Source organism: Nelumbo nucifera, chromosome 8 (assembly GCF_055504915.1).
Source record: "Nelumbo nucifera cultivar China Antique chromosome 8, China Antique-T2T, whole genome shotgun sequence".
Lineage (NCBI taxonomy): Eukaryota > Viridiplantae > Streptophyta > Magnoliopsida > Proteales > Nelumbonaceae > Nelumbo > Nelumbo nucifera.
Genome location: NC_142656.1, coordinates 40,920,385 through 40,992,473, shown reverse-complemented (window position 1 = coordinate 40,992,473; position 72,089 = coordinate 40,920,385). Strand labels below are relative to the sequence as shown.

The following is a 72,089-nucleotide window of genomic DNA, read 5'->3' as shown; positions in this document are numbered from 1 at the left end:
TATTGCCCTGGACCTTGGAGATAGATGGGCAAAACTGGAAAGTTACACCTGACCCCTAGACTCGATTATGACACTTCACTAGGTGTCAGATCGGGCTGTCTTTGATATGCCAATCAGTGAGATCCTTAGATGGGGATCAAAACCTGGGTATGTTGGGACAGTCTAAGAATTCATCTGAGTGGGTTATCATAGTGACAGGATCAGCCCCTTTGTCGGACAAAGGGTAATGATCGGGAATGCACTCTCTCTGATGGAAACCAAATAGTTGGTAGTTGATTTCAATCGTTGGAATTTTGTTTTCCAAAATTAATATATATATATATGTACGGTTTCGAAATATTTGCAAATGGTTTTAATTCCCGAGATTCATGTGAGTAGAGAGTGCGGCACTGTTCCTTGCAGTCGAGGGAGAGGTCCTCTCTTTTCGGGCAGTGCTTGATCATTAAGGGCTGAGAGGTTAAGTGTAAGACCATTTAGGATAATACCTGATGGGCTAATCTTGCACCTGCCCACAGTCCCTGGCTTTTTATAAGATGGCTTGGCCCAGGGACCACTTAGTGTAAGTGTTGGGCCCATAGGGTCTATGTGATGGGCTCAGGGGTTCACTGAGTTTTTTAGTGAATTCGGTTGGGCCTTGTATTAATGGCTGGGCCGAACCCATGTGGCTGGTGTGTAGATCAATGCTTGGGTCCCATGCCATACAAAGAAGCCCAACTGGGCAGCAGATTGGAAACTAGATAAACACTGAACACTTAATGGGCCAAAAGCCCATTTCGACCTAGGCTGATATGATCACCCATCTATGGAGTGAATCTGAGATTAATGTTAGTAAAAGGATTGGGCCTTTAACCTTATCCATTCCAGGAGACCAAATTCAAATTAAATTTGAATCTGGTAACCACCTGATAAGATCAAGAGTAAGCTAACTTAATCTGTAGATAGTATTAAGATAATCCCCTATCCATATACAGATTTGGATTGGGATAACTCCTAATTAGGAGGTTTCTTAATCAAGAAGAAAGGAGGAGAAACCCAAGAGAAAAATATCAGATTTCGAACCAAGGGTTTTTTGAAAAGAAAACTCCCTGCGAATTGAGATTAGATCTCATACAAACTCCAAAAAGAAGAGAAGCAGTTCAGCCATCTTCGTCCCAGGAGTTCTCCTCCGGTCGCCGCCATTCCCTCTTGCAAGATTTGGTCTTTGCAACAATAGGGAATCAAGAAATCTGTTCTTGACATCAGTCTTGCAAAAAAGATTGAAAAATATTCGGTGTTCAGAGTTTCCAAAGGGTTCTTGCGAAGGATCCAGTGTAGGACGCAACCTGCTGGTTCCGTTCCATCCACAGTTGTGTCATCTTCAGTAGGATCGGTTCTTGGTGTCTTCTTTCGGTGTGAACACCAACTTTGGGAGATACTGTTTCTCCGGATCAGGTATATTCCTCCCTTTTTTCTTTTGGTTCAGATCTGGTTCGATTATGGTTCAAGTAGAATCCTTGAATATTGTATTCTAAATTTAGGGAATGCGATTCCCAGTTGGGAGAAGGTAGGAAAATTTTTGAAATTTTCTAAATTTTTGAAATTCGCCCACCCATTCCGCAACCTTTTGGCGTCCATTAGATGGATCCTACCATTCTTTCAGTGGTATCAGAGCCACAGGTTTGAATCTTGAACCAAAAGAAAATCAGATCTGAACCTGCGCAGATGAATAGAAAATGTTCTGCCAAGATTTGCGTAGATTGTTTTCTTTATTTCAAGAAACTGTTTTTTGTTATGGGCGATTGATCTGAAATTAATTTTTGTTAAATCCAAAATTTATTTAGAACTGTTCTTTATTTATTTTGATTTAATGGACTGTTCGAACCTGTAGATCACAGTGCAGATTGGGCGCAGATGGTCTGCGCACCCTTTTTTCCTTTTATTCATTTATTTATTCAATTCGGTCTGTAAATATTTTTTTTCATTTTTCTAGACTAAATGTATAGGATTTGATCAAGAATGTAATAAATTAATAGAAATAGGATTTCTGTTTTTTTATTTTCTTGATTAAAGAAGAAGGAAGAAGATGGCAGCGCTGGAGATTTGCAGATGGAGAAATCACTTTCTGCGATTTGCAGTTTGTGAAACTGCAACCCTAATGATTAACCTCTGTTTTGCAGGTGGTGCGAACAATCCATAGTTGATTTGTGATTGTTTAAAATCAAGATTATTAATTTCAGATCTTTCATGAATTAATTCTTGAATTGAAAATCAGTTTTGGACCATTTCGGACTAGATTGGACCAAAACTGTTTGGACCGAATCTAGGGTTCGAAGGGGACTGTTTTTCAGTCCATCTTTCTCACAGTTGCTGTTCCAAATCTGATGTTCAATTACAGGGATTAATTCGGCCCATACACCTAGTCGACATTAGTTGTTATTGTTAGGTTTTTAAATGGGCTATTAAAATGGGCTTTACAATAGTTGATTGATTGGATCAATTCCTCCTTTACATGTGATGATTAGATGTTTGATGTGCTGTGACCATGGGCCATAAGCACTTGGCCCAAGAAGACTCATTAGTGGCTCTTGCGCACACCATGGCTGAATGCACATCATTGCCATGGTGTCCCTTAAGGTCATTGGATGACCCCACCTTGCTTGGTGGGCCCCACAACCCTGAAAAGGGATGCGTACGGAACCCCTAGCCGATTAAGGCCCACCAGAAATCTGACTTTATGAAAGTCAGTGGGAGCCACTTTGGGTTGACCTAAAATTAGAACTAGGGCGTAATTTAGTTCCCTCCAGCAAATATGAATGCATGTGATAGGGAGATCCATATGATGGACTCTCTAAAGGCCTTATATCGTTAGCACAATGATGGGTCCTTCAGTAATGAGGAAACGCACCACAAAATTGGGCTATCCATTTGCTGTTGGATCTGTTAGAGTGTTTCATAGGATGATAGGGGCGTCATAGACCGATGTGGGAGGGGCTTCACCAGAAAATGGGAACTCTCTCACGGTACCTTGGCGTAACCTGAATATGATGGGTGAGCACTCACTGGACAGAAAGGTTTACCTGAAAACGGCTCTAAACCTTGTTTGACAGAGGCCAAAGGGAAACTCACTCGATGAGTGGATATGATCTGTCACAGAAAGGTGGTAGGGTTATGCAGCTGAAACAGTTGACTTCACGCACCCCATGCGATTTCCCACATTTCCAGAGACATTTAGTCATCTCCATCACTGAGAAAGGAGGATAATCTCAGAGATGAACAAATGGGAATGGAACATAGATTAAAAACCATATCTATGTAGGTAACATGAATCAAACTAAGGTTGTGGACTAACGATTTTGCGGTTTTTTTAGAAAATGGCAAACGGTCAATTCACAATGCTTCTAGACGATAACAAGCTTAAGGACCCAAACTATGCCGACTAGTACATAAATCTTATGCTAGTCCTAACTTCTGAAAAGTTAGATAAGGTAGTGAAAAATCTTGCCTCGGAGCGTCCGGGTGATAGGGCTTCTGAGGCCCGTAGGAGGGATTACCAAGATTGGGAGGACAAGAACTCCCTAGCCCGCTGCGTTGTCATTGCCTCATTGGACAACTCAATACAGAGGCAGTTTGATCAGATCAAACTCCGGGGTTTCAACTCATGCGTGTAACTCACTACAGGGGTTCAAAGTTAGCAGAAGATTGAGTGAAGGCAAAGTGACACTATTTTTGGGAACGACTGCAAGTGTTGCAGCTGCGGCAATAGGAACCGTAGAATTAGTATTTAGAGAAGGAGTGCTTGTACTTAAAGATTGTCTTTATGTACAGAACTTGAGAAGAAATTTAATTTATGTTTCTAAGCTGTGTGTTGATGGATATACTGTTTATTTTAGTAATATGATTACTGTTAAACGGAATAACAAATTCATCGCATACGGGGAACTGGAGAACGGTCTCTATGTTCTACATCCTTCTCTGGAAACTAACTTAACCGAAACTATGTCGGTCAAAAATCCCAAGAAAAGGAATCGTGATACAGTAAATCCCACGTGCCTCTGGCATTACCGACTTGGCCATATCGGTGTTGACCGAATCACAGGGCTGGTAAAGGATGGTCCTTTGGATTTTCTAACCGTAGAAAATCTTCCCACTTGTGAACCTTGCCTACAAGGTAAGATGACTAAGCGGCCATTTGACGGGATGGTCCTTTGAAAAGTCCAAAGAGTTCAGACAGGAAGTCGAGAAACAGTTAGGGAGAGAAATTAAGGCCCTTCGATCATATCGAGGTGGCGAGTATCTCTCTGACAAATTCAGGGACTACTTAAAGGTCAACGGGATAGTGTCACAATTAGCTCCTCCTACCACACCTCAACTCAATGGTGTTTCAGAGAGGAGGAATAGGACCTTGTTGGACATGGTTCGGTCACTTCTCGTACACTCAGAATTACCCACATCCTTTTGGGGATATGCATTAGAGACTGCTATCTACGTACTGAATCGGGTTCCAACCAAATCAGTTCCAAAAACTCCATATGAACTATGGACCGGAAGGAAGCCAAGTGTGAGACACTAGAAGATTTGGGGTTGTCCTGCACACGTTAAAAGAACAAGTGTGGACAAGTTGGAATCCAAAACCAGTCGTTGCCTATTTATAGGCTACCCAAAAGATTCAGTGGGTTATCTATTCTATGACCCAAGTGAGCAGAAAGTGTTATGGGGATATGCATTAGAGACTGCTATCTACGTGCTAAATCGAGTTCCAACCAAATCAGTTCCAAAACCTCCATATGAACTATGGACCGGAAGGAAGCCAAGTGTGAGACACTTGAAGATTTGGGGTTGTCCTGCACACGTTAAAAGAACAAGTGTGGACAAGTTGGAATCCAAAACCAGTCGTTGCCTATTTATAGGCTACCCAAAAGATTCGGTGGGTTATCTATTCTATGACCCAAGTGAGCAGAAAGTGTTCTGGGGATATGCATTAGAGACTGCTATCTACGTGCTAAATCGAGTTCCAACCAAATTAGTTCCAAAACCTCCATATGAACTATGGACCGGAAGGAAGCCAAGTGTGAGACACTTGAAGATTTGGGGTTGTCCTGCACACGTTAAAAGAACAAGTGTGGACAAGTTGGAATCTAAAACCAGTCGTTGCCTATTTATAGGCTACCCAAAAGATTCGGTGGGTTATCTATTCTATGACCCAAGCGAGAAGAAAGTGTTCTGCAGTCGAAACACCCAATTCTTAGAAACCGAATACATCCTGGACACCCATCGTCAGGAAATAGTTCTTGATGAGGAGAGCTCAGGAGCAGTGGGAGATATCCCACAAGTTCCAGGTAGTGACAAACCTAGAAGGTCCACCCGGGTATCCAGACCACCAGTCCGATATGGTTATGACCAGGATAGTTACCTGGTGTAAGCCTTGACAAGTGAGGAAGATCCCGTAACTTATGCGGAAGCTATGTTAGACATAGATTCCCAGAAGTGGGTGGAGGCCATGAGAGCTGAGATGGACTCGATGGAGACCAATGGAGTCTGGACTCTAGTATATCTGGCCTCTAGGGTAAAAGCAATTGGTTGCAAATGGATCTACAAGAGGAAGAAGGGCCCCGATGGCAAGATTGAGACCTACAAAGCTCTTTTGGTAGCGAAAGGGTATACTCAGAAAGAAGGTATCGATTATGAGGAAACCTTTTCGCCCGTGGCCATGCTTAAATCCATTTGGATCCTGCTAGCTGTAGCAGCGTACCAGGACTACGAGATTTGGCAGATGGATGTCAAAACTGCGTTCCTGAATGGAGATCTTAGTAAAGATATCTACATGCAACAGCTGCAAGGCTTCATTGCTACTGGTCAGGAACACATGGTATGTAAACTCAATAGATCCATATATGGACTTAAGCAGGCTTCTAGGAGTTAGAACATCCGTTTTGATTCTACCATCAAAACTGTTAGACTGTTTTGTATGCCCTTAGCTTCAATCAGAATGATGTACTTTATGAGTTTATTGTAAATGAATAAAGATACATATTTGATTCATGTTCCCTTGGTATGTTTCTGTGTAATACCCTTAAACTGGACACTTAATGAGACTCGTGTTAGTTTAGAATGTTCACAGCCAGTGGGTCGGTCTGGGGAGACCTATCCTGACAAGGCTGACACTGTAGTGCCACCAAGTCGGTTGGGGTGGCTTGTCTCAGCTGCCAGGGTGAGACCCAAGGCACATATAGTGTAGGATTAATTGAATCTTTGAACTGGACCAGATTTCCAGTATTGCCCTGGACCTTGGAGATTGATGGGCAAAACTGGAAAGTTACACCCGACCCCTAGACTCGATTATGATACTGCACTAGGTGTCGGATTGGGCTATCTTTGATGTACCAATCAGTGAGATCCTTAGCGGGGGTCAAAACCCGGGTATGTTGGGACAGTCCGAGAATTCATCTGAGTGGGTGATCATAGTGACAAGATCAGCCCCTTTGTTGGACAAAGGTAATGATCGGGGATGCACTCTCTCTGATGGAAACCAAGACTGCCGGTAGCCGATTTCAACCGTTGAGATTTGCTTTGCAAAATATATTTTATATAAGATATAAAAGTATATATATATGGTTTCTAAATTGTTTGCAAGAAGGTTTTAATTCCCGGGATCCATGTGAGTGGAGAGTGCAACACTGTTCCTTGCAGCCGAGGGAGAGGTCCTCTCTTGTCGGGCAGTGTATGATCATTATGGGTTGAGAGGTTAAGTGTAAGACCATTGAGGTTAATACCTGATGGGCTAATCTTGCATCTGCCCACAGTCCCTGGGTGTTACAAGGTGGCTTGGCCCAGGGACCTCTTAGGGTAACTGTTGGGCCTGTAGAGCCCATTTGATGGGTTTCAGGGGGTGCACTGTCTTTAACAGTGTATTCGGCCAGGCCTTGTAACAAAGGCTGGGCCGAACCCTTGTGGCGGATGTGTAGATCAATGCTTGGGTCCCACGCCATACAAGGAAGCCCAACTGGGCAGCAGTTAAGTGGGTTAAGTGAGCACATAAGCTTAATGGGCCTAAAGCCCATTTCGAACTGGGCTGTTTATTTAGTTAATAAAGGGGCGAAATCTGAAGTGGATCAGCTGATAGGATTGGGCTTAGACCCTATCCACTTAGAGTCCAAGATCTAAATAAGATTTAGATCTGGAAACCTCCTAATCAGATTAGGAGATGGCTGATCTGATCTCCAGATAAGATAAGGATTATCCCTTATCACTTAAAGGGACTTCTAACCCAAATATGATTTGGATTAGCAACTCCTAATCTGATTAGGAGCTGATCCCTTTAAGATTATAAAAGAAGAAGGGAGCGGCAGCCGAAAAACACACAGATCATCAGGTTTTCTTTAGTGCTGAAATCAAGAAGAGAGAATTCTGCTCCCTGCAAATACTCTCTTGCCGCCTCCCTGTTCTTGCCGCCCTGTTTGCCAGTTCGATCTCCACTTGTGGGAGAAGTCAAGATTAGATCTTGACATCAGTCCTTTGAGAAAGGATTGAAAGGAAGTTGTGCTCATGTACCATCTTGCTGATTCTTGCGAAGGACAGAGTTTTTGGAGAAGAACACTACTGATTCTGCTCCACCTGCACTGCGCCATCTTCAGTGGGAGCAGTCTTTGGATCCTTCCTTGGGCGTGAACACCTTCGTTGGGAGATATTACTTCTCCGTATCAGGTATAATCCTTCCCACTCCTTTTTGGTTCAGATCTGGTTCAGTTTATGGTTCAAGATTGATCTTTGAAAAATATGATTTTCTAAATAGGGAATACGATTCCCAGTTGAAGGGAGAGAAAAATTATTGAAATTCGCCCCTTATTCCGCAATCTTCGGGCGTCCGTAGGATGGATCTCTCATCCCTTCAGTGGTAACAGAGCCAGGTTCAAATCTTGAACCAGTTTGTTTCAGATCTGAACCTAAGCAATTGGGCAGAAGGTAGTCTACCCAATTTGCACAGATATGGGTTTTGGGAAATTTGTTCCCAAAATTAATGGGTGAATAATCTGAAATTAATTTTATATAAATCTGATTATTATTTAGAATTGTTCTTTATGATTTTCTTGATTTATGGGCTGTTCGTACAAGAGGAGATCGAAATCTTGGTTTGCGCAGGGAACCTACAAGACTTGCAGTTTCTTGATTTATTTATTACATTTGGTCTGTAAATAATATTTTTTTTTATTTTCTAGACTCAATGTATAGGTATTCGATTTGATGTAATTATTAATAGAAAGAGGATTTCTATTTATTTTAATTATGGATCGAAGATGGCGGCACAGAAAGGGAGATTTCGCAGAGAAGAAGATTTCGCAGATGGGAGAATCGCCATCTGCGATTTGCAGTTTGAGAAATTGCATTCTATGATCTAACCTCTGTTTTGCAGGATGGATTGTGCGAACAGCCCTGATTTACTGTTTGTTGTTTTTCTTTTATCAGTAATTAATTTCAGATTATTTTATTGAATTAAAGATTTAATTAAAAGATCAAACCCTAGACCCATTCGAACCAAGATTGGTTCAAACTATTTGGACCGAATCTAGGGTTTAAACGAGGCTGAAAGTCAGCCCTAATTTCCCACTAATGGGCCTAAGGATTGATATTTAATTAAATGGTTAATTCGGCCCAACCTGTAAAGGCCCAGTTTTAAACAGTTAAAACTGCAAAAAGCCCACCTAACCCTTAAAAGCTATATGGGTTGAACCATTCGGCCCATATACCTAGATAATATTAATGGTTAATATTATGGATTTAAAATGGGCTTCAAATGGGCTTTACAGATAATTAATTGATTGGATCAATTTATCCCTGCATGTGATGTATGGATGTGTGATGTGCTACGTACATGGGCCATAAGTACTTGGCCCATGCTCAATCGACAGTGGCTCTTTCGCACACCATGGCTGAATGCACATCATTGCCATGGTGTCCCTTTTGGTCATTGGATGACCTCCCTCAGTGGTGGGCCCCACACCTCATCATGAGGTCTCGTGCGGAACCCTAGCCGATTTAGGCCCACCAAAATCTGGCTTTATGAAAGTCAGTGGGAGCCACTTTGGTTTGACCTAAAGTTAGAACTAGGGCGTAATTATCTGTTCCCTCCAGACAATATGAGTGCATGTGATAGGGAGATTCATATGATGAACTCTCTAAAGGCCTTCCATCATTAGCACAAGGATGGGTCCTTCAGTAAAGAGGAAACGCACCAGAAAATGGGCTATCCATTTGCTGTTGGGCTCGTCTAAGTGTTTCATAAGATGATAGGGGCGTCATAGACCGATGTGGGAGGGGCTTCACCAGAAAATGGGAACTCTCTCATGGTACCTTGGCGTTCTCGAATATGATGGGTAAGCACTCACTGGACAGAAAGGTTTACTTGAAAACGGCTCTGAACCTTGTCTGACAGAGGCCAAAGGGAAAACTCATATGATGAGTGGATATGATCCTTCACAGAAAGGTGGTGGGGTTATGCAGCTGAAACAGTTGGCTTCATGCACCCTATGTGATTTCCCACATTTCCAGAGACAACCCGTAGTCTCCGTCACAGAGAAAGGAGGGAAATCTCAGAGACGAATAAATGGAAATGGATCGTAGATTAAAATCCACATCTATGAAATGAACATGAATCAAATTAGGTCGTGGACTGATGTTTGCTCTTTTATCAGAAAATGGCAAACGGATCCTTTGCAAAGCTACTTGATGACAACAAGTTGAAGGGCCCAAACTATGCTGACTGGTATAGGAACCTTATGCTGGTCCTTGCTTCTGAAAAACTTGACAAAGTGGAAAAGAATCCTGCCCCGGAGCGTCCGGGAGATAGGGCTTCTGAGGCCCGAAGGAGAGACTATCAAGAATGGGAGGAGAAAAACTCCCTTGCCCGGTGTTACATCATTGCCTCATTGGACAATCCGATACAGAGGCAGTTCGATCAGATCGAACTTGCCAAAGACATATTGGACAGTCTCAGGACAATGTATGAAGAGCAGAATCGTTTTACTCGACAAAAGGTCTTGAAACAGTTCATGACCACACAAATGTCCAAGGGTCAACAAGTTCACGACCATTGTCTTCGGATGATGGGATACATCAACGAACTGGAGGCTCTTGGATCTGGGCTGGACCTTGCAACCCATATAGATGCTATCCTTAACTCTTTGCCTCCTTCCTTTAATCCATTCATCATGAACTATAACATGAACAAGCTGAATGTCAGCTTACAAGAGCTCAGCAATATGTTGCAAAGAGCTGAAAAACTGATTAAAAAGGATGAGCCTGTAGCCATGCTTGTTGAAACTGGCAAGACAGGCAAGAGAAAGAGGAAGGCAAAGAAGCCTCAGAAGAAAGCCACTAAAAGCAAGAAGCAGAAGAAAGACAAAGCATCGGATGCCTGTCACTTCTGCAAGAAGACCGGCCACTGGAAAAGGAATTGTCCTGCCTACCTGGAATCCAAGAAAGGTAACTTCGAAACTTGTGTTATAGAAACCAATTTATTGGTAGCTTCTGCGTCCTGGTGTATTGACTCCGGGGCTTCAACTCATTTGTGTAACTCACTGCAAGGGTTCAAGGTAAGCAGAAGGCAGAGTGAAGGAGAAGTCACACTCTACTTGGGGACTACTGCAACTGTTGCAGCCGCGGCCATAGGAACCGTGGAATTATATTTTGGAAGGAATAATTGTACTGAAAGATTGTCTTTATGTACAAAATTTAAGAAGATATATGATTTCTGTCTCAAAACTGTGTGCAGATGGTTATTCTGTCTTCTTTAGTAATACGATTACTATTAAAAAAATAACAGATTCATCGCATATGGGGAACTGGAGAACGGTCTCTATGTTCTACTTCCTTCTCTAGAAACTAACATAACCGAAACTACGTTGGTTGAAAACCCCAAGAAGAGAGCCCGTGATACAGTTAATCCCACGTGTCTGTGGCATTACCGACTTGGCCACATCGGTGTTGACCGAATCACAAGGTTGGTAAAGGATGGTCCTTTGGATTTTCTAGCTGTAGAAGATCTTCCCACCTGTGAGCCTTGCCTACAAGGCAAGATGACGAAACGGCCATTTAGTGGTAAGCCTGAAAGATGTACAGGCACACTTGACTTAATACATACTGATGTATGTGGTCCCCTGAGTGTTAGGACACGAAATCAACACGTGTATTTCATCACCTTCACAGATGATTTTTCACGATATGGTTACGTGTACCTAATGAGACACAAGTCTGAATCCTTTGAAAAGTTCAAAGAGTTTAGACAAGAGGTCGAGAAACAGTTAAGGAGAGAAATTAAAGCCCTTCGATCAGATCGAAGTGGCGAATATCTCTCTGACGAATTCAGGGACTACTTAAAGGACAATGGGATAGTATCACAATTAGCTCCTCCTGCTACACCACAACTTAACGGTGTTTCAGAGAGGAGGAATAGGACCTTATTAGATATGGTCCGGTTGCTTCTCATACACTCAGAGTTACCCACATCCTTTTGGGGTTACGCATTAGAGACTGCGATTTACGTGCTGAATCGGGTCCCAACCAAATCGGTTCCGAATACTCCATATGAACTTTGGACCGGAAAGAAACCAAGTGTCAGACACTTGAAGATTTGGGGTTGTCAAGCACATGTTAAAAGAACGAGTGCAAACAAGTTGGAATCTAAGAACAGCCGTTGCCTATTTGTAGGCTACCCAAAAGGCTCTGTAGGTTACCTTTTCTATGACCCAAGTGAGTAGAAAGTGTTCTGCAGTCGAAATGCACAATTCTTCGAAACCGACTATATCCTGGACACCCATCGTAAGGAAGTTGTTCTTGATGAGGAGAGCTCAAGAGCAGTGGGAGATGTCCCACAAGTTCCAGGTAGTGACCAACTTAGAAGATCCACTCGGGCATCCAGGCCACCAGTCCGTTATGGTTGTGACCAGGATAGTTACCTGGTGGAAACCTTGACTAGTGAGGAGGATCCCGTGACTTACGTGGAAGCTATGTTGGACATAGATTCCCAGAAGTGGGTAGAGGCCATGAGAGCAGAGATGGACTCAATGGAGGCCAATGGAGTCTGGACTCTAGTAGATCCACCCTCCGGGGTAAAAGCAATCGGTTGCAAATGGATTTACAAGAGGAAGAAGGGCCCCGATGGTAGGATTGAGACCTTCAAGGCTCGTCTAGTGGCGAAAGGGTACACTCAGAAAGAAGGCATCGATTATGAGGAAACCTTTTCGCCTGTGGGCATGCTTAAATCCATTAGGATCCTGCTAGCTGTAGCTGCATACCATGATTATGAGATTTGGCAGATGGATGTCAAAACTGCATTCCTGAATGGAGATCTTACTGAAGATATCTATATGCAGCAGCCGCAAGGCTTCATTGCTGCAGGTCAGGAAAACATGGTATGTAAACTTAATAGATCCATTTATGGACTTAAGCAAGATTCTAGAAGTTGGAACATCCGTTTTGACTCTGCTGTCAAATCGTTTGACTTCGAGCAGAATCCGGATGAACCCTGTGTCTACAGGAAGTTCAGTGGAGATAAGGTTACCTTGTTGGTTCTATATGTAGATGACATTCTACTCATTGGGAATGATGTAGGAATGTTAACTGCAGTGAAAGTATGGGTTCCGCAGCAATTCTCCATGAAAGATCTTGGAGAAGCCTCCTATATTCTGGGTCTTCGACTCTATAGAGATAGATCAAAGTGGATAATTGGATTATCCCAATCTGCTTATATTGACAAAATAGTCAAAAGATACAGCATGGAAAACTCGAAGAAAGGAAATGTTCCTTTCAGGCACGGAGTCACTCTCTCCAAGAAGATGTCTCCCAAGACTTTTGAGGAGATTGATGGCATGAAAGACGTTCCCTATGCCTCTGCCGTAGGGAGCATCATGTATGCCATGCTAAGCACTCGTCCTGACATTGCTCAGGCAGTGAGTGTAGTAAGCAGATTTCAGGCCAACCCAGGGCAGGAGCATTGGACTGCTGTGAAAAACATACTTAAGTACCTTCGAAGGACAAAAGAGTTTTGTCTAGTGTTCGATAGTAGCTCACTACAGATCCAGGGGTTTACAGATGCCGATTTCCAGTCAGACCCAGATGATAGAAAGTCTACATCTGGATATGTTTTCACGATAGGATCGTGTGCTGTTTGCTGGAACCCATCCCATTGTTGTGTGACAACAATGGAGCCATTGCTCAGGCTAAGGAGCCACGAGCCCACTCGAAGTCGAAGCACATCGAGAGGAAGTACCACGTACTGCGGGAGATTGTTGGTAGAGGGGACGTCCTGATTCAGAAGGTAGCGTCAGCGGAAAATGTAGCAGACCCATTGACAAAGCCACTATCACAGAAAGTGTTTGAGAAACACGTGGAAAGCATGGGACTACGGCTAGTACCTGATTGGTCCTAAGTGCTAGTGGGAGCTGTTAGACAGTTTTGTATGCTCTTAGCTTCAATCAGAATGATGTACTTTATGAGTTTATTGTAAATGAATAAAGATACATATTTGATTCATGCTCCCTTGGTATGTTTCTGTGTAATACCCTTAAACTGGACACTTAATGAGACTCGTGTTAGTTTAGAATGTTTACAGCCAGTGGGTCGGTCTGGGGAGACCTATCCTGACAAGGCTGACACTGTAGTGCCACCAAGTCGGTTGGGGTGGCTTGTCTCAGCTGCCAGGGTGAGACCCTAGGCACATACAGTGTAGGATTAATTGAATTTTTGAACTGGACCAGATTTCCAGTATTGCCCTAGACCTTGGAGATTGATGGGCAAAATTGGAAACTTACACCCGACCCCTAGACTCGATTATGATACTGCACTAGGTATCGGATTGGGTGATCATAGTGATCATAGTGACAGTCCGAGAATTCACCTGAGTGGGTGATCATAGTGACAGGATCAGCCCCTTTGTCGGGCAAAAGTAATGATCAGGGGTGCACTCTCACTGATGGAAACCAAGACTGCCGGCAGCCGATTTCAACCGTTGAGATTTGTTTTGCAAAATATATTTTATATAAGATATAAAAGTATATATATATGGTTTCTAAATTGTTTGCAAGAAGGTTTTAATTCCCGGGATCCATGTGAGTGGAGAGTGCAACACTGCTCCTTGCAGCCGAGGGAAAGGTCCTCTCTTGTCGGGCAGTGTATGACCATTATGGACTGAGAGGTTAAGTGTAAGACCATTGAGGTTAATACCTGATGGGCTAATCTTGCATCTGCCCACAGTCCCTGGGTGTTACAAGGTGGCTTGGCCCAGGGACCTCTTAGGGTAAGTGTTGGGCCCGTTGAGCCCATTTGATGGGTTTCAGGGGGTGCACTGTCTTTAACAGTGTATTCGGCCAGGCCTTGTAACAAAGGCTGGGCCGAACCCATGTGGCTGATGTATTGATCAATGCTTGGGTCCCATGCCATACAAGGAAGCCCAACTGGGCAGCAGTTAAGAGGGTTAAGTGAGCACATAAGCTTAATGGGCCTAAAGCCCATTTCGAACTGGGTTGTTTATTTAGTTAATAAAGGGGCGAAATCTGAAGTGGATCAGCTAATAGGATTGGGCTTAGACCCTATCCACTTAGAGAGTCCAAGATCTAAATAAGATTTAGATCTGGAAACCTCCTAATCAGATTAGGAGATGGCTGATCTGATCTCCAGATAAGATAAGGATTATCCCTTATCACTTAAAGGGACTTCTAACCCAAATATGATTTGGATTAGCAACTCCTAATCTGATTAGGAGCTGATCCCTTTAAGATTATAAAGGAAGAAGGGGGCGGCAGCCTAAAAACACACAGATCATCAGGTTTTCTTTAGTGCTGAAATCAAGAAGAGAGAATTCTGCTCCCTGCAAATACTCTCTTGCCGCCTCCCTGTTCTTGCCGCCCTGTTTGCCAGTTCGATCTCCACTTGTGGGAGAAGTCAAGATTGGATCTTGACATCAGTCCTTTGAGAAAGGATTGAAAGGAAGCTGTGCTCACGTACCATCTTGCTGATTCTTCCAAAGGACAGAGTTCTTGGAGAAGAACACTGCTGATTCTACTCCACCTGCACTGCGCCATCTTCAATGGGAGCAGTCTATGGATCATTCCTTGGGCGTGAACACCTTCGTTGGGAGATATTACTTCTCCATATCAGGTATAATCCTTCCCACTCCTTTTTGGTTCAGATCTGGTTCAGTTTATGGTTCAAGATTGATCCTTGAAAAATATGATTTTCTAAATAGGGAATACGATTCCCAGTTGAAGGGAGAGAAAAATTTTTGAAATTCGCCCCTTATTCCGCAATCTTTGGGTGTCCATAGGATGGATCTCTCATCCCTTCAAAAACAATTGACTTTGAGCGGAATCCGGATGAGCCCTGTGTTTATAGGAAGTCGAGTGGGGATAAGATCACCTTTTTGGTGTTGTACATGGACGATATCCTACTCATTGGGAATGATGTGGGAATTTTGACTTCGGTCAAGGTGTGGCTGTCACAGCAGTTCTCCATGAAAGATCTTGGAGAAGCTTCATATATACTAGGTCTTCGACTCTATAGAGATAGATCGAAGCGGATAATTGGATTATCCCAGGCTGCTTATATTGACAAAATTGTCAAAAGATACAGCATGGAGAACTCCAAGAAAGGAATCATTCCTTTCAGGCACGGAGTCACTCTCTCCAAGAAGATGTCTCCCAAGACTTCTGAGGAGATTGAGGGCATGAGAGACGTTCCCTATGCCTCAGTCGTAGGGAGCATCATGTATGCCATGCTGTGCACTCGCCCGGACATTGCTCAGGCGGTGAGTGTGGTAAGCAGATTCCAGAACCCAGGGCAGGAGCATTGGACTACTGTGATGAGCATACTTAAATACCTTTGAAGGACAAGAGTTTTGTCTAGTCTTCGATGGTAGTTCACTACAAGTTCTAGGGTATACCGATGCCGATTTCCAATCGGATCCAGATGATAGAAAGTCTACATCTAGGTATGTTTTCACAATAGGATCGTGTGCTATTTGCTGGAAAAGCAGCAAACAGGGGTCCACTGCAGATTCCACAACTGAGGCTGAGTACATTGCCGCAAGTGAAGCTGCCAAGGAAGCCGTGTGGATGAAGAAATTCATACATGAATTGGGAGCGATTCCGTCCAGCACATCACCCATCCCGTTGTTGTGCGACAACAATGGAGCGATCGCCCAGGCTAGAGAGCCTCGGGCCCACTCGAAGTCAAAGCACATCGAGAGGAAGTACAATGTACTGCGGGAGATCGTTGGTAGAGGGGACGTCCTAATTCAGAAGGTAGCATCAGCGGATAATGTGGCAGACCCATTGACTAAGCCACTGACACAGAAGGTGTTTGAGAAACACATGGAAAGTATGGGGCTCCGGCTTGTACCAGATTGGACCTATGTGCAAGTGGGAGCTGTTAGACAGTTTTGTATGCCCTTAGCTTCAATCCGATTTGATGTACTTTTGTTATTTGGTGGAAATAAATAAAGTGCATGTTTGATTCATGTTGTTTGGTTTAATTCTGTGTAAAGACCCTAAAACTAGACACTTATAGAGACTCGTGTTAGTTTTAAATGTTCACAACCATTGGATAAGTCTGGGGAGATTTGTCCTGCCAAGGTTGATACTGGTGTGACAACAAGTGTTTGGATGGCCTGTCTCGCCCACCAGGGTAAGACTCAAGGCACATGCAGTATGGGATTACTCGAATCCTTGAACCGGACCAGATTTCTAGTATTGCTCTGGACCTTGGAGATAGATGGGCAAAACTGGAAAGTTACACCTGACCCCTAGACTCGATTATGACACTTCATTAGGTATCGGATCGTGCTGTCTTTGATATGCCAATCAGTGAGATCCTTAGATGGGGATCAAAACCTGTGTTTGTTGGGACAGTCTGAGAATTCATCTGAGTGGGTGATCATAGTGACAGGATCAGCCCCTTTGTCGGACAAAGGGTAATGATCGGGAATGCACTCTCTCTGATGGAAACCAAACTGCCGGCAGTTGATTTCAATCGTTAGAATTTTGTTTTGCAAAATTAATATATATATATATGTACGGTTTCGAAATGTTTGCAAATGGTTTTAATTCCAGGAATCCATGTGAGTAGAGAGTGCGGCACTGGTCCTTGCAGCCAAGGGAGAGGTCCTCTCTAGTCGGGTAGTGCTTGATCATTAAGGGCTGGAGGTTAAGTGTAAGACCATTTAGGATAATACCTGATGGGCTAAACTTGCACCTGCCCACAGTCCCTGGGTTTTTATAAGATGGCTTGGCCCAGGGACCACTTAATGTAAGTGTTGGGCCCATAGGGTCCATGTGATGGGCTCAGGGGTTCACTGAGTTTTTCAGTGAATTCGGCTGAATTGTATTAAAGGCTGGGCCAAACCCATGTGGCTGGTGTGTAGATCAATGCTTGGGTCCCACGCCATACAAAGAAGCCCAACTGGGCAGCAGATTGGAAACTAGTTAAACACTGAACACTTAATGGGCCAAAAGCCCCTTTCGAGTTGGGCTGATATGATCACCCATCTATGGGGCGAATCTGAGATTTATGTTAGTAAAAGGATTGGGCCTTTAACCTTATCCACTCCAGGAGACCAAATTCAAATTAGATTTGAATCTGGTAACCTCATGATAAGATCAGGAGTAAGCTAACTAAATCTGCAGATAGGATTAAGATAATCCCCTATCCAAATACAGATTTGGATTAGTATAACTCCTAATTAGGAGGTTTCTTAATCAAGAATAAAGGAGGAGAAACCCAAGAGAAAAATCTCAGATTTCGAACCAAGGGTTTTTTGAAACGAAAACTCCCTGTGAATTGAGATTAGATCTCATACAGACTCCAGAAAGAAGAGAAGCAGTTCAGCCATCTTCATCCCAGGAGTTCTCCTCCAGTCGCCGTCATTCCCTCTTGCAAGATTTGATCTTTGTAGCAATAGGGAATCAAGATATCAGTTCTTGACATCAGTCTTCCATGAAAGATTGAAAATGATTCGGTGTTCAGAGTTTCCAGAGGGTTCTTATGAAGGATCTAGTGTATAGGATGCACCCTACTGGTTCCGTTCCATCCACAGCTGTGTCATCTTCAGCAGGATCGGTTCTTGGTGTCTTCTTTGAGCGTGAACTCGAACTTTGGGAGATACTGTTTCTCCGAATTAGGTATAATCCTCCCTTTTTCCTTTTGGTTCAGATTTGGTTCGATTATGGTTCAAGTATAATCCTTGAATATTGTATTCTAAATTTAGGGAATGCGATTTCCAGTTGGGAGAAGGTAGGAAAATTTTTGAAATTCGCCCACCCATTCTGCAACCTTTTGGCATCCATTAGATGGATCCTACCATCCTTTCAAAATGAAGGTCCAAAAAGACCAAATTCAGCCCAGCCCGGTTATGGAAGCAAGAGAGCACACTTCAGCCCAAGAAGTACAAGTTGATTCCTTGAAAAAAAAACCCATGAAAAGAATGCCTAGCAAAGAGTAAATTTCGGTCCAGCAGAGAAGGCCCATTCTCAGCCCAAAAGAGCAGCCTAAAGTGTAGCTATCATGTGCTAAGAGGGAGCCTAAGTGCAGCCCAAATAGCAGCCCAAAGAGCTAGGGGCGGCAACCCTTAGAAGGCTTTCAAGAGAGAACTCTAGAAAGTTCAAGAAGCGGGTGTAATACACTCCATTCTAGAGGCTTCAAGAAGGGGCAAGAGCCCCCTTGAAAATCTATATAAGGAGGCCTCTAGAAGGAGGGAGAGGTGTTCAATTGCTTGATATCAAGGCTCTCCCACTCCTAGAGGTTCAAACACCTTGAAGAGAAGAGAAGAGAAGAAGGGCTGAAGGATTTCAAGTCGAGCTAGCAAGAAGAGAAGGTCAGTTCGAAATTGGGGGTTTTTGATTCATAAATCTATTATAATAATTTCATTCTAGTTTCATTTTCCTTTGATTCGAATTCAACTTCCTTGTTGTAATTTTTTTCTTTCTCCCTCTTCCATTCTTTCTTGATGTAATTAAGTTTGTAAAATTTCAGATCAGCAATCAATTTCCTTTTGATTCATTCGAATGAGTGTGAATTGTTCTTGAAGTTTCTTGAATAGGAGTTAATTGTAGATCAACTTAGCCAATTAAACTTTTAAAACTCAGATCTGAATTCTCAGATCTAAATTTGCAAGATCTGAATTGCTTGAAAGAGAATTCAGATCTGTAAATTTTCAGATTGGTCGAATTGATCTAAGTTTGGAGTTCTTAGAGTGTTTGAGAAAGACTCTAGGAATTCAGATCTACTATTCAAGAATTAAATTGAATGCAAGGTTAGAGATAACTTGCACAATTCAGTTGGTGATCAATTTAGATTTGAATTGATACCTTAGAAATGTTTGAAGAAATGCATGCATGAATGATTAGATTCTTGCTAGAGATAGAAGAACCATCACTCATGCATAGGATGAACATGCACTTGAAAGAGGTTGTTCATGACCTTGGGGTTTCACCAATCCAAGGCTCAATCACAATCTATTCGAATGATTCAATTTGATTGATTGCTGAATTATTAGATTAACATTAACTGCTTACTCTTCTAACCTGAATTGAAGGCAATTGGGCCAATAATTTAGATGGATTTTAGTTTAGGATTTTTAGCTTTTGAATAAAGTTTTGATTTGTTGTTGATCAGATAACAAGTGACTAATTTAGTATTAGTAATTGTTTCCTAAATCCTTGTGGGAACGATCCTTCACTCACTACTTTATTACTTGAACGGCTAGTGAAGTTGCTAATGTCACGATGAGTAGGTTAGAGGGAAATTGATAAAATGGTAGTTTCCAAGGACATATTCGATAGTCTAAAGACTATGTATGAAGAGCAAAACCGTTCTACTCATTAAAAGGTCTTAAAATTGTTTATGACAGTACAAATGACCGAGAACCAACATGTTCATGATCATTGTCTAAAGATGATGGGTTATATCACTGAACTGGAGTTTCTCGGGTCAGAGCTAGACCATGATACCAACAAGCTAAACGTTAGCCTTCAGAAACTCAACAATATGTTGCAGAGGGCTGAAGAACTGATTAAGAAGGATAAGCCGATAGCAATGATTGTTGAAGGTGGAAAAATAGGCAAGAGAAAGCGAAAGGCTAAAGGGAAGGCTCAGAAGAAAAGTAGCAAAGCCAAGAAGCAGAAGAAGAATAAGGCATTGGATGCTTGTCACTTCTGCAAAAAGGTCAGCCACTGGAAGAGGAACTATCCCCAATTTGTTGGCCACTTCTGCTTCCTGGTGTATTGACTCCGGGGTTTCAACTCATGCGTGTAACTAACTGCAGGGTTCAAGATAAGTAGAAGACTGAGTGATGGAGAAGTGATGCTCTACTTGGGGACTTCTACAACAGTTGCAGCTACAGCCATAGGAACTATACAATTAGTTTTCAGAGAAGGAACTGTTGTACTTAAAAATTGTCTTTTCGTACCCAATTTAAGAACAAATTTGATTTCTGTGTCAAAATTTTGCATTGATGGTTTTTCTATCTAATTCAATAATGCGATTGCTATTAAATGGAATAACAAATTCCTCGCATACGAAGAATTTGAGAATGGTCTCTATGTTCTCCATTCTTCTCTGGAAACAAACCTTACTGAAACTACGTTGGAAATAATCCCTAAGAAGAGGACCCGTGATACACTGAATCCCACGTGCCTGTGGCATTATAGACTTGGCCACATTAATATAGATCATATCACAAGGTTGGTAAAGGATGGTCCTTTGGATTTTCTAACTGTAGAAGATCTTCCAACTTGTGAACCTTGCCTTCAAGGTAAGATGGGGAAACGGCCATTTACCTGTAAGCCTGAAAGATCTATAAGCACACTCGACATTATACATACTGATGTCTGTTGGCCCCTGAATGTAAGGACTGAAGGGATGAGAGATCCATCCTATGGACGCCCAAAAGATTGCGGAATAAGGGGCGAATTTCAAAAATTTTATCTCTTCCTTCAACTGGGAATCGTATTCCCTATTTAGAAAATCATATTTTCAAGGATCAATCTTGAACCATAAACTGAACCAGATCTGAACCAAAAGGAGTGGGAGAGGATTATACCTGATACGGAGAAATACTATCTCCCAATGGAGGTGTTCACGCCCAAGGAAGGATCCAAAATCTGCTCCCACTGAAGATGGCGCAGTGCAGGGTGGAGCAGAATCAGCAACGTTCTTCAAAAGAACTTGATCCTTCGTAAGGATCAACTGGACGACTTGAGTACAGCTCCAACCAATCTTTTCACAAAAGATTGAAATCAAGATCCAATCTTGATTGCTCCCAAGAACTGGAGATCGAACTGAAGGAATGGCAAAAGCAGGAAGGTGGCGGCAGGAGAGAATTCGCAGTATGCAGGAAATCTCTCAATCTCTCTTTCTTGAAAGAGAAGAATGCTATGGATGTTGTTGTGTAGTAGGCTGCCGCCCCCTTCCCCCTTTATAATCTCAAAAGGGATCAGCTCCTAATCAGATTAGGAGCTGCTAATCCAAATCATATTTGGGTTAGAAGTCCCTTAGTGATAAGGGATAATCCTTATCTTATCTGCAAATCAGATCAGCTGTCTCCTAATCTAATTAGGAGGTTTCCAGATCTAAATCTTCTTTAGATCTTGGACTCTCTGAGTGGATAGGGTCTAAGCCCAATCCTTTTAGCTGACCCACTTCAGAATTCGCCCCCTTTAAATGACTGATCAAATCAGCCCAGTTCGAAATGGGCTTAAGGCCCATTAAGGTTATGTACTCAAAAACCTTCCAAATTGCTGCCCAGTTGGGCTTCCTTGTATGGCGTGGGACCCAAGCATTGATCTACACATCAGCCACATGGGTTCAGCCCAGCCTCTGTTACAAGGCCTAGCCGAATGCACTGCTGAAGACAGTGTACCCGCTGAAACCCATCAAATGAGCTCTATGGGCCCAACACTTACACTAAGTGGTCCCTGGGCCAAGCCACCTTGTAACACCCAGGGACTGTGGGTAGATGCAAGATTAGCCCATCAGGTATTATCCTCTATGGTCTTACACTTAACCTCTCAGCCCATAATGATCATACACTGCCCGACAAGAGAGGACCTCTCCCTCGGCTGCAAGGAACAGTGTTGCACTCTCCACTTATATGGATCCCGGGAATTAAAACCTTCTTGCAAACAATTTAGAAACCATACATATATACTTTTATATCTTATATAAAATATATTTTGCAAAACAAATCTCAACGGTTGAAATCGGCTGCCGGTAGTCTTGGTTTCCATCAGTGAGAGTGCATCCCCGATCATTACCTTTGTCCGACAAAGGGGCTGATCCTGTCACTATGATCACCCACTCAGATGAATTCTTGGACTGTCCCAACATACCCAGGTTTTGACCCCCTCTAAGGATCTCACTGATTGGTACATCAAAGACAGCCCAATCCGACACCTAGTGTAGTATCATAATCGAGTCTAGGGGTCGGGTGTAACTTTCCAGTTTTGCCCATCAATCTCCAAGGTCCAGGGCAATACTGGAAATCTGGTCCAGTTCAAAGATTCAATTAATCCTACACTGTATGTGCCTAGGGTCTCACCCTGGCAGCTGAGACAAGCCACCCCAACCGACTTGGTGGCACTACAGTGTCAGCCTTGTCAGGATAGGTCTCCCCAGACCGACCCACTGGCTGTGAACATTCTAAACTAACACGAGTCTCATTAAGTGTCCAGTTTAAGGGTATTACACAGAAACATACCAAGGGAACGTGAATCAAATATGCACTTTTATTTATTTACAATAAACTCATAAAGTACATCATTCTGATTGAAGCTAAGGGCATACAAAACTGTCTAACAAGGACATGTAACGTGCATGTTTATTTCATAACCTTTACCAATGATTACTCACAGTATGGTTATGTGTACCTAATGAGACATAAGTCTGAATCTTTTGAAAAGTTTGAAGAATTCAAGCAAGAAGTCAAGAAACAATTAAGGAGAGAAATTAAGACTCTTAGATCAGATTGAACTGGCAAGTATCTCTCTAATGAATTCAGGGACTACGTAAAGGACAATGGGATAGTATCACAATTAGCTCCACCTGCTACACCACAGTTAAACGATGTGTCAGAAAGGAGGAACCAGACTTTATTAGATATGGTCTGATCACTTCTCGTACACTCGGAGTTACCCACATCCTTTTGGGGTTACGCATTAGAGACTGCGATATACGTGCTGAATCGAGTTCCAACCAAATCCATTCCGAAGACTCCCTATGAACTTTGGACTGGTAAGAAACCAAGTGTAAGACACATCAAGATTTGTGGTTGTCCGGTACATGTTAAAAGAACAAGTGCTAACAAATTGGAATCCAAGACCAGTCGTTGCCTATTTATAGGCTACCCCAAAGGCTCTGTGGGTTACTTATTCTATGATCCAAAACAACAAAAGGTGTTTTGCAGTCGAAATGTCCACTTCTTAGAAGAAGATTACATCCTGGATAATCATCATCAAGAAGTTGTTCTTGATGAGGAGAGCCTAGGGGTAGTGGGAGATGTCCCACTAGCTCCAGAAAATAACCAACCTAGGAGATCTACTCGGGTTTCCAGGCCTCCAGTTTGTTTCGGCTATGACCAAGAAACTTACTTGGTGGAAGCCATGACAAGTGAGGAGGATCCCATGACTTTGAAAGAATGGTAAGATCCATCATATGGACGCCAAAAAGGTTGCGGAATGGGTGGGCGAATTTCAAAAATTTCTTGCCATTCTTCCAACTATGAATCGTATTCCCTGAATTTAGAATACAGTATTCAAGGAACTAACTTGAACCAAAACCAAACCAGATATGAACCACAAGAGAAGGGAAGGGATATACCTGATCCGGAGAAGTAGTATCTCCCAACGTTGGTGTTCACGCCCAAAGAAGATACCAAGAACTGATCGCACTGAAGATGATATAGTGATGATGGAGTAGAACCAGCAGTGTTTGTCCCATGAACCAGGTTCTTCGGAACAACTCTATGGAAGCAGAGAGCACCACACAAAACCAAGAACTTTTCTTGATCTTCCTTCATAGAGAACTCGAACTGTAGTATGATAGCTATAAATATATAACCCTAGCAAGTGCACTAGTTATCAAGTAGTATAAAATATCGTTCCCATGGGGATTTAACAAAATAAGTATTAGAACCACAATCTTCCCTAATTATCTGGACAACCAAAAATCAGAATTGAGCAAGAACTATTGAAAATAAGAATTAGCATAAGAAAGTAAAAGCGAAGGTGATCACTAATCGAATCTGCAAAGGATGGGATCGCTAGGGCTTTTGGTCCACCTAACCAATGCAATGAATATTTATGGGTTCGATTTACCAAGATTAGTTGTCATTCTCATAAGCTGAAGTCTTACCAATTTTATTTAATATTCTCTCTCGAGATATACTAAACCTACGCCCATCAGGTAGCCCTTCGATCTCTCGAGTAGAACTCTTAAGATGGGAGTGCATTAAGTCCAAGAAGACCATGAAATTTAGATGAATCATGTATATATCTCTATATACCATTCAATTCACACTATGAATTATTCAGCCGATTATGTGAATTCCTCTCTCGATTCATTCACATAACTCAAATCAATTAAGAGGTGGCCAAACTCTTAATTGCATTAAGCACAATAATTCATAGACTATATGAAAATCACAATCATGGATAAATTACAAAGATAAAAATATATTCATTAACATAATTAGGCTTTTCTTAGCCTTAGCAAGAAACAATTAAAGCAAACAAAGGGAAAGAAAGAACTCTTAGAATCGCCCATGATGCTGAGATGTCCTCCTCTTGCCGCCACCTTCTTCTTGAAATCTTGCTCCTTTCTTGACTAATTGCTCCTTGCTTCTTGATTCAATCCCCAAGATTGAGTGATTGTGTAATGCCTAATGCTGGTCTGCCCCCTCCTTTATATGGCTTAAAGGGGAGGGGGTGGTCTCCTACTTCCTCTTGAAGTTGATCTTTACAAGAATAGAAAGTCTTATCCTAATTCTAATCTTATCTTTTTATCTAATGAACTCAATCCTCTTATCACTCTAAGATTACATCAAGAATTTAGATTTGGAATGACTCTTCTCAGTTTCTTTTTCTTGGATTCGTATTAGACCTCCTCTGCAAATTGGGCTTCAGTCAGGCTTTTCTGCAAGTTGGGATTCAGTTGCGGATTGGGCCTTCCTATGAATTTGCCGCGAATTCGGGCCAGGATTTGACTTCGATGTAGGCCGAATCTGCGAAAGCCCAAAACATGAAAGTTTTGGATTTTTCTCTTATCTTTCTAGTGAATCTTGAATCAGCCCATTCGGAGTCCGGATACGCGAGTTAGGCCTAGATTACTGAATGATGTCGAAACTGTGAAAAATCATCCGATTTGTCTTTCCTTACTCCTGATGCCTTCATTCATGCCCTGAACAGAAATATGAGTCCAATTAGATTCTAATTTGGTATAAAAGACATAATAATTGGGGATAAAAATATGATAAATTCTACTCTCATCACAGTAGATGGCAGCGACTGCCGGAGGAGAAGGCTAGAGAAGAAGATGGGGAACTGCTTTTTCTTCTCTAGGGTTTCTGAGATCCTATCTCAAAGTTGCAGAGTGTTCTGCGAAATCCCTAGGGTTTGAATTCCTGTAATTCGAAATTAGGATTTCTCCTCTTTTTCCTTAGAGAGGACCTCTTAGTCCATAATGATCAATCATTGCCCAACAAGAGAGGACCTCTCCCACTGAAGGGATGAGAGATCCATCCTATGGATGCCCAAAGATTGCGGAATAAGGGGCGAATTTCAAAAATTTATCTCTCCCTTCAACTGGGAATCGTATTCCCTATTTAGAAAATCATATTTTCAAGGATCAATCTTGAACCATAAACTGAACCAGATCTGAACCAAAAGGAGTGGGAGAGGATTATACCTGATATAGAGAAATACTATCTCCCAATGGAGGTGTTCACGCACAAGGAAGGATCCAAAATCTGCTCCCACTGAAGATGGCACAGTGAAGGATGGAGTAGAATCAACAACGTTCTTCAAAAGAACTTGACCCTTCGCAAGAATCAACTGGACGGCTTGTGAGAACAGCTCCAACCAATCTTTTCCCAAAAGATTGAGATCAAGATCAAATCTTGATTACTCCCAAGAACTGGAGATCGAACTGAAGGAATGGCAATGGTAGGAAGGTGGCGGCAGGAGAGAATTTGCAGTATGCAGGAAATCTCTCAATCTCTCTTTCTTTAAGAGAAGAATGCTGTTGATCATTATTTTAAAGGCTGCCGCCCCCTTCCCTTTTATAATCTCAAAGGGATCAGCTCCTAATCAGATTAGGAGTTGCTAATCCAAATCATATTTGGGTTAGAAGTCCCTTAGTGATAAGGGATAATCCTTATCTTATCTGCAGATCAGATCAGCTATCTCCTAATATAATTAGGAGGTTTCCAGATCTAAATCTCATTTAGATCTTGGACTCTCTGAGTGGATAGGGTCTAAGCCCAATCCTTTTAGCTGACCCACTTCAGAATTCGCCCCCTTTAAATGACTGATCAAATCAGCCCAGTTCGAAATGGGCTTAAGGCCCATTTAAGGTCATGTACTCAAAAAGCCTTCCAAACTGCTGCCCAATTGGGCTTCCTTGTATGGCGGGTGTAACTTTTCAGTTTTGCCCATCAATCTCCGAGGTCCAGGGCAATACTGGAAATCTGGTCCAGTTCAAAGATTCAATTAATCCTACACTGTATGTGCGTAGGGACTCACCCTGGCAGCAGAGACAGGCCACCCCAACCGACTTGGTGGCACCACAGTGTCAGCCTTGTCAGGATAGGTCTCCCCAGACCGACCCACTGGCTGTGAACATTCTAAACTAACACGAGTCTCATTAAGTGTCCAGTTCAAGGGTATTACACAGAAACATACCAAGGGGACATGAATCAAATATGTATCTTTATTCATTTACAATAAACTCATAAAGTACATCATTCTGATTAAAGCTAAGGGCATACAAAACTGTCTAACAGCTCCCACTTGCACTTAGGTCCAATCAGGTACTAGCCGGAGTCCCATGCTTTCCATGTGTTTCTCAAACACTTTCTGTGATAGTGTCTGCCACATTCTCCGCTGATGCTACCTTTTTACACATTCTCCGCTGATGCTACCTTTTTACACTATCCTCCCGTAGGTCCAGCGTTGTCATACAACAGTGGAATGGGTGATGTGCTGAATTCCAAATTCAGGAATGAACACCTTCACTCATAAGGCTGCCTCACTTACGGCAATGTGTTCGGCTTGGGTTGTGGACTATTAATTTGCTACTTATGACCCCTGTTTGTTGCTTTTCCAACAAACAGCACACGATCCTATCGTGAAAACATATCCAAATGTAGACTTTCTATCATCTAGGTCTGACTGGAAATCGGCATCTGTAAACCCCTGGATCTGTAGTGAGCTAGCGTCGAACACCAGACAAAACTCTTTTGTCCTTCGAAGGTACTTAAGTATGTTTTTCACAGCAGTCCAATGCTCCTGCTCTGGGTTGGCCTGAAATCTGCTTACTACACTCACTGCCTGAGCAATGTCAGGACGAGTGCACAGCGTGGCATACATGATGCTCCCTACGGCAGAGGCATAGGGAACGTCTTTCATGCCATCAATCTCCTCAAAAGTCTTGGGAGACATCTTCTTGGAGAGAGTGACTCCGTGCCTGAAAGGAACATTTCCTTTCTTGGAATTTTCCATGCTGTATCTCTTGACTATTTTATCAATGTAAGCAGATTGGGATAATCCTATTATCCGCTTCGATCTATCTCTATAGAGTCGAAGACCTAGTATATAGGAGGCTTCTCCAAGATCTTTCATGGAGAATTGCTGTGAAAGCCATACTTTCACCATAGTTAGCACTCCTACATCATTCCCAATGAGTAGAATGCCATCTACATATAGAACCAAGAAGGTAACCTTATCTCCACTGAACTTCCTGTAGACACAGGGTTCATCTGGATTCTGTTGGAAGTCAAACGATTTGACAGCAGAGTCAAAACGGATGTTCCAACTTCTAGAAGCTTGCTTAAGTCCATAAATGGATCTATTAAGTTTACATACCATGTTTTCCTGACCTGCAGCAATGAAGCCTTGCGGCTGCTGCATATAGATATCTTCAGTAAGATCTCCATTCAGGAATGCAGTTTTGACATCCATCTGCCAAATCTCATAATCATGGTATGCTGCTACAGCTATCAGGATCCTAATGGATTTAAGCATGGCCACAGGCGAAAAGGTTTCCTCATAATCGATGCCTTCTTTCTAAGTTTACCCTTTCGCCACTAGACGAGCCTTGAAGGTCTCAATCCTGCCATCGGGGCCCTTCTTCCTCTTGTAAATCCATTTGCAACCGATCGCTTTAACCCCGAGGGTGGATCTACTAGAGTCCAGACTCCATTGGCCTCCATTGAGTCCATTTCTGCTCTCATGGCCTCAACCCACTTCTGTGAATCGATGTCCAACATAGCTTCCGCGTAAGTCACGGGATCCTCCTCACTAGTCAAGGTTTCCACCAGGTAACTATCCGGATCATAACCATAACAGACTGGTGGCCTGGATGCCCGAGTGGATCTTCTAAGTTGGTCACTACCTGGAACTTGTGGGACATCTCCCACTGCTCCTGAGTTCTCCTCATCAAGAACAACTTCCTGACGATGGGTGTCCAGGATATAGTCGGTTTCCATGAATTGCGCATTTCGACTGCAGAACACTTTCTACTCACTTGGGTCATAGAAAAGGTAACCTACAGAGCCTTTTGGGTAGCCTACAAATAGGCAACGGCTGGTCTTAGATTCCAATTTGTCTGCACTCGTTCTTTTAACGTGTGTTGGACAACCCCAAATCTTCAAGTGTCTGACACTTGGTTTCTTTCCGGTCCAAAGTTCATATGGAGTATTCGGAACCGATTTGGTTGGAACCCGATTCAGCACGTATATCGCAGTCTCTAATGCGTAACCCCAAAAGGATATGGGTAACTCTGAGTGTATGAGAAGTGACCGGACCATATCTAATAAGGTCCTATTCCTCCTCTCTGAAACACCGTTAAGTTGTGGTGTATCAGAAGGAGCTAATTGTGATACTATCCCATTGTTCTTTAAGTAGTCCCTGAATTCGTCAGAGAGATATTCGCCACCTCGATCTGATCGAAGGGCTTTAATTTCTCTCCCTAACTGTTTCTCGACCTCTTGTCTAAACTCCTTGAACATTTCAAAGGATTCAGACTTGTGTCTCATTAGGTACACGTAACCATATCATGAAAAATCATCTGTGAAGGTGATGAAATACACGTCTTGATTTCGTGTCCTAACACTCAGGGGACCACATACATCAGTATGTATTAGGTCAAGTGTGCCCGTACATCTTTCAGGTTTACCGTTAAATGGCCATTTCGTCATCTTGCCTTGTAGGCAAGGCTCACAAGTGGGAAGATCTTCTACAGTTAGAAAATCTAAAGGACCATCCTTTACCAATCTTGTGATTCGGTCAACACCGATGTGGCCAAGTCGGTAATGCCACAGACACGTGGGATTAAGTGTATCACGGGCTCTCTTCTTGGGGTTTTCAGCCGACGTAGTTTCGGTTATGTTAGTTTCTAGAGAAGGATGTAGAACATAGAGACCGTTCTCCAGTTCCCCGTATGCGATGAATCTGTTGTTTCTTTTAATAGTAATCGTATTACTAAAGAAGACAGAATAACCATCTGCACACAGTTTTGAGATATTAATCAAATTTCTTCTTAAATTTGGTACATAAAGACAATCTTTCAGTACAATTATTCCTTCTCTAAAATATAATTCCAAGGTCCCTATGGCCGCGGCTGCAACAGTTGCAGTAGTCCCCAAGTAGAGTGTGACTTCTCCTTCACTCAGCCTTCTGCTTACTTTGAACCCCTGTAGTGAGTTACACGCATGAGTTGAAGCCCCGAAGTCAAGACACCAGGACGCAGAAGCTACCAACAAATTGGTTTCTATAACACAAGTTTCGAAGTTACCTTTCTTGGATTCCAGGTAGGCAACACAATTCCTTTTCCAGTGGCTGGTCTTCTTGCAGAAATGACAAGCATCCGATGCTTTGTCTTTCTTCTGCTTCTTGCTTTTAGTGGCTTTCTTCTGAGGCTTCTTTGCCTTCCTCTTTCTCTTGCCTGTCTTGCTAGCTTCAACAAGCATGGCAATGGGCTCATCCTTTTTAATCAATTCTTCAGCCCTCTGCAACATATTGCTGAGTTCTTGCAAACTGACGTTCAGCTTGTTCATGTTGTAGTTCATGATGAATGGATTAAAGGATGGAGGCAGAAAGTTGAGAATAGCATCGATCTGTGTTACCAGATCCAGCCCGGATCCAAGAGCCTCTAGTTCGTTGAAATAGCCCATCATCCGGAGAGAATGGTCGTGAACTTGTTGGCCCTTGGACAACTGCACGGTCATGAACTATTTCAAGACCTTCTGCCGAGTAGAACAATTCTGCTCTTCGTACATTGTCCTAAGACTGTCCAATACATCCTTAGCAAGTTCGATCTGATCGAACTGCCTCTGAATTGGATTGTCCAAGGAGGCAATGATATAGCAGCGGGCAAGGGAGTTTTTCTCCTCCCATTCTTGGTATTCTCTTCTTCGGGCCTCAGAAGCCCTATCTCCCGGACGATCCGGGGCAGGATTCTTTGCTACCTTGTCCAATTTCTCAAAGGTTAAGACCAACATAAGGTTCCTGTACCAGTCAGCATAGTTTGGGCCTTTCAACTTGTTGTCATCAAGTAGCTTTGCAAATGATCCGTTTGCCATTTTCTAATAAAAGAGCAAACATCAGTCCACGACCTAATTTGATTCATGTTCATTTCATAGATATGGATTTTAATCTACGATCCATTTCCATTTATTCATCTCTGAGATTTCCCTCCTTTCTTAGTGACGGAGACTACGGGTTGTCTCTGGAAATGTGGGAAATCACATAGGGTGCATGAGGCCAACTGTTTCAGCTGCATAACCCCACCACCTTTCTGTGAAGGATCATATCCACTCATCATATGTGTTTTCCCTTTGGCCTCTGTCAGATAAGGTTTAGAGCTGTTTTCAGGTAAACCTTTCTGTCCAGTGAGTGCTTACCCATCATATTCTTGAACGCCAAGGTACCGTGAGAGAGTTCCCATTTTCTGGTGAAGCCCCTCCCACATCCGTCTATGACGCCCCTATCATCTTATGAAACACTTAGACAAGCCCAACAGCAAATGGATAGCCCATTTTCTAGTGCGTTTCCTCATAACTGAAGGACCCATCCTCGTGCTAATGATGGAAGGCCTTTAGAGAGTTCATCATATGAATCTCCCTATCACATACACTCATATTAGCTGGAGGGAACAGACAATTACGCCCTAGTTCTATCTTTAGGTCAAACCAAAGTGGCTCCCACTGACTTTCATAAAGCCAGATTTTGGTGGGCCTAAATCGGCTAGGGTTCCGCACGAGACCTCATGATGAGGTGTGGGGCCCACCACTGAGGGAGGTCATCCAATGACCAAAAGGGACACCATGGCAATGATGTGCATTCAGCCATGGTGTGCGAAAGAGCCACTGTCGATTGAGCATGGGCAAAGTACTTATGGCCCATGTACGTAGCACATCACACATCCATACATCACATGCAGGGATAAATTGATCCAATCAATTAATTATCTATAAAGCCCATTTGAAACCCATTTTAAATCCATAATATTAACCATTAATATTATCTAGGTATATGGGTCGAATGGTTCAACCTATATAGCTTTAAGGGTTAAGTGGGCTTTTAGCAGTTTTAATTGTTTAAAACTGGGCCTTTACAGGTTGGGCCGAATTAACCATTTAATTAAATATCAATCATTAGGCCCATTAGTGGGAAAATTAGGGCTGACTTTCAGCCTTGATTAAACCCTAGATTCGGTCCAAACAGTTTGGACCAATCTTGGTTCGAATGGGTCTAGGGTTTGATCTTTAATTAAATCTTTAATTCAAGAAAATAATCTGAAATTAATTACTGATAAAAGAAAATCAAGAATCAGTCAAACAGGGCTGTTCGCACAATCCATCCTGCGAAACAGAGGTTAGATTACAGAATGCAGTTTCACAAACTGCAAATCGCAGATAGCGATTCTCCCTTCTGCGAAATCTCCCTTTCTGCGCCGCCATCTTCGATCCAAAATTAAAATAAACAGAAATCCTATTTCTATTAATAATTACATCAGATCGAATACCTATACAATGAGTCTACCAAATAAAAAAAAAATTATTTACAGACCAAATGTAATAAATAAATCAAGAAATTGCAAATCTTGCAGGTTCCCTGCGCAAACCAAGATTTCGATCTCCTCTTGTACGAACAGCCCATAAATCAAGAAAATCATAAAGAACAATTCTAAATAACAATCAGATTTATATAAAATTAATTTCAGATTATTCGCCCATTAATTTTGGGAACAAAATTTCCCAAAACCCATATCTGCGCAAATTGGGTAGAACACCTTCTGCCCATTTGCACAGGTTCAGATCTGAAACAAACTGGTTCAAGATTTGAACCTGGCTCTGATACCACTGAAGGGATGAGAGATCCATCCTATGGACGCCTAAAGATTGCGGAATAAGGGGCGAATTTCAAAAATTTATCCCTCCCTTCAACTAGGAATCGTATTCCCTATTTAGAAAATCATATTTCCAAGGATCAATCTTGAACCATAAACTGAACCAGATCTGAACCAAAAGGAGTGGGAGAGGATTATACCTGATACGGAGAAATACTATCTCCCAATGGAGGTGTTCACGCCCAAGGAAGGATCCAAAATCTGCTCCCACTGAAGATGGCGCAGTGAAGGATGGAGCAGAATCAACAACGTTCTTCAAAAGAACTTGACCCTTCACAAGAATCAACTGGACGGCTTGTGAGATGGAGGTAAACTAATAAAAGATGCATTATGATCTGTAATTTCAAAAGAGTCTAGCTCAGAAGTCAAATTTTGCAGTTCTGATTTTAGTACAAACTTCTGCTCTACTTGTTGCAATTGATTAGGACTATTGTTAAGTGCAACTTTCAGTGTGTCTTTTGATTTAGATGTATCTACTTCATCAATGCAATCAATTGCATATATTTCATGTTCAATTGTGTTGGGACATTTCATGGTTTTAAATACATTAAACACCACTTCTTCACCATTGATTCTATGAGTAAGTAGACCTTCTTTCACATCAATTAAAGCATTACTTGTGGCAAGAAAAGGTCTCCCTAGAATCAACGGCATTGTCTTATCTTCCTCCATATCCAACACAATGAAATCAGTAGGAATGATGAAATTACTCACTTTGACTAAAACATCTTCTACTATTCCCCTAGGATATTTAATGCTTCGATCAGCTAATTGCAGGATAATAGTTGTAGATGATAGTTCATGCAGTCCAAGTTTTTCAAAAGTAGAATAAGGCATTAAATTTATACTAGCACCTAAATCACATAAAGCTTTTTCAAATTCAGTATTCCCTATGGTGCAAGGTATAGAAAAACTCACTGGATCCTTAAGCTTTGGGGGCAATTTCTTTTGAAGAATGGTTGAACATTCTTCGTTTAGTTTTACCATCTCACCATCCTCCTGAAGGGATGAGAGATCCATCCTATGGACGCCTAAAGATTGCGGAATAAGGGGCGAATTTCAAAAATTTATCCCTCCCTTCAACTAGGAATCGTATTCCCTATTTAGAAAATCATATTTCCAAGGATCAATCTTGAACCATAAACTGAACCAGATCTGAACCAAAAGGAGTGGGAGAGGATTATACCTGATACGGAGAAATACTATCTCCCAATGGAGGTGTTCACGCCCAAGGAAGGATCCAAAATCTGCTCCCACTGAAGATGGCGCAGTGAAGGATGGAGCAGAATCAACAACGTTCTTCAAAAGAACTTGACCCTTCGCAAGAATCAACTGGACGGCTTGTGAGTACAGATCCAACCAATCTTTTCCCAAAAGATTGAGATCAAGATCAAATCTTGATTGCTCCCAAGAACTGGAGATCGAACTAAAGGAATGGCAATGGCAGGAAGGTGGCGGCAGGAGAGAATTCGCAGTATGCAGGAAATCTCTCAATCTCTCTTTCTTTAAGAGAAGAATGCTGTTGATTATTATTTAAAAGGCTGCCGCCCCCTTCCCCTTTTATAATCTCAAAGGGATCAGCTCCTAATCAGATTAGGAGTTGCTAATCCAAATCATATTTGGGTTAAAAGTCCCTTAGTGATAAGGGATAATCCTTATCTTATCTGTAGATCAGATCAGCTATCTCCTAATATAATTAGGAGGTTTCCAGATCTAAATCTCATTTAGATCTTGGACTCTCTGAGTGGATAGGGTCTAAGCCCAATCCTTTTAGCTGACCCACTTCAGAATTCGCCCCCTTTAAATGACTGATCAAATCAGCCCAGTTCGAAATGGGCTTAAGGCCCATTTAAGGTTATGTACTCAAAAAGCCTTCCAAACTGCTGCCAAGTTGGGCTTCCTTGTATGGCGTGGGACCCAAGCATTGATCTACACATCAGCCACATGGGTTCAGCCCAGCTTTTGTTACAAGGCGATCCAAATTAATCAAGGTTAACAAGTTCTAATATTATTTTAGGATTAAATCCCCGGCAACGGCGCCAAAAACTTGATAGCTATAAATAAATAACCCTAGCAAGTGCACTAGTTATCAAGTAGTAAAAAATATCATTCCCACGGGGATTTAACAAAATAAGTATTAGAACCACAGTCTTCCCTAATTATTTGGACAATCGAAATGCAGATTTGAGCAAGAACTACTGGAAAAAAAAACTAGAAAAAGAAAAATAGAAGCAAGAGTGATCATTAAATGGATGAAATCGCTAGGGCTTTTGGTCCACCTAACCAATGTAATGAATATTAATGGATTCGATTAACCAAGATTATTTGTCGTTCCCATAAGCTGAGGTCTTTCCAATTTTATTTAATATTCTCTCTCGAGATATATTAAAACTACGTCTACTAGGTAACCCTCCGACCTCTTGAGTAGAGTTCTCAAGATGGAAATGCATTAAGTCCAAGAAAAACCATTAAATTCAGATGAATCATGTATTTATATCTCTATATACCATTCAATTCACACTATGAATTATTTAGTCGATTATGTGAATTCCTCTCTTGATTCATTCACATAACACAAATCAATTAAGAGGTGGCCAAGCTCTTAATTGCATGATCATACACTGCCCGACAAGAGAGGACCTCTCCCTCGGCTGCAAGGAATAGTGTTGCACTCTCCACTGATATGGATCCCGGGAATTAAAACCTTTTACAAACCTTTTAGAAACCATAATATATATACTTTTATATCTCATATAATATATACTTTGCAAAAAACCAATCCCAACGATTGAAATCGGCTGCCGGCAGTCTTGGCTTCCATCAGTGAGAGTGCATCCCTGATCATTACCTTTGTCCGACAAAGGGGCTGATCCTGTCACTATGATCACCCACTCAGATGAATTCTCGGACTGTCCTAACATACCTAGGTTTTGACCCCCGCTAAGGATCTCACTGATTGGTACATCAAAGACAGCCCAATCCGACACCTAGTGCAGTATCATAATCGAGTCTAGGGGTCGGGTGTAACTTTCCAGTTTTGCCCATTAATCTCCAAGGTCCAGGGCAATACTGGAAATCTGGTCCAGTCCAAAGATTTAATTAATCCTACACTGTATGTGCCTAGGGTCTCCCCCTGGCAGCTGAGACAGGCCACCCCAACCGACTTGGTGGCACCACAGTGTCAGCCTTGTCAGGAACACTGTGGTCTCCCCAGACCGACCCATTGGCTGTGAACATTCTAAACTAACACGAGTCTCATTAAGTGTCCAGTTTAAGGGTATTACACAGAAACATACCAAGGGAACATGAATCAACTATGTATCTTTATTTATTTACAATAAACTCATAAAGTACATCATTCTGATTGAAGCTAAGGGCATACAAAACTATCTAACACCTCCCACTTTCTTTTATTAGACATCACCTCCTTCAGGAATTTGGCATACTTCGGCATCTGTGACAATACATCAAGAAGAGGAAGATTAATATGGATCTTTTTAAACACTTCCAAAAATTTTTCAAATTGCTTATCTAATTTAGCCTTCAAGACTCTTCTTGGGTAGGGGATAGGAAGTTTAAGTTCATGTAAATTCAGTCTAGGGGTGCTTCCCTCATTCTCCTTTTGTAAATCGGCCATTTCAGCTTTCTTGTCATCCTTATGGGTCTCCCCAACTATCTTCCCACTTCTTAAAGTTATGGCGTTTACTTGCTCTCTGGGATTCTTCTCAGTGTTGCTGGGTAGCCATCCCTCTTTTCTTTCTGACAACAGATTTATAATCTGCCCCACTTGAACTTCTAAGTTCTTGATTGATGCTTCATGACTTAAGAACCTCTTATCATACTCTTGGAACCTTGCTTCAGTAGCATTAATGAACTTAGAGATCATTTCTTCCAGATTACTCTTTTTTTCTTGTGGGGGCAGCTGTTGTTGGAATCCCATGGGTGCTATTGGTTGATTGTTGCTCCATGAAAAGTTTGGATGATTCCTCCACCCTGGGTTGTATATATTTGAATATGGTTTGAAGTTTGACCTGCCAGCATGAGAGATAAAATTAGCACTCATGGGAAATAAAAGGACTATTTAATTGACAATCAGAATTAGTATGTCCTATTTGACCACATAAATCGCATGAGATGCTAGATGGTGTATTAATTGCTGCAACATTAAAAGTGTCAAATTTCTTATTCAGATTAGCAAGTTGCGCAGATATGGATGCAAGGGAATCGATATGGTGTACTCCCCTTTGATTGGTTCGGTCATTGCTCCACTGGTAGCTGTTCGACACCATCTCCTCTACTAGGTCATAAGCTTCCTTCGGTGTTTTTCTCGTGATCGTGCCACCTGTGGCTGCATCAATAATGGATCGATTAGAGGGGGTAATACCATTATAAAAAATCTAAATTTGTTGCCAAGTTGGTGTCCCATGGTGAGGACACTTCCTAAGCATCTCCTTGAATCGTTCCCATGCTTCATACAAGGATTCCCTCTCAAATTGAGCAAAAGTAGTAATATCATTAATTAACTTTGTTGTTTTGGAGGGTGGGAAATATTTAGCCAAAAATTTTTGGGTTAGATCATTCCAAGTGGTGATACTTCCTGCATGGAGTGAGTTAAGCCAATCTTTACCTCTATCACGCAATGAAAAAGGAAATAATCTAAGCCTAATAGCATCATCACTAACTCCATTATGTTTAAAGGTATCACATATTTCCAAGAAGTTAACAATGTGTGCATTAGGGTCATCACTTGGTAACCCACTAAACTGAATACTTGTCTGGATCATCTGAATTATTGCAGGCATGATTTGGAAATTGTTGGCATGAATGGTGGGCTTGCAAATGCTGGAAGTCGCCCCATCAATGTTTGGAAAAGCATAGTCCAAGAGGGTGCGATTTCCTTCTGCCATCTCTCCTTCTATCTCTATTACTGGTTCACCAATAACAACATCTTCTTTCGCTTAACCTTTGTTGGCCCTTTGCAACAAGCGAAGGGTCCTCTCAATTTCTAGATCGAATTCAGCTAGTCCTTCCTGTCTAGTGCATAAAGATAAAAATTTATTCATTAACATGGTTAAGCTTTCCACAGCCCTAGCGAGAAACAAATTAGTTCATGATAAGAGAATTAAAGCAAACAAAGGGAAAGAAAGAACTCTTAATTGCATTAAGCACAATAATTCATAGACTATATGGAAATCACAATCTTGGATAAATCATAAAGATAAAAATTTATTCATTAACATGGTTAAGCTTTCCACAGCCCTAGCGAGAAACAAATCAGTTCATGATAAGAGAATTAAAGCAAACAAAGGGAAAGAAAGAACTCTTGAATTCACCCATGGTGCTGAGATCTCCTCTTCTTGCCGCCACCTTCTTCTTGAAGTTTCTTAAATTATTGATCACCTTTCCTCTGTTTCTTGACTTCTTTTCTCCTCTCTTGACTCATTGCTCAATGCAATTCATGATACCCTTGAGCTGGTGCCCAGCTCTCATATAGCTTACAATTTCTTGGATTTATCTCAAGAATGGATAATCCAGCCTTGATTCAAACTCCTCCTATCCTATCCTATCTTCTCTCCTCTCTCATTATCTAAAATCTTTCTTAATCTTTCTGGAATTACATTTAAAAGTTTAAATCTAAGAGGACTCTCGAACTCTAGAATTTGAATGGTCTACTTTAATATCTTGAGCCGCCTCAATGTTCTTCTGCGAAATGGGCTTCAGTTGGGAATTGGGCCTCACTTCGAAAGTGCTCCATCTTTGGGTCCGGATTTGACTTCTATGTAGGCCGAATCTACAAAATTCCAAAACATTAAAGTTGTATATTTATCTCTTATCTTTCTAGTGGATCTTGAATCAGCCCATTCGGAGCTCGGATGTGAAAGTTAGGCCCGAATTACTGATCGCTGCCGAAACTGTGAGAAACCCATCCGATTAGCTTTTCTTTGCTCCTAATGCCTTCTTTCATGCCCTGATTCAAAATACAAGAGATATGAGTCCAATTAAGTACTAAGGTATGAAAGACAAAATATTTGGGGATAGAAATGTGATAAATTCTACCCTCATCAGCGATGTCCAAGCGAGTGCACAGCATGACATACATGATGCTACCTACGACTGAGGCATAGGGAATGTCTTCCATGCCCTCAATCTCCTCAGAAGTCTTGGGAGACATCTTCTTGGAGAGAGTGACTCCATGCCTGAAAGGAATGTTTCCTTTCTTGGAGTTCTCCATGTTGTACCTTTTGACAATTTTGTCAATGTAAGCAGCCTGGGATAATCCTATTATCTGCTTCGATCTATCTCTATAGAGTCGAAGACCCCATATATAAGAAGCTTCTCCAAGATCTTTAATGGAGAATTGTTGTGAAAGCTACACCTTGACCGAAGTCAACATTCTTACATCATTCCCAATGAGTAGGATATCATCCACATACAACACCAAGAAGGTGACCTTATCCCAACTGGACTTCCTGTAAACACAGGGCTCATCCGGATTTTGCTCAAAGTCAAACGATTTGACTGCAGAGTCAAAACAGATGTTCCAACTCCTGAAAGCTTGCTTAAGTCCATATATGGATTTGTTAAGTTTACATACCATGTGTTCCTGGCTAGCAGCAATAAAGCCTTGCGGCTGCTGCATGTAGATATCTTCACTAAGATCTCCATTCAGGAACGCGGTTTTGACATCCATCTGCTAAATCTCATAGTCATGGTATGCTGCTACAGCTAGCAGGATCCTAATGGATATAAGCATGGCCACGGGCGAAAAGGTCTCCTCATAGTCGATGCCTTCTTTCTAAGTATACCCTTTCACCATGAAATGAGCTTTGTAGGTCTCAATCTTTCCATCGGGGCCCTTCTTCCTCTTATAGATCCATTTGCAACCGATTGCTTTTACCCCGAAGGGCGGATCTACTAGAGTCCAGACTCCATTGGCCTCCATTGAGTCCATCTCGACTCTTATGGCCTCCACCCATTTCTAGGAATCTATGTCAAACATAGCTTCCGAGTAAGTCACGGGATCCTCCTCACTAATCAAGGCTTCCACCAGGTAACTATCCTGCTCATAACCATAATGGACTGGTGGCCTGGATATCCGGGTGGATCTTCTAGGTTGGTCGCTACTTGGAACTTGTGGGATACTTCCCATTGCTCCTGAGCTCTCCTCATCAAGAACTATTTCCTGACGATGGGTGTCCAAGATGTAATCGGTCTCTAGGAACTAGGCATTTCAACTGCAGAATATTTTCTGCTCACTTGGGTCATAGAATAGATAACCCACCGAATCCTTTGGGTAGCATACAAATAGGAAACGACTGGTCTTGGATTCCAACTTGTCCGCACTCGTTCTTTTAACGTGCATAGGACAACCCCAAATCTTCAAGTGTCTGACATTTAGTTTCTTTCCAGTCCAAAGTTCGTATGGAGTTTTTAGAACCGATTTGGTTGGAACTCAATTCAACACGTAGTTAGCAGTTTCTAATGCATATCGCCAAAAGGATGTGGGTAATTCCGAGCGTGTGAGAAGTGACCGAACCATGTCTAACAATGTCCTATTCCTCCTCACTAAAACACCATTAAGTTGTGGTGTTGCAGGAGGAGCTAGCTGTGATATTATCCCGTTGGCCTTCAAGTAGTCCCTGAATTCGTCAGAGAGATACTCGCCACCTTGATCTGATCGAAGGGTCTTAATTTCTCTCCCTAACTGTTTCTCGACTTCTTGTCTAAACTCCTTGAACATTTTATAGGATTCGGACTTCTGTCTCATTAGGTACACAGAACCATATCGTGAAAAATCATCAGTGAAGTTGATGAAGTACACGTGTTGGTTACGAGTCCTAACACTCAAGGGACCACATACATCAATATGTATAAGGTCAAGTGTGCCTGTACATCTTTCAGGCTTACCGTTAAATGGCAATTTTGTCATCTTACCTCGAAGGCAAGGCTCACAAGTGAGAAGATCTTCTACAGTTAGAAAATCTAAAGGACCATCCTTTACCAGCCTTGTGATTCGGTCGACACCGATATGGCCAAGTCGATATTGCCATAGGCACGTGGAACTAACTATATCACGAGTCATTTTCTTGGGGATTTCAACCGGCGTAGTTTCAGTTAATTTCGTTTCTAGAGAAGGAAGTAGAACATAGAGACCATTCTCCAGTTCTCCAGTTCTACGGTTCCTATCGCCGCAGCTGCAACAGTTGCAGAAGTCCCCAAGTAAAGTGTCACTTCCCCTTCACTCAGCCTTCGGCTTACTTTGAACCCCTATAGTGAGTTACACACATGAGTTGAAGCCCCGGAGTTAACACACCAGGACACAGAAGTAACTAACAGATTAGTCTCTATGACACATGTTTTGAAATTACCTTTCTTATATTCTAGGTTGGCAGGACAGTTCCTCTTCCAGTGGTCGGCCTGCTTGCAGAAGTAACATGCATCGAATGCCTTGTCTTTCTTTTGCTTCTTAGATTTAGTGGCCTTTTTCTGGGGCTTTCTCTTTGCCCTCCTCTTCTTGCCAGATTTTCCAGCTTCAACAAGCATGGCTATCATCTCATCCTTCCTAATCAGTTCTTCAGCTCATTGCAACATATTGCTGAGCTCTTGAGCGCTGACATTCAGCTTGTTCATATTATAGTTCATAATGAACAGATTGAAGGACGGAGGCAAGGAATTAAGAATGACGTCTATCTGTGTAACCAGATCTAGCGTAGACCCAAGGGCCTCCAACTCGTTTATGTAACCCATCATCCAGAGACAATGGTCATGAACTTGCTACTCTTTGGTATTCTACGCGGTCATGAACTGTTTCAGGACCTTTTGGCGAGTAGAACGGTTCTGCTCTTTGTACATAGTTTTTAGACTATCCAATATGTCTTTGGCTAGTTCGATATGATCGAACTGCCTCTGTATCAGATTATCTATAGAGGCTATGATATAGCAACGGGCTAGGGAGTTTTTCTCCTCCCATTCTTGGAAGTCCCTTCTGCGGGCTTCTGAAGTCCTGTCTCCCGGATGTTCCGGTGCAGGATTCTTTGCCACTTTATCTAATTTTTCTGAAGTCAGGACCAACATAAGTTTCTGTAGTAGTCGGCATAGTTCAGGCCCTTAAGCTTATTATCATTGAGAAGCTTTGCAAATTGACCGTTTGCCATTTTCTAGTAAAACAACAAAATGTTAGTCCATAACCTTAGTTTGATTCATGTTACCTACATAGATATGGCTTTTAATCTATGTTTCATTTCCATTTATTCATCTTTGAGACTTCCCTCCTATCTGAGTGACGGAGATGGCGAAATGTCTCTGGAAATGTGGGAAATTACATAAGGTGCATGGAGACAACTGTTTCAGCTGCATAACCCCACCACCTTTCTGTGAAGGATCACATCCACTCATCGTATGAGTTTTCCCTTTGGCCTCTGTCAGACAAGGTTCATAGCCATTTTAGGGTAAACCTTTCTGTCCAGTGAGTGCTCACCCATCATATTCAGGTTACGCCAAGGTACTGTGAGAGAATTCCCATTTTCTGGTGAAGCCCCTCCCACATCGGTCTATGACGCCCCTATCATCTTATGAAACACTCTGACAAATCCAACAACAAATGGATAGTGCATTTTTATGGTGCGTTTCCTCATTCTGAAGGACCCATCATCGTGCTAATGATGGAAGGCTTTTAGAGAGTTCATCACATGAATCTCCCTATCACATGCACTCATATTGCAAGAGGGAACAAAATTTACCCCCTAGTTAATTTAGGTCAAACCAAAGTGGCTCCCACTGACTTTGATGAAGTCAAATTTCTAGTGGCCCAAAATTGGCTAGGGTTTCCGCACGCATCCCTTTTCAAGGTTGTGGGGCCCACCATGAAAGGAGGGGTCATCCAGTGACCACAAGGGACACCATGGCAATGATGTGCATTCAGCCATGGTGTGCGCAAGAGCCACTATCGAATCATCACGGACCAAGTGCTTATGTCCCATGGTCGTAGCACATCATACATCCATACATCACATGCAATGGAAGAATTGGTCCAATCAATCAATCGCTGTAAAGCCCATTAATAAGCCCATTAAAAGTCCATAATGTTAACAATTAACACTATCTAGGTATATGGGATGAATGGCAGTTAGCAGTTCGGCCCATATAGCTTTCATGCAAAAGTGAGCTTTTACAGTTTTAACTCTTTAAAACTGAGCTTTACAGGTTGGGCCAAATTGACTTTTACAATTGAACATTAGTTTCAAACTTGAAGGTGGGAGAAATCAGGACTGAAAACATTCTCCTTCGAACCCTAGATTCGGTCCAAACAGTTTTGGTCCAATCTGGTCTGAAACGGTCCGAAACTAATTTTCAATTCAAGAATCAATTCAAGAAAGATCTGAAATTAATAATTCTGATTATAGGCAATCACAAATCAGACAAGGGACTGTTCGTACCAAATCCACCTGCAAAACAGAGGTTAGAACGCAGGGTTGCAGTTTCATAAACTACAAAATGCAGATTGCGATAGTCATATCTGCGAACCTCCAGCACCGCCGCCAACTTGAATCAAGAAATAAAAAAACAGAAAACCTAATTTCTATTAACTAATTACAACTTGATTGAATCCTATACATTCAGTCTAGAAAAAAAAAATAGTTACAGACCGAATGAATAGAAACTGCAAAAAGAATGCACAGACAATCTGCGCCAAATCTACAACTCGGTCTCCAGGTACGAACAACCCAATAAATCAAGAAATAAATAAAGAACAATTCAAAAATAATTTCAGATTTATAAAATTAATTTCAGATCAATCGCCCCACATCTAGAAACAATTTTCTAGAAACAAAAACAATCTGCACAAAACCAGGTAGAACACCTTCTACCCATTTGCGCAAGTTCAGATCTGATTTTATTTAATTCAAGATTCGAACATGTGGCTCTGATACCACTAAAAGAATGGTAAGATCCATCATATGGATGCCAAAAAGGTTGCGGAATGGGTGGGCGAATTTCAAAAATTTCTTGCCATTCTTCCAACTGGGAATCATATTTCCTGAATTTAGAATACAGTATTCAAGGATCTAACTTGAACCAAAACCGAACCAGATCTGAACCACAAGAGAAGGGAAAGGATATACCTAATCCAAAGAAGCAGTATCTCCCAATGTTGGTGTTCACGTCCAAAGAAGATACCAAGAACTACTCCCACTAAAGATGACACAGCGATGATGGAGCAGAACCAGCAGTGTTCGTCCCACGAACCAGGTTCTTCTGAAGAACTCTGTGGAAGCAGAGAGCTGAAAGAATGGTAGTATCCATCGTATGGATGCCAAAAGGGTTGCGGAATGGGTGGGCGAATTTCAAACATTTCCTACCTTTCTTCCAACTGGGAATCGTATTCCCTGATTTTAGAATCAAAATTCAAGGATCCTACTTGAACCAAACCAAACCAGATTTGAACCAAAAGAGAAGGGAGGGATTATACCTGATCCGGAGAAGCAGTATCTCCCAACGTTGGTGTTCACGCCCAAAGAAGATCCCAAGATCAGCTCCCACTGAAGATGACACAGTGATGATGGAGCCGAACCAGCAGTGTTCGTCCCACGAACCATGTTCTTCTGAAGAACTTGATGGAAGACTGTGAGCACCACACGAACAATCAAGAACCTTTCTTGATCTTCTCTTATTGAGAACTCGAACTAGCGGAAAAGGTGGCGGCTGCTACTGGAAGAGAATGCTAGAGAAGAAGGTGGTGAACTGCTATTTTCTTCTCTAGGGTTATCTGAGATCCTATCTCAAGAATGCAGAGAGTGTTCTGCTAAAACACCTAAGGTTTGAATTCAAGTAATTCAAAATTAGGGTTTCCTCCTATTTCTTGGTGATTAAGAAACCTTCTAATCATATTAGGAGTTCCCTTATCCAAATCTTTATTTGGATTAGGACTCCTCTTAATCCTATCTGCAGATTAGATCAGCTTTTGGGCTTAACCTAATCTCAGATCCACCCCTTTAAGTGACTGATCAAATCAGCCCAGATCGAAATGGGCTTTAGGCCCAATATGTATTAAGTGCTCAAGAGTCTTCCAACTTGCTGCCCAATTGGGCTTCTTTGTATGGCGTGGGACCCAAGCATTGATCTACACATCAACCACATGGGTTCAGCCCAAAATCTGTTAGAAGGCCTAGCTGAATTCACTAGAAAGCCTAGTGAACCCCTTGAGCCCATCACACGGACCCTATGGGCCCAACACTTACACTAAGTGATCCCTGGGCCAAGCCATCTTATAAAAACCTAGGGACTGTGGGCAGATGCAAGATTAGCCCATCAGGAATTATCCTAAATGGCCTTACACTTAACCTCTCAGCCTATAATGATCAAGCACTGCCCGACAAGCGAGGACCTCTCCCTCGGCTGCAAGGAACAGTGCTGCACTCTCTACTCACATGGATCCTAGGAATTAAAACCATTTGCAAATGTTTTGAAACCATATATAAGTATATATCATATATATAAATTTTGCAAAAACAAAATTCCAACGATTGAAATCATCTGCCGACAATTTGGTTTCCATCTGAGAGAGTGCATCCCCGATCATTACCTTTGTCTGACAAAGGGGCTGATCCCGTTACTATGATCACCCACTCAGATGAATTCTCAGACTGTCCCAATATACCCAGGTTTTGACCCCCGCTAAGGATCTCACTGGTTGGCATATCAAAGACAGCACCTAGTGCAATACCATAATCGGGTCTAGGGGTCAGGTGTAACATTCCAGTTTTGCCCATCAATCTCCAAGGTCCAGGGCAATACTGGAAATCTGGTCCGGTTCAAGGGTTCAAATAATCCTACACTGGGTGTGCCTTGGGTCTCACCCTGGTGGCAGAGACAAGCCACCCCAACATTTGGCAGCACATCAATGTCAGCCTTGGCAGGATAAATCTCCCAAGACTTATCCAACGGCTGTGAACATTTAAAACTAACACGAGTCTCATTAAGTGTCCAGTTTTAGGGTCTTACACAGAAGCATACCACACAACATGAATCAAACATGTACTTTATTTATTTACACTAAATATCAAAAGTACATCAAAACTAATTGGAGCTAAGGGCATACAAAACTGTCTAACAGCTCACACTTGCACTTAGGTCCAATCTGGTACAAGTTGGAGTCCCATACTTTCCATGTGTTTCTCCTACACCTTATGTGTGAGTGGCTTAGTTAATGTGTCTGCCACATTTTCCGCAGATGCTACCTTCTGAATCAGGACGTCCCCTCTACCAACGATTTCTCACAGTACAAAGTACTTCCACTCGATGTGCTTTGACTTCAAGTGGGCCCGAGGCTCTTTAGCCTGGGCGATCACTCCATTGTTGTCACACAACAACGGGATGGGTGATGTACTGGATGGAACCACTCCTAATTCTTAAACAAACTTCTTCATCCACACGACTTCCTTGGCAGCTTCACTTGCGGCAATGTACTCGGCTTCAGTTGTAGAGTCCGCCGTGGACCCCTGTTTGTTGCTTTTCCAGCAAACAGCACACAATCTCATTGTGAGAACATACACAGATGTAGATTTTCTATCATCTGGATCGGACTAGAAATCAGCATCAGTATACCCCAGAATTTGTAGTGAACTACCATCGAATACCAGACAAAACTCTTTTGTCCTTCGAAGGTATTTGAGTATGTTCTTCACAGCAGTCCAATGCTCCTGCCCTGGGTTGGCCTGGAATCTGCTTGCCACACTCACCACCTGAGCAATGTCAGGGCGAGTGCACAACATGGCATACATGATGCTCCCCACGGCTGAGGCATAGGGAACGTCTTTCATGCCCTCAATCTCCTCAGAAGTCTTGGGAGACATTTTCTTGGAGAGAGTGACTCCATGCCTGAAAGGAATGTTTCCTTTCTTGTTGTTCTCCATGCTATACCTTTTGACTATTTTGTCAATGTAAGTAGCTAGGGATAATCCAATTATCCGCTTCGATCTATCTCTATAGAGTTGAAGACCCAGTATATAGGAGGCTTCTCCAAGATCTTTCATGGAGAATTGCTGCGAAAGCCATACCTTGACCGAACTCAACATTCCTACATCATTCCCAATGAGTACGATGTCCACATACAACACCAAAAAGGTGACCTTATCCCCACTGGACTTCCTATAAACACAGGGCTCATCCGGATTCTGCTTGAAGTTAAACGATTTGACGGCAGAGTCAAAACAGATGTTCCAACTCCTAGAAGCTTGCTTAAGTCCATATATGGATCTATTAAGTTTACACACCATGTGTTCCTAACTAGCAGCAATGAAGCCTTACAACTGCTGCATGTAGATATCTTCACTAAGATCTCCATTCAGGAACGTGGTTTTGACATCCATTTGCCAAATCTCGTAGTAATGGTATGCTGCTACAGCTAGCAGGATCCTAATGGATTTAAGCATGGACACGGTCGAAAAGGTTTCCTCATAGTCGATGCCTTCTTTCTGAGTATATCCTTTCGCCACCAAATGAGCCTTGTAGGTCTCAATCTTGCCATCTGGGCCGTTATTCCTTTTATAGATCCATTTGCAACCAATTGCTTTTACCCCAGAGGGCGGATCTACTAGAGTCCAGACTCCATTAGCCTCCATCGAGTCCATCTCAGCTCTCATGGCCTCCACCCACTTTTGGGATTCTATGTCCAACATAGCTTCCACGTAATTCATGGGATCCTCTTCACTAGTCAAGGCTTCCACCACATAACTATCCTGGTCATAACCGTAACGGACTGGTGGCCTAGATACCCGGGTGAATCTTCTAGGTTGGTCACTACCTGGAACTTGTGGAACATCTCCCTCTACTCCCGAGCTCTCATCATCAAGAACTATTTCCTGACGATGGGTGTCCAGGATGTAATCAGTCTCTAAGAACTGGAAATTTCGGCTGCAGAACACTTTATGCTCACTTGGGTCATAGAAAAGATAGCCCACCGAATCCTTTGGCTAGCCAACTAGTATGCTGTCGTAGGCACCCAAAAATAAACCTCTACTCGTACAGATGGAATGTAGTAGTGCGAGTAGGGATCATTCCCACAGAGAGTATCTAACCCAAATTATGTGCTACGTGAATCAAAGATGGAGGGGGGTGGATGTAACGAAAATCGGATTTAAAATATGGAAAATCAGAATTAATAAAGAATGCAATTTAAATGAGAATTTAGTTAACTTCGAGTGCTGAAATTAATCAAGGGACAAATCTTGGTCTAGGCTAACATCCACCATTAGAATTACACTACTGCTCATCGATGCAAAAATAAATCAATTCAGACTGAATATTCATCGTAGGAATTAATTTCCTACTTCCTACTGTTAGTTAATCAGAAAACACACGATCCTCTTATCCCTTACTATTGAACAACCCCTAAACAAGCATTAAAGATTTAATCCAACAATAGCATTAAACATTAGAGATCGATGAAGCTAAAAAACACAAGCACAAGCGGTTGCATTTAATTTAGTTGACTGTTCTTCTTAGGTGATGAGACCAAAAAGAATCCTATTTCTATCCTCTAATATTCACTCTTTTATATTTATTTAGCACTTAAATGGACTCATTACTCTTGTATTTTGATTCAGGGCAATAAAGAAGACAATTGGAAGAAAACAGGGCAAATCAGGTGATTTTGCACAGTTTCGGCGATAGTCAGTAATCTGGGCCTAACTCTCAATTCCGGATTCCGAATTGGACAATTCAAGAAGCATTAAAAAGAGTAAAGGAAGACCCACAACTTTTGTGTTCTGGGTTTTGATAGATTGGGCCCGTATTGAGTACGAAAATGAGCCCAAAGTCGGAACAAGTTCGCAGCCAGGCCCATTTCACAACTTAAGCCCAACTCGCAGAAGTACCTTGAAGCAGCCCAACTCGAATTCAAGAGTTAAGAGTCCGAATTTCGAATGTAATCTCCAAGGATAGAGTTTTATCAGATCTAAAGTCTTGAATGTAATCCTAGAGAGATAAGAAGATTGAGATTAGATCATTAGATAAGAGATAGGATAGGATTAGAAGATCAAGACTTCCTAAAGATAAGATGATCTCCTAGAAGGAGTTGGAAAACAGTCCTCTCCTTTGGCTATATAAAGAGGGGGGCGAACCAGCTCTAGCATCACTCATTCCAAGATCCAAGAGATCATCAAGAGGCCAAGAAGCTCAAGAAAGCAGTTCGGCTATGGAGAAGAAAGGCACGGAGATTGCGCAGATCATGAGTAGCTAAGCTTCTTTTTCTGGTTCAAGGGGGGAGGTTCGATTGTGTCATTGTGAGGTTCTGTAGTTAATTTATTTTCTTGTTTTTTAATTTAAGTATTCATTGATTCTTGTGCATATTTTTATTGGATGTTGATGTTAATTAGTTTGACAAACTGAATTAATATTGATTTTCCTACTGCTATCCATGATTTCGGTGATCCGTAATTGTCACGAATATTGGTACAAGTAGCAATTAGGTTGATATCTTTTGGGGTCAATTGTTCATGACAGCCTTTGACCAATGTTTTAACATGATTCAATCTAAAGGAATCGATGGAACAAGATTCAGTAGTTGCAGCTATCTCAATTATTGTTATTTTGGTTTAATTGTTTTCACAAATCTTAATGCTATCACTGTTAAACATGGAACACTATCGTACCCAATTGAGTGGTGATAAGTGTTGATCGAATGCTGGGTTTGGTCAACTGAATTTGGAAAACACAAGGTTTATTATGGCTATCCTAAAAAATCTAAGGTTAAATGCTTGAATTGCAAGAATGCTGAAGTGTACCTAGGATCGATGGTCAATCGATTCAACCCGAACCCTTGAACCAGAATTTGGTAAGACTGGTTTTCTCTTGTTTGTTTAGTTTGTTATTCATTTAATTTTAGTTATTAAATTTTCCCACAGAATTACTTTATCCATTCGGCTAAGAGATTACTGATTTGCTCCCTGTGGGATTCGACCTAGTACCACTTCTACTACAAATATTTTATTGTGGGACTAGTACTAATTTTGAGGGCTTCGACAACCCGTCACTAGGATCTAACAATTTTTGACACAGCAAATCATTAAACCCTAGTTGTTTCATAGATTAGAGGGATCAAACAATTACTGATTTGATATATAATCTAGCAATAGATTGCAACAAATAATAAACTAGTAGGCCTTCCTAACAATCAAACGAAACAATCATAGATATAAACATAGAAGAACATTTGATATCGAAAGCATGAATCAAACAATAAAAACCAAATTAGATCTCACAGTTTGGTGGAATTCTGAGGCTTTTGCTTCCTTCAACAAAGTACAAGAGTTTTATCCACTCATGGTCATGGTGAAAACTCCAAGAAAATCAGAGAATGAAGAAGAGGGGCGAAGGGAAGAGAAGAGAAGAGAAGAGAGGTTCGGCTGCTCCCAATCTGCTTGCCTTCCCTCTAGGGTTTTCTCCTCTTATCTACTTCCCCCAAGAAAAGCCTACACAATCTCCCAAAATTCCTCTAAGTCAATTTACAAGTCTGACTTATCCAGGAAAGGCTCAAAAATAAGATAAAACAATGTTCTTGTGTGAGTGGGAGAGTGATGAAATCACAGATAAAAGCTTCAAGGCTAAGGAATGTCTTCAACACGTCACTAGTGCAGTTGCAGGGAATTCGGGCCCAATTTTGATGTCGATGCATTTCGAATCGATCAAAACGAAAAACAGAAAAGTTGTAGAAAATTTCTTTATCTTTCCAATGCATCTTGAAACATCTCAATCGGAGTCCGGATTAGAGTGTTATGCTCAATCTACCATACGGCGCCGAAATTGTGTAAAATTACCCGATTAGCCTTGTTTCTCACCTAATGCCTCCTTTCATGCCTAAAACCAAAATATCAGAATTATGAATGCATTTGGGCATAAAATAAACATAAAAGGCTAATTATTAAGGGAGAAAAATATGATATTTTTCGTTCACATCAAATCCCCCCACACTTAAACCTTACCCGTCCTCGGGCAGGACTGATGAGAATAGAATTTATCATATTTTATCCCCAAATATTCTGTCTTTTATTCTGAATTAGTACTTAATTGGACTCATATTTCTTAAATTTTGGTGCAGGGCATGAAAGAAGGCATCAGGAGAAAAACAAGGCAAATCGGATGATTTTTCATAGTTTCAGCACCGTTCAGTAATCTGGTCCTAACTCTCGTATCCGAGATCCGATTAGGCTGATTCAAGACTCACTGGAAAGATAAGAGAGAAGAATACAACTTTCACGTTTTGGGCTTTCACAGATTCGGCCTGCATCAAAGTCAAATCTGGGCCCAAAGTCGAGGCAATTTTGTAGGAAGGCCCAATTCGCAACATAAGCCCAACTTACTGAGAAGCCTTGCAGCAACCCAATTTGTAGAGGAAGCCTAATATGAATGAAAGAACAAGAAACTGAGAAGAGTCCTATCAGATTTAAATTTGTGATGTAATTATAGAAATATAAAGAGATTGAGTTGACTAGATAAAGAGATAAGAATAGGATTAGATTAGGACTTTCTAATTTTGAGGATAATCTCCTAAGAGGAGTTGGATAGAGCCCCTCCTCCTAAAGCTATATAAAGGGGGGGGGGGGGGGGGGGGGGACCAGCTTTAGGCATGAATCAATCAAGCTATCTATCAAGTAATAAGTCCATCAAGAAGCAGAGGAGAAATCAATCAAGAAAGCAAGAAGACTGCAAGAAGAAGGTGGCGGCAAGGAGAAGAGGAGACCTCAGCTCTAAGGGCGACACTATGAGTTCTTTCTTTCCTCTTGTTTAATTTATTTCCTCTAGTATGAACTGATTTATTTGTAGCTAGGACTATGGAAAGCCTAATCATAACAATGAATTTATTTTTATTCTGATTTATCCAAGATCGTGATTTCCATATAGTCTATGAGTTATCTTGCTCAATGCTATTAGGAGTGACCATCTCTTAATTGATTAGGATTATGTGAATGAATCGAGAGAGGAATTCATATAGTAGACCACATAATTCATGGTGTAAATTGAATGGTATATAAGGGTATATACACATAATTCATGGTGTGAATTGAATGGTATATAGGGGTATATACACATGATTCATCTGAATGTAATAGTTTTTCCTTGAACTTAATGCACTTCTACCTTGAAAAGTCTAGTCGAGAGATCGAAGGGTTACTTGATAGAAGTAGTTTTAATATATCTCGAGAGAGAATATTAAATAAAATTGAAAAGACTTCAGCTTATGGGAATGACAAATTATCTTGGGTAATCTCATACATTAATATTCATTGGAATGGTTAGGTGGACCAAAAGTCCTAGCGAATTCAATCAATCGTTACATACTTCAGCATTGGTTACTTCTGCTCTTGTTTTCTTTTTCTGCTTTTCATTAGTATTTATCTTCAAATCTGAAATCCGATTGTCCAAATAATTAAGGAAGGTTGTAGTTCTAATACTTATTTTGTTAAATCCTCATGGGAACGATATTTTTATACTATTTGACAACTAGTGCACTTTCTAGGGTTATAATTATAGCTATCAAGTTTTTGGCGCCGTTGCTGGGGATTTAATCCTAAAATAATATTAGAACTTGTTAACCTTGGTTAATTTGGATTTTTATTTCTATTTTTATTTTTTATTTTTATTTGTTCAAACTCTTACTGTGTTCAGATTTATTAGTGCATGACACGCACTAGAAGATAAGGACTAGCTAGATTCGACCCTGAAATAGAAAGAAAGGAGGTTGGAATTGGCGAACCAGCAGTAGAAGTTGAGGAAGAGATGGTAGAAGCAAATCACACCCTTTTGGACTATGCCTGTCCAACCATTGATGGGGCTACTTCTAGTATTTGCAAGCCCACAATTCAAGCAAACAATTTCGAAATCAAGCCTGCAATCATTCAAATGATTCTGACAAGTATTCAATTTAGTGGGTTGCCAAGTGATGACCCTAATGCACACATTGTTAACTTCCTGGAAATATGTGATACATTTAAACATAATGGAGTTAGTGATGATGCTATTAGGCTTAGATTATTTCCATTTTCATTGGGTGATAGAGATAAAGAGTGGCTTAACTCACTCCCTGCAAGAAGTATCGCCACTTGGAATGATTTAACCCAAAAATTCTTGGATAAGTATTTTCCACCTTCTAAAACAGAAAAATTAAGTAATGATATCACTACTTTTGCTCAATTAGAGAGGGAATCCTTGTATGAAGCATGGGAACGATTCAAGGAGATGCTTAGGAAGTGTCCTCACCATGGGATACCAACTTGGCATCAAATCCAAACTTTTTAGAATGGTATTACCCCCTCTAATCGTTCTATCATTGATGCAGCTGTAGGTGGCACAATCATGAGGAAAACGCCAGAGGAAGCTTATGATCTAGTGGAAGAAATGGTGTCGAACAGCTACCAATGGAATAATGACCGGACTGATCGAAGTGGAGTACACCATATCAATTCTTTTGTTGCTTTATCTGCGCAACTTGCAAGTCTGAATAAAAAATTAGATACTCTTAATATTGCAGCAATAAATACATCATCTAGCAATCCATGTGATTTCTGTGGCCAATTAGGACATATTAATTCTGACTATCCATTAGGTAATCTTTTTGCTTCACCTAAAAGTGCTAAATTTACTTCTCATGGTGGCAGGCCGAATTTCAACCCCTATTCGAACACATACAACCCAGGGTGGAGGAGTCATCCAAAATTTTCATGGAACAACAACCAACAAAAAGCACCCATGGGAATTCAACAACAGCCGCCCCCACAAGAAAAGAAGGGTAATTTAGAAGAAATTATTTCTAAGTTCATTAATGTTACTAAAGCAAAATTCCAAGAACATGAAAGGAGATTCTTGAATCAAGAGGCATCTATTAAGAACTTAGAAGTCCAAGTGGGGCAGATTGTGAGTATGTTGTCAGAAAGAAAAGAGGGACGATTGCCTAGCAACACAGAGAAAAATCCAAGGGACCAAGTGAATGCCATTGCTCTAAGAAGTGGGAAAACAGTTGGCGAGACCCAGAATGATGACCAGAAAGCTGAAGTGGTTGATCCACAAAAGGAGGCCGAAGGGAGTAAACCTAAACTGAACTTAGATGCTATTAAACTTCCTCTCCCCTACCCTGGAAGAGTTTTGAAAGCTAACTTGGATAAACAATTTGTGAAATTTTTAGAAGTATTTAGAAAAATACATATTAACCTCCCCCTTCTTGATGTATTGTCACAGAAGCCAAAATATGCTAAATTCTTGAAGGAGGTGATGTCGAATAAAAGGAAATGGGAGGAATGCGAAATGGTGAAATTGAACGAAGAGTGCTCAGCCATCCTCCAAAATAAATTGCCCCCAAAGCTTAAGGATCCAGGGAGTTTCTCTATTCCTTGCACCATAGGGAATATTGAATTTGAAAAATCTTTATGTGATTTAGGTGCTAGTATAAATTTAATGCCTTATTCTATTTTTGAAAAACTTGGATTGCATGAACTGACACCTATTACTATTATCCTGCAATTAGCTAATAGAAGCATTAAATATCCTAGGGGAATAGTAGAAGATGTTTTAGTCAAAGTGGGAAATTTTATTATTCCTATGGATTTCATTGTGTTGGATATGGAGGAGGATAGGACAATGCCTCTGATTTTAGGGAGACCTTTCCTGCTACTAGTAATGCTTTAATTGATGTGCGAAAAGGTCTACTTACCCTTAGAATCAATGGTGAAGAAGTGGTGTTTAATGTATTTAAAACCATGAAATATCTCAATACAATTGAACATGAAATTTATGCAATCGATGGCATTGATGTTGGCGTAGCTGAAATTAACGCATCTAAATTAGATGATCCTTTAGAAAGCTGCATTCTTAACTCTTGTAAAAATGTGCAGGTTTTGGATGAAGAAATTAAGGAAGTTTTGAACTGTTAGGAGGCCGGCCAAGAAGGGTTCAATCCTAGACAAGGTAATATTCATTATATTATGTTGCCGATTTCTGATAAGAGACCATTACCCTCTGTTTTGTAGGCCCCTATTCCAGATTTGAATCCTCCCATGATGGATTAAAGGGGAGCACACCGAAAGCTGCAACCACGAGAGTTAAAGGATCCGATTCATGTTTATTAAAAATAGGGAAGTTTTTTTTTCTTTCTTCTTTTTGTTTTTGCATTTCTAGTTTAGTTTTTCTACCATTTCTTTGCATTTAATCTCACATTGAGGACAATGTAAGTTTTAAGTGTGGGGGAGGGGATTTAGGTTAGAATTTAGGGTACATTTTAAAATTTGATTGTGTTTTTCTGCATATAAAAAAAAATCAAAACCTCAACTCTTTTGAAATCAATTGAAACAATATTCTGAAAAATTCTTGTGAATCTAGTAATGAGGTACGACCAAGGAGTACATGACTTATCTGAAGCCTTTTCCTTTTAAGTTAGTCCTAAATTCAGGTTTAAGTAAACAGGGTAGTTGTTTTACCGTTGCTACAATTGGTAGGATGGAGCATAAAATGCACCTACAAACCAAGTAATTCAGTAGTAGGATGATGCATAAAATGCACCTACTAGCCAGCAAATTCAACAGTAGGACAGAGCATAAAATGCACCTATTGGCCGAGTGATCCAAAAGTGAGATGGAGCATAAAATGCACTCACTCCTGAAAAAAAAATAAGAAAAAGAAAAAACAAAAGAAAATAAAAAGAGAGGTTTTCCCTGATTTACTACCTGGTTTGTAGTAGCAAAAATTGGATTGACTGATGAACGAGTCATGTATGACTTGGTTGTGTTGATTTAACGGTTTACAATAGTTAACCTAGAATATTCGTGGAGAAAGACGAAGGAGAGTTGAGTTTCAAAATCGGTAGGATAGTTAGTTTGTTCTTGTTTTATTTTTGCTTGAGTTTTGTCTTGCCCGAGGACGGGCAAAGTTTATGTGTGGGGGGATTTGATGAGAATAGAATTTATCATATTTTTATCCCCAAATATTCTGTCTTTTACACTGAATTAGTACTTAATTGGACTCATATTTCTTGTATTTCGGTGCAGGGCATGAAATAAGGCATTAGTAGAAAAGCAAGGCAAATCGGATGATTTTTCATAGTTTCGGCACCGTTCAGTAATCTGGGCCTAACTCTCGTATCCGAGATCCGATTGGGCTAATTCAAGACTCACTGGAAAGATAAGAGAGAAAAATACAACTTTCTTGTTTTCGGCTTTCACAGATTCGGCCTGCATAGAAGTCAAATCTGGGCCCGAAGTCGGGGCAATTTTGTAGGAAGGCCCAATTCGCAGTAGAAGTCCAACTTACAGAGAAGCCTTGCGGCAGCCCAATTTGCAGAGGAAGCCTAATATGAATGCAAGAAAAAGAAACTGAGAAGAGTCCTATCAGATTTAAATTTGTGGTGTAATCCTAGAAAGATAAAGAGATTGAGTTCACTAGATAAAGAGATAAGAATAGGATTAGATTAGGACTTTCTAATTTTGTGGATAATCTCCTAAGAGGAGTTGGAGAGAGCCCCTCCTCCTAAAGCTATATAAAGGGGGGGGGGGGAGACCAGCTTTAGGCATGAATCAATCAAGCTATCTATCATGAAAGAATTCCATCAAGAAGCAGATGAGCAATCAATCAAGAAAGCAAGAAGACTGCAAGAAGAAGGTGGCGGCAAGGAGAAGAGGAGACCTTAGCTCTAAGGGCGACACCATGAGTTCTTTCTTTCCTCTTGTTTATTTTATTTCCTCTAGTATGAAATGATTTATTTGTAGCTAGGACTATGAAAAGCATAATCATAACAATGAATATATTTTTATTCTGATTTATCCAAGATCGTGATTTCCATATAATCTATGAGTTATCTTGCTTAATGCTATTAGGAGTGACTATCTCTTAATTGATTAGGTTTATGTGAATGAATCGAGAGAGGAATTCATATAGTAGACCACATAATTCATGGTGCGAATTGAATGGTATATAGGGGTATATACACATGATTCATCTAAATGTAATAGTTTTTCCTTGAACTTAATGCACATCTACCTTGAGAACTCTAATCGAGAGATTGAATGGTTACCTGATAGAAGCAGTTTTAGTATATCTCGAGAGAGAATATTAAATAAAATTGGAAAGACTTCAGCTTATGGGAATGATAAATTATCTCGGGTAATCTCATACATTAATATTCATTGGAATGGTTAGGTGGACCAAAAGTCCTAGCGAATTCAATCAATCGTTACATACTTCAGCATTGGTTACTTCTGCTCTTGTTTTTCTTTTTCTGCTTTTCATTAGTTTTTACTTCAAATCTGAAATTCGATTGTCCAAATAATCAAGGAAGGCTGTAGTTCTAATACTTATTTTGTTAAATCCTCGTGAGAACGATATTTTTATACTACTTGACACTAGTGCGCTTGCTAGGGTTATAACTATAGCTATCAAAGACAGAACTTAAGCCACTAAGCAAACTATTCTACCAATCTTTAAACTCAATCTTCCTTCATCTTTTTCCACAAATGTTCTAGGTTAACTATTGCAAATCGTTAAATCAACATGACCAGGTTATACATGACTCACCCATCAACCAATCCAATTTCTGCTACTACAAACCAGGTAGTAAACTAGGGAAAATATTTTTATCTCCTCTCTCTCTCTCCCTTTTGTTTTTTTTTTGATCCACTCTCTTTTTCCTTTTCCTCTCCTTGGTGGAAGTGAGTGCATTTTATCCTCCATCTCACTTTTAGGACTTAGTTAGTGGGTGCATTTTATGTTCCATCCCACTTTTAGGATTACTTGGTCAATAGGTGCATTTTATGCTCCGTCCTACTAATTGAATTGTTGGCCAGTAGGTGCATTTTATGCTCCATCCTACTATTGAATTGCTTGGTTGGTAGGTGCATTTTATGCTTTGTCCTATCAATTGAATTGCTTGATAAAATATATACCCTATTTACTTAAACCAGGATTTAGGACTAGCTTAAAGAGGGAGTGGCCTCAGGTGAATCCTATATTCCCTAATCATATTTCTTTACCAAATTCACAAGAGTTGTCCTAGAACATTTTTTCAATTGATTCCCAAAAGAGTTGGGTTTTTTTTTTTTTGAACAAATGCAGAAAAACACAACCTAAATTAAATTTTGAAATGCAACCTAAATTCTAACCTAAATCCCCTCCCCCACACTTAAAACTTACATTGTCCCCAATGTAGGGTAAAATGCAAAGAAAGGGCAGAAACAACTAAACTATAAATGAAAAAACAAAAAGAAAAAGAAAAAACAAACTTCCCTGTTTTTAATCACCATAAACTGCACCCTCTAACTCTTGTGGTTGCAACTTCTAGTGCTTTCCCCTTCCATCCATCATGGGTGGGTTCAGCCTTCTTTGTGGTAGACAGGAAGGTTTTGCTTGCTCTTCAAGTAAGATGCGATGCATGCATGTAGACGGGCTCATTCCTTTGATATTTGCAATCATCCAACCGATAGCCGTCTTATGCTTCTTGAGAACCTGCACAAGTTGCTCTTCTTGTGGTGCGCTAAGGCTACTAGAGAAGATCACCGGTAATGTCGCAAATGGATTTACAAGAGGAAGAAGAGCCCCGATGGTAAAGTTGAGACCTTCAAGGCTCGTCTGGTGGCGAAAGGGTACACTCAGAAAGAGGGCATCGATTATGAGGAAACCTTTTCGCCTGTGGCCATGCTTAAATCCATTAGGATCCTGCTATCTGTAGCAGCATACCATGATTATGAGATTTGGCAGATGGATGTCAAAACTGCATTCCTGAATGGAGATCTTACTGAAGATGACATTCTACTCATTGGGAATGATGTAGGAATGTTAACTACGGTGAAAGTATGGCTTTCGCAGCAATTCTCCATGAAAGATCTTGGAGAAGCCTCCTATATACTGGGTCTTCGACTCTATAGAGATAGATCGAAGAGGAGAATAGGATTATCCCAATCTGCTTACATTGACAAAATAGTCAAAAGATACAACATGGAAAACTCCAAGAAAGGAAATGTTCCTTTCAGGCACGGAGTCACTCTCTCCAAGAAGATGTCTCCCAAGACTTCTGAGGAGATTGATGGCATGAAAGACATTCCTTATGCCTCAGCCGTAGGGAGCATCATGTATGCCATGCTGTGCACTCATCCTGACATAGCTCAGGCAGTGAGTGTAGTAAGCAGATTTCAGGCCAACCCAGGGCAGGAGCATTGGACTGCTGTGAAAAATATACTTAAGTACCTTCGAAGGACAAAAGAGTTTTGCCTGGTGTTCGACGGTAGCTCACTACAGATCCAGGGGTTTACAGATGCCGATTTCCAGTCAGACCCAGATGATAGAAAATCTACATCTGGATATGTTTTCACGATAGGATCGTGTATTGTTTCCTGAAAGTCAGCAAACAGGGGTCCTAAGTAGCAAATTAATAGTCCACAACCCAAGCCGAAAGCATTGCCGTAAGTGAGGCTGCCTTATGAATGAATGTGTTCATTCCTGAATTTGGAATTCAGCACATCACCCATTCCACTGTTGTATGACAATGCTGGACCTACGGGAGGATAGTGTAAAGAGGTAGCATCAGCAGAGAATGTAGCAGACCCATTGACAAAGCCACTATCACGGAAAGTGTTTGAGAAACACGTGGAAAGCATGGGACTCCGGCTAGTACCTGATTGGACCTAAGTGCAAGTGGGAGCTGTTAGACAGTTTTGTATGCCCTTAGCTTCAATCAGAATGATGTACTTTATGAGTTTATTGTAAATAAATAAAGATACATATTTGATTCATGTTCCCTTGGTATGTTTCTGTGTAATACCCTTAAACTGGACACTTAATGAGACTCGTGTTAGTTTAGAATGTTCACAGCCAGTGGGTCGGTCTGGGGAGACCTATCCTGACAAGGCTGACACTGTGGTGCCACCAAGTCGGTTGGAGTGGCCTGTCTCAGCTGCCAGGGTGAGACCCTAGGCACATACAGTGTAGGATTAATTGAATCTTTGAACTAGACCAGATTTCCAGTATTGCCCTGGACCTTGGAGATTGATGGGCAAAACTGGAAAGTTACACCCGACCCCTAGACTCGATTATGATACTACACTAGGTGTCGGATTGGGTTGTCTTTGATGTACCTATCAGTGAGATCCTTAGCGGGGGTCAAAACGTGGGTATGTTGGGACAGTCCGAGAATTCATCTGAGTGGGTGATCATAGTGACAGGATCAGCCCCTTTGTCGGACAATGGAAATGATCGGGGATGCACTCTCACTGATGGAAACCAAGACTGCCGGCAGCCGATTTCAAACGTTGAGATTTGTTTTGCAAAATATATTTTATATAAGATATAAAAGTATATATGTATGGTTTCTAAATTGTTTGCAAGAAGGTTTTAATTCCCGGGATCCATATAAGTGGAGAGTGCAACACTGTTCCTTGCAGCCGAGGGAGAGGTCCTCTCTTGTCGGGCAGTGTATGATCATTATGGGCTGAGAGGTTAAGTGTAAGACCATTGAGGTTAATACCTGATGGGCTAATCTTGCATCTGCCCACAGTCTCTAGGTGTTACAAGGTGGCTTGGCCCAGGGACCACTTAGGGTAAGTGTTGGGCCCGTAGAGCCCATTTGATGGGTTTCAGGGGGTACACTGTTTTTAGCCGTGCATTCGGCAAGGCCTTGTAACAAAGGCTGGGCTGAACCCATGTGGCTGATGTGTAGATCAATGCTTGGGTCCCACGTTATACAAGGAAGCCCAACTGGGCAGCAATTTGGAAGGTTTTTGAGTACATAACCTTAATGGGCCTTAAGCTCATTTCGAACTGGGCTGATTTGATCAGTCATTTAAAGGGGGCGAATTCTGAAGTGGGTCAGCTAAAAGGATTGGGCTTAGACCCTATCCACTCAGAGAGTCCAAGATCTAAATAAGATTTAGATCTGGAAACCTCCTAATTACATTAGGAGATAGCTGATCTGATTTGCAGATAAGATAAGGATTATCCCTTATCACTAAGGGACTTCTAACCCAAATATGATTTGGATTAGCAACTCCTAATCTGATTAGGAGCTGATCCCTTTGAGATTATAAAAGGGGAAGGGGGCGGCAGACTTTTACATCATCAACAGCATTCTTCTCTTAAAGAAAGAGAGATTGAGAGATTTCCTGCATACTGTGAATTCTCTCCTGCCGCCACCTTCCTGCCATTGCCATTCCTTCAGTTCGATCTCCAGTTCTTGGGAGCAATCAAGATTTGATCTTGATCTCAATCTTTTGGAAAATCCTCTCCACTCCTTTTGGTATTTCTCCGTATCAGGTATAATCCTCTCCACTCCTTTTGGTTCAGATCTGGTTCAGTTTATGGTTCAAGATTGATCCTTGAAAATATGATTTTCTAAATAGGGAATACAATTCCGAGTTGAAGGGAGAGATAAAATTTTTGAAATTTGCCCCTTATTCCGCAATCTTTGGGCGTCCATAGGATGGATCTCTCATCCCTTCAATCCAACCGACATGTGCCCTACACTTCAAGATGAACCCTATGAACAAGCCAATGATGTTGGAGGCTTCCCACAGAAGAGATACGATCCTTACTTAAATACCTACAATGTAGGATGGAGGGATCATCCTAACCTTAGCAATGGAGCCAGCCCTTCGGCTTCCACTAACAATATCAGTCTAGACCACTGGCTCCACAATATTCTTCGTCTAACCCAGGTATGTCTCTAGATGAAATTGTTAAAGCGTTTGCAACTAACACTCAACAATTTCAACAGAAGACAAGGACAAGCATCCGAAACTTGGAGAATCAAGTCAGCCAATTGGCAACTGCTATGCATCGAATGGAATCTCAAGTATCAGGAAGGCAACCCTCCCAGACCATGGTCGATCCTAAGCAGAATGCTAGTGCAATCACTTTAAGAAGCGGAAGGGAGCTGAATAGGCCTAGCAAGGAAGTGCCTAAGAATACAATTGAAGAAGAAATAGAAAAGGAAGCACCTCCACCCCAAACTCAAGATACAAGCAGTGAACAACCCCAAGCCAAAGTGACAACTCCACACTTTCCTAGCCGCTTTGCAAAATCCAAGAAGGAGGAGCAAGAGAAGGAGGAAGTTTTTGAACTTGGTGGGAAGGAGGGATTCGGAATTTCCATTACTAAGCATCCTTAGAAAGAGGAGTTAACCTTGAGTGCTAAATTGCAGGAAACCGTTGCAGCATTGAATGGTTCTCCAGAGCTACAACAGTCAGGTAATGCTCCTTATATTATATTACCGATTTCTGACAGGAAACTTTTACCCTCTGTTTTCCAGCCACCTATTCCAGAGTACTCGGCCTCGGTCGTGGAGTCTGTAGTGGACCCCTGTTTGCTGCTTTTCCAGCAAACAACACACGATCCTATCGTGAAAACATATCCAGATGTAGACTTTCAAGAATCTGGGTCTGACTGGAAATCGGCATCGGTAATCCCCTGGATCTGTAGTGAGCTACCGTCGAACACCACACAAAACTCTTTTGTCTTTCGAAGGTACTTAAGTATGTTTTTCACAGTAGTCCAATGCTCCTGCCCTGGGTCGGCCTGAAATCTGCTTACTACACTCACTGCCTGAGCAATGTCAGGACGAGTGCACAGCATGGCATACATGACGCTCCCTACGGCAGAGGCATAGGGAACGTCTCTCATGCCATCAATCTCCTCAGAAGTCTTGGTTGACATCTTCTTGGTGAGAGTGACTCCGTGCCTGAAAGGAACATTTCCTTTCTTGGAGTTTTCCATGCTGTATCTTTTGACTATTTTGTCAATATAAGCAGATTGGGATAATCCAATTATCTGCTTCGATCTATCTCTATAGAGTCGAAGACCCAGTATATAGGAGGCTTCTCCAAGATTTTTCATGGAGAATTGCTGCGAAAGCCATAGTTTCACCGTAGTTAACATTCTTACATCATTCCCAATGAGTAGAATGCCATCTACATATAGAACCAAGAAGGTAACCTTATCTCCACTGAACTTCCTGTAGACACAGGGTTCATCCGGATTCTGCTCGAAGTCAAACGATTTGACAGCAGAGTCAAAACGGATGTTCCAACTTTTAGAAGCTTGCTTAAGTCCATAAATGGATCTATTAAGTTTACATACCATGTTTTCCTGACCTGCAGCAACGAAGCCTTGCGGCTGCTGCATATAGATATCTTCAGTAAGATCTCCATTCAGGAATGTAGTTTTGACATCCATCTGCCAAATCTCAAAATCATGGTATGCTGCTACAGCTAGCAGGATCCTAATGGATTTAAGCATGGCCACAGGCGAAAAGGTTTCCTCATAATCGATGCCCTCTTTCTGAGTGTACCCTTTCGCCACCAGACGAGCCTTGAAGGTCTCAACCTTACCATCGGGGCCCTTCTTCCTCTTGTAAATCCATTTGCAACCGATTGCCTTTACCCCAGAGGGCGGATCTACTAGAGTCCAAACTCCATTGGTCTCCATTGAGTCCATCTCTGCTCTCATGGCCTCCACCCACTTCTGGGATTCTATGTCCAACATAGCTTTCGCGTAAGTCACGGGATCCTCCTCACTAGTCAAGGTTTCCACCAGGTAACTATCCTGGTCATAACCATAACGGACTGGTGGCCTGGATACCCGAGTGGATCTTCTAGGTTGGTCACTACCTGGAACTTGTGGGACATCTCCCACTGCTCCTGAGCTCTCCTCATCAAGAACAACTTCCTGACGATGGGTGTCCAGGATATAGTCGGTTTCCAAGAATTGCGCATTTCGACTGCAGAACACTTTCTTCTCACTTGGGTCGTAGAAAAGGTAACCTACAGAGCCTTTTGGGTAGCCTACAAATAGGCAACGGCTGGTCCTATATTCCAACTTGTCTGTACTCGTTCTTTTAACGTGTGCTGGACAACCCCAAATCTTCACGTATCTGACACTTGGTTTCTTTCCGGTCCAAAGTTCATATGGAGTATTCGGAACTAATTTGGTTGGAACCCGATTCAGTACGTATATCGCAGTCTCTAATGCGTAACCCCAAAAGGATGTGGGTAACTCTGAGTGTATGAGAAGTGACCGGACCATATCTAATAGGGTCCTATTCCTCCTCTCTGAAACCCCGTTAAGTTGTGGTGTAGTAGGAGGAGCTAATTGTGATACTATCCCATTGTTCTTTAAGTAATCCTTGAATTCGTCAGAGAGATATTCGCCACCTCGATCTGATCGAAGGGCTTTAATTTCTCTCCCTAACTGTTTCTCGACCTCTTGTCTAAACTCCTTGAACTTTTCAAAGGATTCAGACTTGTGTCTCATTAGGTACACGTAATCATATCGTGAAAAATCATCTGTGAAGGTGATGAAATACACGTGTTGATTTCGTGTCCTAACACTCAAGGGACCACATACATCAGTATGTATTAGGTCAAGTGTGCCTGTACATCTTTCAGGCTTACCGTTAAATGGCCGTTTCGTCATCTTGCCTTGTAGGCAAGGCTCACAAGTGGGAAGATCTTCTACAGTTAGAAAATCTAAAGGACCATCCTTTACCAATCTTGTGATTCGGTCAACACCGATGTGGCCAAGTCGGTAATGCCACAGACACGTGGGATTAAGTGTATCACGGGCTCTCTTCTTGGGGTTTTCCGCCGACGTAGTTTCGGTTATGTTAGTTTCTAGAGAAGGATGTAGAACATAGAGACCGTTCTCCAGTTCCCCGTATGCGATGAATCTGTTGTTTCTTTTAATAGTAATCGTATTACTAAAGAAGACAGAATAACCATCTGCACACAGTTTTGAGATATTAATCAAATTTCTTCTTAAATTTTGTACATAAAGACAATCTTTCAGTACAATTATTCATTCTCTAAAATATAATTCCAAGGTCCCTATGGCCGCGGCTGCAACAGTTGCAGTAGTCCCCAAGTAGAGTGTGACTTCTCCTTCACTCAGCCTTTTGCTTACCTTGAACCCCTGCAGTGAGTTACACGCATGAGTTGAAGCCCCGGAGTCAATACACTAGGACGCAGAAGCTACCACCAAAATGGTTTCTATAACACAAGTTTCGAAGTTACCTTTCTTGGATTCCAGGTAGGCAGGACAATTCCTTTTCCAGTGGCCGATCTTCATACAAAAATGACAGGCATCTGATGCCTTGTCTTTCCTCTGTTTCTTGGGTTTGGTAGCCTTTTTCTGGGGCTTTCTTTTTGCCTTCCTTTTCTTGCCCGATTTGCCAGTTTCAACAAGCATGGCAATGGGCTCATCCTTTTTAATCAATTGTTCGGCCCTCTGCAACATATTGCTGAGTTCCTGCAAGCTGACGTTCAGCTTGTTCATGTTGTAGTTCATGATGAATGGATTAAAGGATGGAGGCAGAGAGTTGAGAATAGCATCGATCTGAGTTTTCAGATCCAGCCCGGATCCAAGAGCCTCTAGTTCGTTGATATAGCCCATCATCTGGAGACAATGGTCGTGAACTTGTTGGCCCTTGGACATCTGCGCGGTCATGAACTGTTTCAAGACCTTCTGCCGAGTAGAACGATTCTGCTCTTCGTACATTGTCCTAAGACTGTCCAATACATCCTTAGCAAGTTCGATCCGATCGAACTGCCTTTGAATTGGATTGTCCAAGGAGGCAATGATATAGCAGCGGGCAAGGGAGTTTTTCTCCTCCCATTCTTGGTATTCTCTTCTTCGGGCCTCAGAAGCCCTATCTCCCGGACGATCCGGGGCAGGATTCTTTGCTACCTTGTCCAATTTCTCAGAGGTTAAGACCAACATAAGGTTCCTGTACCAGTCAGCATAGTTTGGGCCTTTCAACTTGTTGTCATCAAGTAGCTTTGCAAATGATCCGTTTGCCATTTTCTGATAAAAGAGCAAACATCCACAACCTAATTTGATTCATGTTCATTTCATAGATATGGATTTTAATCTACGATCCATTTCCATTTATTCATCTCTGAGATTTCCCTCCTTTCTCAGTGACGGAGACTACGGGTTGTCTCTGGAAATGTGGGAAATCACAAAGGGTGCATGAGGCCAACTGTTTCAGCTGCATAACCCCACCACCTTTCTGTGAAGGATCATATCCACTCATCATATGAGGGAACAGATAATTACGCCCTAGTTTCTATCTTTAGGTCAAACCAAAGTGGTTCCCACTGACTTTCAAAAAGCCAGATTTTGGTGGGCCTAAATCCGCTAGGGTTCCGCACGAGACCTCATGATGAGGTGTGGGGCCCACCACTGAGGGAGGTCATCCAATGACCAAAAGGGACACCATGGCAATGATGTGCATTCAGCCATGGTGTGCGAAAGAGCCACTATCGATTGAGCATGGGCCAAGTACTTATGGCCCATGTACGTAGCACATCACACATCCATACATCACATGTAGGGATAAATTGATCCAATCAATTAATTATCTGTAAAGCCCATTTGAAGCTCATTTTAAATCCATAATATTAACCATTAATATTATCTAGGTATATGGGCCGAATGGTTCAACCCATATATCTTTAAGGGTTAAGTGGGCTTTTAGCATGGATTTGTGTGATGTGCTACGTTCGTGGACCATAAGTGCTTGGCCCATGCAGATTCGATAGTGGCTCTTGCGCACACCATGGCTGAATGCACATCATTGCCATGGTGTCCCTATTGGTCATTTGATGACCTCCCTCAATGGTGGGCCCCACACCTCCTAAAGAGGTTACGTGCGGAACCCTAGCCGATTTAGGCCTACCGGAAACTGGCTTTATGAAAGTCAGTGGGAGCCACTCTGGTTTGACCTAAAATAAACTAGGGCGTAATTCTTGTTCCCTCCAGTAAATATTAGCATGAGGATGGGTCCTTCCGTAATGAGGAAATGCACCAGAAAATGGGCTATCCATTTGCTACTGGGCTTGTCTAAGTGTTTCATAAGATGATAGGGGCGTCATAGACCGATGTGGGAGGGGCTTCACCAGAAAATGGGAACTCTCTCACGGTACCTTGGCGTTCACGAATATGATGGGTAAGCACTCACTGGACAGAAAGGTTTACCTGAAAATGGCTCTGAACCTTGTCTGGCAGAGGCCAAAGGGAAAACTCATATGATGAGTGGATGTGATTCTTCACAGAAAGGTGGTGGGGTTTTGCAGCTGAAACAGTTGGCTCCATGCACCCTATGTGGTTTCCCACATTTCCAGAGACAAGTCGCTGTCTCCGTCCCTGAGCAGGAGGGAAAACTCAGAGATGAAAAATGGGAATGGAACATAGATTAAAATCCATATCTATGACTTGAACATGAATCAAATAAGGTTGTGGACTAATATTTGCTGTTTTATCAGAAAATGGCAAACGGACAATTTGCAAAGCTTCTTGACGACAACAAGCTTAAGGGCCCAAACTATGCCGACTGGTACCATAACCTAATGCTGGTTTTAACATCTGAAAAATTGGACAAGGTAGTCAAGTCTCCTGCCCCGGAACGTCCGGGTGATAGGGCTTCTGAAGCTCGTAGGAGAGAATTCCAAGAATGGGTGGATAAAAACTCCCTAGCCCGCTGCTATGTCGTTACTTCTTTGGACAACTCAATACAGAGGCAGTTCGATCAGATCGATCTCGCTATGGACATATTGGACAGTCTGAAAACAATGTATGAAGAGCAGAACCGTTCTACTCGGCAAAAGGTCTTGAAAATGTTCATGACCGCTCAGATGTCCAAGGGGCAAAAAGTCCACAACCATTGTCTTCAGATGATGGGTTACATTAACGAGCTGGAAGCCCTTGGATCCGGGCTAGATCTTGGAACTCAAGAAGATGCCATTCTGAATTCCTTGCCCTCTTCTTTCAATGGGTTCATATTAAACTACAATATGAACAAGCTGAACGTCAGCATCCAAGAGCTAAGCAATATGTTGCAAAGGGCCGAGGACTTACTTAAGAAGGATGAGCCTGTGGTGAGGCTTGTTGAAGCTAACAAAACGGGCAAGAAAAAGAGGAAGGCAAAGAAGCCTCAGAAGAAGACTACCAAGTCCAAGAAGCAGAAGAAGGACAGGACAGCAGATGCATGTCACTTCTGCAAACATACCGGCCACTGGAAGAGGAACTATCCTCAGTATCTGGAATCCAAGAAAGGTAATTTCGAATCTTGTGTTATAGAAACCAACTTATTGGTGACTTCTGCGTTCTGGTGTATTGACACTAGGGCTTCAACTCATGCGTGTAACTCACTGCAGGGGTTCAAGGTAAGCAGAAGGCTGAATGATGGAGAAGTGATGCTCTACTTGGGAACTTCTGCAAGCGTTGCAGCTACGGCAATAGGCACCATAGAATTAAAATTTAGAGAAGGATATATTGTACTTAAAGATTGTTTTTTTTGTGCAAAATCTAAGAAGAAATTTGATTTCTGTCTCAAAACTATGTGCAGATGGATATTCTGTCTTTTTCAGTAATACGATTACTATTAAAAGAAATAATAAGTTCATCGCATATGAGGAACTGGAGAACGGTCTCTATGTTCTACATCCTTCTCTAGAAACAAACATAGCCGAAACTACGTCGGCTGAAATCCCCAAGAAAAGAGCATGTGATACAGTTAATCCCACGTGCCTGTGGCATTACTGACTTGGCCATATTGGTATTGACCAAATCACAAGACTGGTAAAGGATGGTCCTTTGGATTTTCTAACTATAGAAGATCTTCCCACTTGTGAGCCTTGCCTTCAGGGTAAGATTGACAAAGAGGCCATTTAACGGTAAGCCTGAAAGATGTACAGGCACACTTGACCTTATACATACTGATGTATGTGGTCCCCTGAGTGTTAGGACCCGTAACCAACACGTGTATTTCATTACATTCACCGATGATTTTTCATGATATGGTATCGTATACCTAATGAGACACAAGTCTGAATCTTTTGAAAAGTTCAAAGAGTTCAGGCAAGAGGTCGAAAAACAGTTAGGGAGAGAAATTAAGTCCCTTCGATCAGATCGAGGTGGCGAGTATCTCTCTGACGAATTCAAGGACTACTTAAAGGACAATGGGATAGTATCACAGTTGGCTCCTCCTACACCACAACTTAACGGTGTTTCAGAGAGGAGGAATAGGACCTTATTGGATATGGTCCGGTCACTTCTCACCCATTCAGAGTTACCCACATCCTTTTGGGGATACGCATTAGAGACTGCGTTATACCTGCTGAACCGGGTTCTAACCAAATCGGTTCCTAAGACTCCTTATGAGCTTTGGACCGGAAAGAAACCAAGTGTACGACACTTGAAGATTTGGGGTTGTCCGACTCACGTTAAAAGAATGAATCTGGACAAATTGGAATCCAAGACCAGCCGTTGCCTATTCGTAGGCTACCCAAAGGGCTCAGTGGGCTACCTATTCTATGATCCTAGTGAGCAGAAGGTGTTCTGCAATCGGAATGCACTATTCTTGGAAAATGACTACATCCTGGACAATCTGCGTCAGGAAATTGTTCTTGATGAGGAGAGCTCAAATGTAGTGGGAGGTGTCCCACAAGTTCCAGGTAGTGACCAACCTAGAAGATCTACCCGGGTGTCCAGGCCACCGGTCCGTTTTGGTTACGATCAGGATAGTTACCTGGTCGAAACCTTGACTAGTGAAGAGGATCCCGTAACATATACGAAAGCTATGTTGGACATAGACTCCCTTAAATGGGTAGATGCCATGAGAGCTGAGATGGACTCAATGGTGACCAATGGAGTCTAGACTCTAGTGGATCCGCCCTCCGGGGTAAAAGCAATTGGTTGCAAATGGATCTACAAGAGGAAGAAGGGCCCCGATGGCAGGGTTGAGACCTATAAAGCTCGTCTGGTGGCAAAAGGATACACTCAGAAAGAAGGCATCGATTATGAGTTAACCTTTTCGCCCGTGGCTATGCTTAAATCCATTAGGATCCTGCTAGCTGTAGCAGCTTACTATGACTATGAGATTTGGCAGATGGATGTCAAAACTGCGTTCCTAAATGGAGATCTTACTGAAGATATCTATATGCAGCAACCGCAAGGTTTTGTAGCTACGGGTCAGGAACACATGGTCTGTAAGTTGAATAGATCTATATATGGATTGAAGCAAGCTTCTAGAAGTTGGAACATCCGATTTGACTCTACGGTCAAAAAGTTTGATTTTGAGCAAAACCCGGATGAACCCTGTGTTTACAGAAAGACCAGTGGTGACAAGGTTACGTTTTTGGTTCTATATGTAGATGACATTCTACTCATTGGGAATGATTTAGGAATGTTAACTATGATAAAAGTATGGCTATCACAGCAATTCTCCATGAAAGACCTTGGAGAAGCCTCCTATATACTGGGTCTTCGACTCTATAGTAATAGATCGAAGCAAATAATAAGATTATTCGAATCTGCTTATATTGACAAAATAGCCAAGAGATATAGCATGGAAAACTCCAAGAAAGGAAATGTTCCTTTCAGGCATGGAGTCAATCTCTCCAAGAAGATGTCTCCAAAGACCTCTGAGGAGATCGAGAGCATGAAAGACGTTCCCTATGCCTCAGCCGTAGGGAGCATCATGTATGCCATGCTATGCACTCGTCCTGATATCGCCCAGGCAGTGAGTGTAGTAAGCAGATTCCAGGCCAACCCAGGGCAGGAGCATTGGACTGCTGTGAAATGCATACTTAAGTACCTTCGAAGGACAAAAGAGTTTTGTCTGGTATTCGATGGTAGTTCACTACAGATCCAAGGGTTTACAGATGCGGATTTCCAGTCGGATCCGAATGATAGAAAGTCTACATCTGGATTTGTTTTCACGATAGGATCGTGTGCTGTTTGCTGGAAAAGCAGCAAACAGGGGTCCACAGTAGACTCCACAACCGAGGCTGAATACATTGCCGCAAGTGAGACTACCAAAGAAGATGTGTGGATGAAGAAGTTCATTCATGAGTTGGGAGTAGTTCCGTCCAGCACATCTCCCATTCCATTGTTGTGTGACAACAATGGAGCCATTGCTCAGGCTAAGGAGCCACGAGCCCACTCGAAGTCGAAGCACATCGAGAGGAAGTACCACGTACTGCGAGAGATTGTTGGTAGAGGGGACATCCTGATTCCGAAGGTAGCGTTAGCGGAAAATGTAGCAGACCCATTGACGAAGCCACTATCACAGAAAGTGTTTGAGAGACACGTGGAAAGCATGGGACTCCGGCTAGTACCTGATTGGACCTAAGTGCAAGTGGGAGCTGTTAGACAGTTTTGTATGCCCTTAAACTGGACACTTAATGAGACTCGTGTTAGTTTAGAATGTTCACAGCTAGTGGATCGGTCTGGGGAAACCTATCCTGTCAAGGCTGACACTATAGTGCCACCAAGACGGATGGGGTGGCCTATCTCAGCTGCCAAGGTGAGACCCTAGGCACATACAGTGTAGGATTAATAGAACCTTTGAACCGGACTAGATTTCCAGTGTTGCCCTGGACCTTGGAGATAGATGGGCAAAACTGGAAAGTTACACCTAACCCCTAGACTCGATTATGATACTACACTAGATGTCGGATTGGGCTGTCTTTGATATACCAATCAGTGAGATCCTTAGCAAGGGTCAAAACCTGGGTATGTTGGGACAATCCGAGAATTCAACCGTTGAGATTTGTTTTTGCAAAGCATATTTTATATGAGATATAAAAGTATATATTATGGTTTCTAAAATGTTTGGAAAAGGTTTTAATTCCCAGGATCCATATAAGTAGAGAGTGCAACACTGTTCCTTGCAGCCGAGGGAGAGGTCCTCTCTTGTCGGGCAGTGTATGTTCATTATGGGTTGAGAGGTTAAGTGTAAGACCATTGAGGATAATACCTGATGGGCTAATCTTGCATCTGCCCACAGTCCCTGGGTGTTACAAGGTGGCTTGGCCTAGGGACCACTTAGGGTAAGGGTTGGGCCCATAGAGCCCATAAGATGGGATTCAGGGGGTGCACTATCCATAACAGTGTATTCGGCCAGGCCTTGTAACAAAGGCTTGGCCGAACCCATGTGGCTGATGTGTAGATCAATGTTTGGGTCCCACACCATACAAGGAAGCCCAACTGAGCAGCAGTTTGGAAGGCTAATTGAGTACATAACCTTAAATGGGCCTTTAGCCCATTTTGAACTGGGCTGATTTGATCAGTCAATTATATAGGGCGAATTCTGAGATAGATTAGCAGATAGGATAGGGTCTTGATCCTATCCACTCAGAGAGTCCAGATCTGAATGTGATTCAGATTTAGAAACCTCCCAATGAGATTAGGAGAAAGCTAATCTAATCTACAGATAAGATAAGGGTTTATCCGTATCACCTAAAGAGAGATCTTATCCAAATATGATTTGGATAAGCAGCTCCTAATTGGATTAGGAGCTGATCTTTTAGGTTAACAAAAGAAGGGGGCGGCAGCCTAAGAATGACACAGATCAGATTCTCTTCAAAGCTAAGAAAAATCACAGAAAGAGAGATTTTCTGCACCCTGCGAATTCTCTCCTG

The 72,089-nt window shown here is 41.8% G+C and overlaps 2 non-coding genes across 2 annotated transcripts; one reads left to right on the top strand and one right to left on the bottom strand.

Moving 5' to 3' along the window:
- Nucleotides 1-37,062: 37,062 nt before the first annotated feature.
- LOC148789930 (small nucleolar RNA R71) lies at nucleotides 37,063-37,169 on the top strand. The gene has a single exon (XR_016079922.1). It is a non-coding gene; the product is annotated as a small nucleolar RNA R71 (small nucleolar RNA).
- A 15,631-nt stretch (nucleotides 37,170-52,800) lies between these two features.
- Nucleotides 52,801-52,907, bottom strand: LOC148789929 (small nucleolar RNA R71). The gene has a single exon (XR_016079906.1). It is a non-coding gene; the product is annotated as a small nucleolar RNA R71 (small nucleolar RNA).
- Nucleotides 52,908-72,089: the final 19,182 nt, after the last annotated feature.